The sequence below is a fragment of the Lynx rufus genome, unplaced genomic scaffold (genome assembly GCF_022079265.1).
Source record: "Lynx rufus isolate CCGP_SWC_20201006 ecotype Redwood Valley unplaced genomic scaffold, mLynRuf1.p SCAF_7, whole genome shotgun sequence".
NCBI classification, from domain to species: domain Eukaryota; kingdom Metazoa; phylum Chordata; class Mammalia; order Carnivora; family Felidae; genus Lynx; species Lynx rufus.
The window spans coordinates 44,615,303-44,687,391 of NW_025814889.1; the positions used below are offsets into that span (position 1 = coordinate 44,615,303).

At 38.2% G+C, this 72,089-nt stretch overlaps 3 protein-coding genes across 3 annotated transcripts in view; all 3 read right to left on the reverse strand.

The window, feature by feature from the left end:
• Positions 1-232: 232 nt before the first annotated feature.
• LOC124502210 (NKG2-A/NKG2-B type II integral membrane protein-like) lies at positions 233-17,832 on the reverse strand. The gene is made up of 6 exons (XM_047066756.1): positions 17,090-17,832; positions 16,692-16,769; positions 16,176-16,229; positions 15,497-15,648; positions 687-790; positions 233-452 (listed from the first exon to the last, which is right to left on the reverse strand). The coding sequence occupies exons 1-6, from the start codon at positions 17,274-17,276 to the stop codon at positions 332-334; spliced, it is 696 nt and encodes a 231-aa protein (XP_046922712.1). The 5' UTR covers positions 17,277-17,832; the 3' UTR covers positions 233-331.
• A 9,666-nt stretch (positions 17,833-27,498) lies between these two features.
• Positions 27,499-45,452, reverse strand: LOC124502553 (NKG2-A/NKG2-B type II integral membrane protein-like). The gene is made up of 6 exons (XM_047067242.1): positions 45,147-45,452; positions 44,741-44,818; positions 44,233-44,286; positions 43,606-43,757; positions 28,348-28,451; positions 27,499-28,091 (listed from the first exon to the last, which is right to left on the reverse strand). The coding sequence occupies exons 1-6, from the start codon at positions 45,331-45,333 to the stop codon at positions 27,971-27,973; spliced, it is 696 nt and encodes a 231-aa protein (XP_046923198.1). The 5' UTR covers positions 45,334-45,452; the 3' UTR covers positions 27,499-27,970.
• Positions 45,453-62,633: 17,181 nt separating this feature from the next.
• LOC124502522 (NKG2-A/NKG2-B type II integral membrane protein-like) overlaps positions 62,634-72,089 on the reverse strand; it is a 17,786-nt gene continuing 8,330 nt past the window's right edge. Inside the window, exons 5-6 of the mRNA XM_047067199.1 lie at positions 63,283-63,386; positions 62,634-63,048 (exon numbers count right to left, since the gene is read on the reverse strand). Of these exons, the coding sequence (XP_046923155.1) occupies positions 62,928-63,048; positions 63,283-63,386 (225 nt within the window). The 3' untranslated portion in view covers positions 62,634-62,927. The remainder of the gene's footprint in view (positions 63,049-63,282; positions 63,387-72,089) is intronic.

Sequence of the window (72,089 nt, forward strand, 5' to 3'; positions counted from 1 at the left end):
TAATGGGAGAGTCCATGGATATGTGCAGACAGGGACAATATAGGAAATCTCTGTACCTTCCTCTTAATCTTGTGAACCTAAAATTATACTAAAAACCATCTCTTAAAAATATGCAGAGAAAAGGATTGGATGGTTTTTGAACTAATGAGAGATGTATTCTTTATAAGAGGGAAAGAACATCCAATGGAAAAAAGACAGCCTCTTTAACAAATGGTGCTGGGAGAACTGGACAGCAACATGCAGAAGGTTGAAACTAGACCACTTTCTCACACCATTTACAAAAATAAATTCTTTATAAATGATGAAATAGCATTATGCCAAACTGAGGCAACTAACATGCCTGGTGCTTACAAACATACAGTCTTATTCCAAAGCAGGGTGCAAAACCAAATTTTTTAAAATAAAAATAGAAATATGGACAATTCTTGTCACTCTTTGAAGATACTGACAACCTGAAATAGAAAGAATTATACTTCATTAATCTTAACAATATATACCGGGGTATTTTGTTGAATAAACCATTAACTTGACTAATAGTTATATACCTCAATCCGAATATTTCCCATACTATTCTTCTATGGAAAAACATCAACAACTCTGTTTATCTGATTCTACACATATTGCTTTGTTTCTTTCAAAGATTAATCCTTGTAAGGCATAAAATACAAAGTTGTCAAGAAACTTACACTTTGGAAGAAAACGTTAAGGCTTTTGGTTGCACAGATGAACTATGATGGCTTTTCTGGGAGCCTCTAATCCATATAGTATAAGAGAGTAATTTCGACAAAAACTATGAGAAAATAAATTTCATTAGAAGTCAAATACAAGCTCTTATACTCAATTAATTCTGTAAAAGCAAATAAAAGTTCATCTTTTCTTCCTTTATAGAAGCTTTCAAATTATAATATAATGTTATGCACTGGACACTAAAGTATAAAATTATCTTAGTAGGACTAAGTGAAGAGGACAAACTGACCGTGAAAACAATTTCAGAGTTTAGAAAATGGATCACAGGTAATAACACTTATGAAATACGTACATTGGAAAAAATCCTGGAGATTCAAGTCAGAAGCACATTTGTCATCTTCTCGCCTAGGATGCTCCCGTGCCTCCCCACCTGCCCACCCCTGGCTCAGTGATAAGAAGACTGCAGCTGTTACAACTGGGAGAAGCTACAAAGAGCAATGGTGCTGGGAGACCTGATCAGCACTGGGGATGGGGACAGGTACCCATTGATGTTTGAGCTCCAAGTGCTGATTTTGCTCGGTAATGATGAAGAAAACCCATTCTTGTCCTGGTCAGAGCTTGCGGTGTTTGTGTCAAGCACTGTGAGCCCCATAAATACAATGCAAAGATACTGGATGTGAGAATATAATGGAAGAGTTGACATTGGCTCTCTAACACTCTTAGCTGATGGAGAAAATATGCACAGATGGAGAGGAGACTAAGAGGAACCCAGGAGAAAGTAAGAGCACAGGAGGTCAGAGAATTGGTAGTAAAGTTATGAACAGTCCCCTCCCACACTCAGGCACACGTGTGCAGACCTCACATTGTGGAAGGTGGAAGCCTACTGACCTGCAGTGTTTGAACACATCCATTCTAAAAAAAAAAAAAAACTAGTAATTAACATCAAAGCTACAAAGTCACATGGTCATAAAGTAAGCAATAAGAATTGGGAAAAATTGAACAAGACTATCAGCAGGGGGACTTTAGTGGAGAAGATTCTGCCATAAAGTTTTTGCACACAAAAAAATAGTAAATCTAGGGGTGTTGGGTGGCTTGTTTTTGAAGCGTCCAGCTTCGGCTCGGGTCATGATCTCCCAGTTGGTGAGTTTAAGCTCCGCGTGGGGCTCTGTGCTGACAGCTCAGAGCCTGGAGCCTGATTCAGATTCTGTGTCTCCCTCTCTCTCTGTCCTTCCCCTGCTCACACACACACACACACACACTCTCTCTCTCAAAAATAAATAAAACATAAGAAAAAAATTAAAAATAGTAAATCTAGGAAAAATTAAATAATGCGTGTTTCCTAAATGATATTTTAAAAGGTGTCCATCTAAAAGTTAAAAAATATGATGAGAAATTGGAAAATGTCTTCCAACAAAGGGAAAGCATAGGTCAATAGAAACTTCTACTGGGATAAGTTGTTGTACATATTACAAAAAAAAAGTATTTAAAAGTCATATTTATTGTACATACTACAAAAAAGTATTTACAAGTCATATTTATAAATATATGTAACTACACAGAAAACTGAGTTGAAATAATTACATGAACATGTGATGGCAGAAATATAGCAAGTAGGAAAGATCAACAGAGAAATAAAAGTATATGAAGAAACCACAGAGAATCTGAGTGAACAAATACATACCTGAAATGGAAAATTCACTGAATTTCCTCTACAGAAAATCTGGGATGCGATAGAAAAGAACTGATGAAATTGGAGGAGTAACAAAATTTATTTATATCTTTGGATGAGACAGAAAAAAGAGAAGAATTTACAGAATTCAGAGACTTTCAAAACAGTATCAGGAAAGCCAGCATAGGTCTAAGTAGTATACGAGAACAGCAGAGGCAGAAAAAAACAGGACAACGATCATAAAGTGCAATGAATGAACAACTTACTAATATCATTTAAAATATTTATAGACACCAGAAACTTAGCAAACTGCTACCAGAATGAACACGTACAAATCCACGTCTCATGACATCATAATGAAATGACCAAAGAACACTGGCAAATACAGACGAAGAAATACACTTGAGGGAAGAGAGTGGATTGTGAAGTCACTTAAGTCAGTGTGAAAATCAGGGATGGGTGACACATCTTCCACCTCCATCAGCCTTACGCCACATTATCTAGGACAGAATCCATACCCCTGCCCTGCACACTAGTTCCGACTAGAACGGGATACAAGCAGCAAGATGAAGGAACAGAAAGAGACAGACCCTAAACCCCCCATGGAAACAATCCCTTAAAAATATCCAGACACAGAAAATTAAAAATAGACCTACCCTATGACCCAGCAATAGCACTGCTAGGAATCTACCCAAGGGATACAGGAGTACTGATGCATAGGGGCACTTGTACCCCAATGTTTATAGCAGCACTCTCAACAATAGCCAAATTATGGAAAGAGCCTAAATGTCCATCAACTGATGAATGGATAAAGAAATTGTGGTTTATATACACAATGGAATACTACGTGGCAATGAGAAAAAATGAAATATGGCCTTTTGTAGCAACGTGGATGGAACTGGAGAGTGTGATGCTAAGTGAAATAAGCCATACAGAGAAAGACAGATACCATATGGTTTCACTCTTATGTGGATCCTGAGAAACTTAACAGGAACCCATGGGGGAGGGGAAGGAAAAAAAAAAAAGAGGTTAGAGTGGGAGAGAGCCAAAGCATAAGAGACTGTTAAAAACTGAGAACAAACTGAGGGTTGATGGGGGGTGGGAGGGAGGGGCGGGTGGGTGATGGGTATTGAGGAGGGCACCTTTTGGGATGAGCACTGGGCGTTGTATGGAAACCAATTTGTCAATAAACTTCATATAAAAAAAAAAATATCCAGACACAAACCATGTATAATCAGTCTAATCAGTTTTGATAAAGGTACCAGGACCATTCAGTAGGGAAAGACAGCATCATTCAAAAAGGGTGTTTGGAAACTGACTACCCACATGCAGAAGAATGAGGCTGGATGTTTACATTTACACCACACACTAAAATTAACTCAAAATGGACTAAAGACACAAATATAAGTTGTAAACCTATAAACTTCCTCAGAGAAAAAATGGGGGAATATAAACAACATTGTATTTGGCAACGATTTCTTGGCTATGCCACCAAAACCACAGAGCACAAAGGAAAAGTCCATAGTAGATAAATGGGCGATATCAACCTAAAACATTACTGTGCATTAAAGGGAATGATCAACAATGAAAAGACAGAGTGGAAAAAACACTTGCAAATCATATATCAAACAAGGGAATCATATCTAAAATATATACGGAATCTACAAGTCACTAACGACAACAACAAACACCGAAAACACAAAGAAAAAATGGGAAAAGAAATTAAATAGGCATATTTCCAAGGAAACATACAAATGGTGAAAAATCATATGCAAAGATGCTCAATATCGCTAATGATCAAAGAAATGCAAATCAAATCACCATGAGTTGTCTCCTCATACTCATTAGGATGGATGCTATAAAAAAAAATGTGTCGGGACGACTGGGTGGCTCAGCTGGTTACGATCTGACTCTTGGTTTTGGCTCACGTCATTGTCTCACAGTTTTTGGATTTGAGCCCCACATCGGGCTCTGTGTTGATGGCACAAAGCTGGCTTCAGTTGCTCTCTCCCTCCCTCCCTCTACACCTCCTGTGCTCGCTCTCCTCTCTCTCTCTCTCTCTCTCTCCCCCTCTCTCAAAAGAAATAAATACATATTTTTAAAAAATGTTTCAGGGGCGCCTGGGTGGCGCAGTCGGTTAAGCGTCCGACTTCAGCCGGGTCACGATCTCGCGGTTCGGGAGTTCGAGCCCCGCGTCGGGCTCTGGGCTGATGGCTCAGAGCCTGGAGCCTGTTTCCGATTCTGTGTCTCCCTCTCTCTCTGCCCCTCGCCCGTTCATGCTCTGTCTCTCTCTGTCCCAAAAATAAATAAACGTTGAAAAAAAAATTAAAAAAAAAAATGTTTCAGTGTGGAGGTTGAAAGCGAGGAGACTCACACACTGTTCTTGGGAATGTAAATCTGTCAACCGTTATGAAGAAGTGTATGGAGCTTCTTCAAGAAATTAAAAATGCAATTACCACATGGATCAGCAATCCCACATGGAGGAAACTAAAAGAATTGAAAGCAAGATCTCGATGATAGGTGCACACCCATGCTCAGTGCAGCGTTATTCATAACAGCCACGTGATAGAAGCAGCCCAAATGTCCACTGATGGATGAATGGAGAAAGAAAGCGTAGTATACACATAACACTGTAATATTATTCAGCCAGAAAAAGGAAGGAAATCCTACCACCTACTACAATATGGATGAAACTCCAGGACATTATGCTAAGTGGAATAAGCCAGTCATACATACGAAGTAAAAATAAAACTGTATGATTCCACTTATACGAAGTATCCAAAGTAGTAAAAGTGATATACAGAGCAAGTAGAATAGTGATTGCTCAGGGTTGAGGGGAAAGAGGAAAAGGGGAATTATTGTTCAGTGAGTTGAGTTCCAGTTTTACAAGCAGAAAGTTCTAGATACCTTTTGGGCAACAATGTGATAGCACTCCTAACCTGTGTGCTTAAATTGGTTAGGTGCATCATCTAGTTAAGGCAAGTGTAAGATGCGAGATAGTGTAAGATTCCCACTATATGACAATTTTGAAAAAGCAAAATTATACAGACAGTAAATACATCAGTGATTGACAGGGTTTAGGGGGAAGGAAGGATGGATAGGGGGAGCACAGAGGATTTTGAAGGAAGTGAAACTCTTCTGTATAACTCCATAATGGTTGATACATGTCATTCTATACTTCTCCAAACTCCTAAAATGCACAACATCAAGAGTAAACCTAGACCACCCCACTGAGGGCTTTTGCAAATGAGAGAGTCCATGAACTGCTTGTGCATTGACACATAGACAGTAGGGGAATACAGCATATATCGGTGCTATGTCTGAGTTTTGCTATGAACCTAAAACCGCTCTAAGAAAGTAGTCGATTTTTTGAACATGGGTAATGCGGTAGATTTTATGTTATGTGGGCTTTTATTTTGCAACAGCTGAAAAATAAAATGAAAGGCAAACAAACAGAAAGAAGTGATCTTGACAAAAAGCAAGGGAAAAACAACTCATTATATTTAGGAAAATAGGAATGTGACTAAAAGAGGAGTTTTCACCAGAAAAATACTGAAAAAAAAAAAAACAAAAAACGAAGCAAACCCACTCCCTGCACACACACAGAAAAAAAAAAAAAAACACCTGTCAAACAAGAATTATAAATTCAGCAAAACAGTCTTTCACAGAAGAAGAAACACAAAGACCCCACATCAAACACAAAACCAAACAGGGTTTCTACTTAGGACACCTGCTTTTCAACAATGTTCTTCAAGCTGCAAGTAAATGACGCTAGATGGTAATGCATATCCACAAGAAAGAATAGAGATCAGCAGGAATGATAAATATGTCGGTAAAATTTACAATCTCTGTGTGTATTTTCCTTTCCTTTACAATCTCTGTGTGTATAGCTTTAAAAGATAAGATATTTGAGGCCATAATTATAGCAGTCACTGTATGGTGGGATCTATAGCATAAACCTTATAGTTTTTAGCATTTGTTCCTTTTTGTGGTACAGTCTCCACAAATGCTTCATTTCAGGGACCCAATATGAAATCATGAAAGCAGAGAAGGTAAAGATGTGAACCATTTGTGTTCAGAAACCAGGGCTAGCTTTCCTCAGGACAGCACTGTTAGAAGTACATGTTTCTCGTTCTCTCTGAAAGTAGGTTGTTCCTTATGAAACCTTTCCTAAGCCGAGGTGGTATAAATTGAAAACGCAAGTATCATTAATTCACATGGGAAGATTGTTGAGCTTTCCCCGATGCAAAAAATAACCAGCGCCCAAAAACCCAAATCACAAAAGATACCCTCCCTTAGGCTTTTCTGACACCTCAAAACACACCTTGTGAGTGGATGCACAAAATAAATTGAGATGAAGCACAGACACTCAAAAATACAGTTCAAACTTCTGCTTGATACTGATATACAGAGTATATAGTTTCTGAGAAATGAACTTGACAGGACGAATCTTGCTGCTTGGGGTGTGAGCTGACACTAACAGTAAAACCAGTACTGGGCACAATTTCCACTTTTCGCCTTTTCTCCTAAAAACAAAAGTCCCCTTCAGATTTCTCCTCTTCAGCAAAAACTGGTACTGATGTAGTTCTTTCACAAAAGCAAAGTGAAGTCATGAAACTTTTTGGAAAGTTGAAGCATACCCATAACACATGGTGGGAACGGAGCTATGTTAGTGTTAATTTAATATATTTTGTTGGAAATTAGTCAGGATTAATGTGACGTAGATGACAATCAGTTAATGATACACGTATAAAGAGGGCCATCAGCAAGAAAGAGACCGAGGAGGCCACAATGCTCATCTGCCCACAAAATCAATCGGAACAATAAACCAACAACTTCAAGCTAAACACGGCTCAGGGAAAGCTCTAGACAACAAAGAAGTCGCAAAAATCAGGTGCTGATCAAAAATCCAGGATGGTCCCGTGGAAAGTAAAGGAAGCATTTTGCCTGCATCACCCAACCCTCCAGCTGAGAGCCACTTGGCTCCTGGAGGAATGCCCTCTGGGGAAGTCACCTCATGGAGAGAAGGGGAGCAGGAGAACCCAGCAAGCTTCAACTCTGTGCATGTGTTCAGCTTTTGCAACAGAGGTGCCTCACCAATGCTGATCCCACTTCATGCACCAGCCCAGAGTGCCCCCTCTACACCTATTCTCAGAGGCTGGAGCTGTTGCAACAGTGAGGGTTGCCTTGAGGGGCTCTTCTCTTAGGGATTGGTTGCCATAGCTCCTCGTCTGTAGGAGACTAGAGCTGCCTCTGATTTTTGCCCACTCCTGTCCTAGTTGGGGCTTTGTCTCACACTACTGGGGCTGTTTCCTGACCCCAACGTCTTAATATGTGCCTTAGCTGCAACTAGTGGTGCATACGTTGCTGCCCTGAGCCCCACTCACCATGTTCCATTTTATGACCCTGTGTCTTCATTGTAAAGGATGTTCCTGCTATTCGGAACCCCAAAACCTCCCAGGCCTTGACTCTGAACTGCCATAGCTAACACCCGAACACTTCTCTCCGCCTATGGTAGCTCAAGGCTCTGACCCGTCATTGGTAGGCCAAGTCACCACTGCCTTGAGCCCCATCTCTTCGGTCCCACTGTAGGACTCAGACGCTTCATTGCTGCTACTATACTGCTGCATCCCAAGACACTTTCAGTTTCCACGTGACCGCTTAAGCTGTCATTCGAGGCCATGTGGCTAGAGGTCTGTGTCCAGATCCCCGGGTCCTGGTACATGGCTTTAATAAATCACGAATGGATCATTCTGCTGCTCTCTAGTGACTGCCACTTGGGACAGACTTGAACCTTTGACTCACCCTCCCCACTATATGTTGCTACCACACACTGACCACTGGCTCCAAGCCACCACTGTACCTTGTCATCCAGGGCCTGTGTGACTGCTATATTCCTGTGCCAGTCACAGTTACAACAGTGAGCCCCTGAGACCCAGGTATAGTTGCCATGGAATATCTACACATGTCACCTCCCTAGTGCCACAGCCACAACAAGGGAACTTATGTACCGAGACCCAGTTGTTATGGTAGTTCCATGTGGTGCCTGGTCTTGGGCAACAGCTTCAAAAGTGCTTTGAGGGCTCTGAGGTCAGCATGCCATGCCAGACACCAAAAAGGAACATCTCACAAGATCTTCTTCCCATAGAATGACAGAAGAAAGCGTGATGACATTTTGAAAGTGGTCAAAGGGAAAGAAACAGTCAACCAAGAATACCTTACTCAGCAAATCTGTCATTTAGAAATGAAGAAAAGATAAAAACTTTCCCAGCATCCTGGAGGGTGGTGTGTCAACGTATCGACACTTGCCCCATATTGCAGTCAGGGGAAAGCAGCAGAATGAGGCCTGTGGTGGTTAAAGTCAGGTGTCAGAAGAAATTAGACCTGCCCTATGCAAATGTTAAAGGGCATTCATTAAGCTGAAACTTAGAGACAAAAATTGGTCACATAAAACACATAAAAAATATAAAATCACTGGGAGAGACAAAAGGGAAAAGATCCTTGACTTTGGTTAGGTAATGAACTCAGGGATAAGCCCTCAAAATCACAGGCAACAAAAACTAAAATAAAAAAAGCAGGACTGCTTTAAATGAAAGACCTTCTGCCCAGCAAAGGAAAGAATCAAATAATTGAGAGATCATGGACAGAAGAGAAAAAAATATCTGAAATCCAATATCAGATAAGGGACTAATATCACATGTATATAAAGAACACAAACAATGAAATAAAAGCAAAGAAAGAAATCTAAAATAAAAATGGGCCAAGGGCCTCAGTATACATTTTTCTGAAGACATGCAAATGGCCAATAGGTACATGAAAGGTGCTCAAAATCACTGATCAGGGTAATACAAATCGAAACCACAATGAGATATCACCTCACAGCTGTAAGAGGCTCTTTCCAAAAGATAAGAGAGAATTAATGTGGTGAGGATGTGAAGAAAATGAAATCCTTTGGGGGAAATGTAAACTGGTGCTGCCACAAAGGAAAATAGTATGGCAGTTTTTCAGTAATGTCACTTTTACATACGTATTTAAAGGAACTGATCAGTGGGCCACCTGGGCGGCTCCTAAGGTTGAGTGTTCGACTTTGGCTTTGGTCATAATCTTGTTTGTGGGTTCAAGTCCCCTATTGGGCTCTGTGCTGAAGCTCCAAGCCTGGAATGTGCTTTGGATTCTGTGTCTCCCTGTCTCTCTGACCCCCCCACTCCTCTCAAAAATAAATAAACATTAAACATTTTTCAAAATAAATAAAGGCACTGATCAGCTCCTCAAAGGTCTATCTGCACACCCATGCTCGTTGCAACATTATTCCCAATAGCCGAGAAATGAAAGGAACCTAAGTATCTGCCAACTGACATATAATTAAAGAAAGTGTGATATATATACACATACATACCCATACACACACACACACACACACACACACACACACTGAAATATTATTTAAGCAGGTAACAGAAGAAAATCTTGCCATTTGTGGGCAAATGGAAGGGCCTTGAAGGCATTATGTTGAGTGACAAAAATAAGACAGAGAGAGACAAATATTGTATTGCCTTACATAGGAAATCTAAAAAACTGAACTGGTAAAAACAAAGAGTAGAATGTGTTTATCAGGAGTTGTGGGTTGGGGGGTTTCGGAAGATATTTAAGAATACAAATTAACGGGGCTCCTGGGTGGCTTAGTCAATTAAGCACCCAACTTTGGCTCAGGTCATGATCTCACGGTTTCTGAGTTTGAGTCTCATGTCAGGTTCTGTGCTGACCGCTCAGAGCCTGGAGCTTTCTTCACATTCTGTGTGTGTGTCTCTCTCTCTCTCTGACCCTCACGCACTCATGTCTGTCTGTCTGTCTGTCCCTCTCAAAAAATAAACATTAAAAAAATTTCTTAAAGAATACAAAATTATAACTAGCAGATAACAATTGCTGGAGGTCTAATATACAATGTAGTGATTACAGACAACATTACTGTTTTATAAACTTTGAAGTTGCTGAGACTAATTCTTAGCTGTCCTCAACACACACAAAGAATGATAAACATGTGACATGACAAAGGTGTTACCTAACATGGCCACAGTAGTCATATGGCAATACATAGACTTATCAAAGGAACACATTGTAGACCTTAAATGTATACAAGGTTAGACGTCAATTTCATCTCCATAAAAACAAGCAAAAGATTTGTAATACCTACCACTCCTACTAAGGAAAAAGCTTAAGAATATAGCTAAGACATCAATAGAGGAATTAAAATGGAACTCTAATATATGTTTAATACAAACGATATCATGCAAAATGGAAAAAGAAAACAAGACATAAATATAGAGTAAATAGCGAATGGTATACTTAAATCCAACTATCCCAGTAATTGCATTCATGTGAATTAAATAAATATTCCAATTATACAATAGAAAGTGTCATCCTGAATAAAAGAGTAGCATCCATCTATATGCTCCCTGTAATGGACACATGGTAGATTCAAAGGCAAAATTGGAGAAAATAAAAGGATACCAAAAAAATAGACCCTACAAGGAATAATCAGAAATGGCCAATAACAAAGCCAATATTCTAATGACAAAGTAAGTGTTAAAACAAGAAATATTAGTAGAAATTAAAAAAAACATTTCAAAACGTTAAGGCTGTCAATATAAGAGGAAGATAAAACAATTATAAACATAACATTATTCACCTAACAACAGAATCCTTAAACACATGGAATAGACATGACAGTATTAGAAGGATAAATAGACAACTCAATGAGTTTAGTTGAAGACTGAAACCTTTTCCTTCAGTAAGACCAGCTACTCACAAAATCAGGAAGACTAAGGAAGACTGTCAAAATACTAGGAACTAGCTTGACGTAACTGACGTACATAGGAAGAGTTCCAGGGCATCGATAGGGATCAAAAATTTTGAGGATGGAAATATTCAAAGTATTTTCTCTGAAGACAAAGAAATCAATGAGAAGAAACAATGGAAAGAAATCCAGGAAATTTCCAACACGTGGACAGTGATAGACTTCTGAAAAATTTACCTTTCAAAGATGAAATCTTTGAAAATATCTTGTGCCGGATGACAGAAATTACCTTGTACTGGTTGATAATAAACTGAGACTACATCATAACTGTTAGGATGAAACTAAAGTCGGGTAGAGACAATTTTGACCTTCGTCAATTACGCCACAAAGGAAGAACATTATAAATGCATGGTCTAAGTTGCTTCCCTCTCAAGAAGCAAGAAGAGAAGGGCCACTTAAGGTTATAGAAGGAAGAAATGATACACATACGTTTAGCTAAAACCTGACTGTAAAAGATGTGTAGTAGAATAAATCAAAGAAGCCCCAAATGGATCAATACCCAAATATCCAAGAACGTCAGCAATAGAATCACTGAATACATTGTAGTAGAATCCGACAACAGAACAACAAAGAGATGTGGACAATTTACAACCGGTGCAGCTATAGGGATGAATCACACAAGTTTACCTTCACCTGAAAATGCCAAAAATACAATATGCATACCGTATGATTCCATGTATATAAACCGTTTTTAAAATGCAGAAAAGAACTTGTTAGTGGCATTTTGCAATGCTGGTAACATTCATTTTCTCATTCCATGCAATGGTCACACTGAAAACTCAGCCCGTCTATTGGCATGTATAGCTGTGATCCATCTGTATGTACATTACACCACAATAAAAACTATCAGAGGAGAATATTATGAAGAAACGCAAATATATTTAAATGTGATTCCTCTGATGAAGAAGGCACCTGAAAAAACTAATATTTATTCTCATTTTTAAAAAGCCTTTAGAAAGGGGCACCTGGGTGGTTCCATTGGTTGAGCATCCAACTCTTGATTTTGGCTCAGGTCATGATCTCAATTTGTGAGTTGCAGCCCTGCATTGGGCTCTGTGTTGACAGCGGGAACCTGCTTGGAATTTTCTCTCTCTTCCTTTCCCTCTCTCTGTCCCTCTCCTGTCCACTTCCCTCTCACACAAAATAAATAAATAAATGTAAACATTTTTAAAAAACTTTAGAAAGATACAAATGAATAGGAAACATCCAGGAAGATCCTGAATAGATAAAATAACTCTGAAAAGGAACTTGTATAAACTCACTGTTTACCAAAGGACAATTTAGGGGGCAACTGGGTAGATCAGTCAGTTGTGCTCCTGCCTAGGTCATGATCGGATTGTTCCTGAGATGGAGCCCCAAGGCAGGCTCTGTGCTGACCCCCTGCCCCTCCCACCATTTGCATTCTCACTGTCTCAAAATAAATACATAAACATTTAAAATAAAAAGGAAGGTCTTTTTTTTAAAAAAATTAAGCTTTATTTATTTGTGTGTGAGTGTGAGAGACAGAGAGAAAGAGAGAGAGAGAGAGATAGTGGAGGAGGAGCAGAGAGAGGGAGACACAGAATCCAATGCAACCTCCAGGCTCTAGCAGTCAGCACAGAGCCTGACGCAGGGCTCAAACCCATGAACCGCGAGATCATGACCTGAGCCAATGTTGGACGCCCAAATGACTGAGCCACCCAGTCACCCCCAAGAAAGTATTTAAATTATGAAACTAACATTAAAAAAAACATAAGGACACTAATTAAACACATGAGAAAGTGCAAAATTTGTACCCACACAATACGAAATTCAGATTTCCAAAAAATGCACATTCATTGGCAAACATTCAGTTGAAGCAAAATTATAAATTCCATGTGATTCTCAAAGTAAGTGGAGAAATAGAACACTTAGAGTATAACTGGGACATGGTAAGGGGTCCTAAAGGCAAGTAAATCTCTGCATTTTACTCAAACTGCTGTGGGTTGTGATGGACTGTATAGACTGTGATCTATGAATATATACTTCTCTATATAAAGATATATAATATCTATATTATTTATGTAAAGTAGAGAATATGTATACATATATAGCTTTATGTATATAAATTATTGATGAAGAAAAGACCTACTTTGCTATAAATGATGCTCCATCACAGAGGTAATGATGTAGAAAAATATAACCTTCACTTTTATCTCAGCATCAGAAATATAGCATCACAAAAAATAAATTCTATTTGGATAATAAACCATAATTAAAAGTTAAAACATAAGTAAATAAAGAAAAAGGTAAATGCAGGAATATAATGGAGGAAATTATATTCATGAACTTTCGCTAACTCCTCAAATAGGTCCGTAATAATCATTGTAACACACAAAATGCTAAGTAGGACCATGGTAACATTAAAATTCTATTCATTCCAAAAAGAGAGAAAGGAAAATGAAGAAGCAGGTGGGGAAAAAGAAAAGAAAAGAAAATTGACCAAAGAAACTATATGGCTTAAGGTACAATGCTGAGTGAAATAAGTCAGTCAGAGAAGGACAGATATCATGTTTTCACTCATATGTGGATGTTGAGAAACTTAAGAATAGACCGTGGTGTAAGGGAAGGGGAAAAAAATAGTTACAAACAGAGAGGGAAGGAGGCAACCCCCAAGACACTCTTAAATACAGAGAACAAACTAAGGGTGGATAGTGGGGTGGGGGATAGAGGAAAATGGGTGGTGGGCATTGAGGAGGGCACTTGCTGGGATGAGCATGGGGTGTTGGATGTAAGCCAATTTGGCAATAAATTATATTTAAAATAAATAAATAAATAAACAAACAAATAAATAAATAAATAAAAATTCTGATCATTAAAGACTCCAGTATGAGAGTGAAAATGCAGATGCAGGTATTTGCATCTTAAAAGCTCAAAAAAGAGGGGCGCCTGGGTGGCGCAGTCGGTTAAGCGTCCAACTTCAGCCAGGTCACGATCTCGCGGTCCGTGAGTTCGAGCCCCGCATCAGGCTCTGGGCTGATGGCTCAGAGCCTGGAGCCTGTTTCCGATTCTGTGTCTCCCTCTCTCTCTGCCCCTCGCCCGTTCATGCTCTGTCTCTCTCTGTCCCAAAAATAAATAAACGTTGAAAAAAAAAAAATTAAAAAAAAAAAAAAAAAAAAGCTCAAAAAAGAGATCATATCTGAAATATGACAAAGACTTCTAAGAAGTGAAAAGAAGACACCATCCTGGAGAAATGGGCAAGAGACACAACCCAACACTTCTCATTCTCACAAAAGAGAATAGCCTTGAGATTTACAACCCAGGAAAATGGTACTGTTTCTAACCATCAGAACTTTTAATTCATTTTTCTGAGACTGCTGAGCTTTGGATCAAAGGCCTATTTGGTACAACATATTTTACACCATAAAATAGAAAAATATAGGGATAATTTCGTATAGTGAAATATACACATATCTATGACTGTGCAATTTCCTACTAATGCTTACAGGGAAGTGTAGTATAATTATACATAAATACAATCATTTTACATTTATACATCATTATTTTATTATGAAAACCATATTTATATTACATAGTTATAATATGTATATTATATATATTATGTAGTTATATATGTTATGTAGTTATATATATATATGTAGGTATATATAATAAGTGATTATGATATGTTGAGGAAGACATAGAAAAGAATTTTCATAAAATTTTATTCATAATATCCACATATTAAAAAAAACTAAATTTCTGAGAATGGTTTTTAAAATGTCATATTCATATAAGACAGCAGTGAAATTTCACAAACTATAGACATATGTGTTTATATAGACACATTACAGATAGTATCTGGGAGAGAAGGGAGACACACAGAAAAATGCACATTGAATGATTCCACTGATATAAAGCTCCAAATAAACAGAGATATTTCATAAAATGAAAATGGGCAGGCCTGATAAAGGCTCTAAACTTCTGTCTCATGATGTAATTTGTAACTGTGTGATTCTATTTTGTAATCAATTTGCACAATCATATGCCTAGTTTCCTTGATGTGTTGTAAAATTAAATGTAAAGTCTATTTCAGGAAAAAGAGCATTTCTAGAAACACAGGTTTCTATGAAAAGTAAGACCTAGAAATGATCAAATATACATTAAAAGTATAAAAATGTAAATAATGTGTCATAGAGTCAAACCATGGAATATTAGACTTTAAAATATGTAAACTATAAATACATATGTAACTATGGATGAACTCTACAAGCATAATATTAACTCACAAGCTTTTAACAGAATCTGGAAACATCTTGAAAACTTACCTCATCCTCTTCATCATCATAGTAGAGCAGGGTAGAATTCTTAGAAGCACAAGACGTCAAACTCTCGTTCCATGATTTTTCCTCAGTGCTAATGTAATAGCAGTTGTTGGAATACGTAACCCACTCTTTCAGACAATGACAACAGAGACACGCTGGAGAGAGATTATGAGATATTATCCAAAAAGCTTTGACTATTACAAAATGAAAATTTACATACTGTATATGGATACACATACGTGTACATAACATATTCGTAGACCCTCACAAGCTGGTAAAAGTAAAGCAAAACACACACACACACACACACTCAGAGAAGAGTCAGGCTTTCATCCCCTAATTTATTGTGCCCATATAAAGCAAACACAAAAATGTCCATCTCTACATGTCCTGAGAGTCAGTGAACAAAACTACCTTTATGGAATGATTTATCTTTTATCATGTTATAGGAGGAGGGAACGTGAGGCAATTGTTAACAACGGGTACAGTAATTTTAAATGAGTATTTCTTAGTGTTGTTGCCTGAGAAGTAATACTCTCCTATAATCATTATTTCTGAAAGTTCATTAGGGGATTTCCTAATTCACTTTTCCCAAAAGAATCTATTATCCTCTTTGCCTAGTTGAAGATAGAGCTAAAATAGACACGAAACTAATATCAGAACTTTGCAAGGGATGTTGTACCTTTGTGGATCCTTGTTTCCAGGGATGTTTTGTTCTGTTCTGGTCCTTCAGTAGCTAGAACATTAAAGCAATTCTCAAAAAACATAATATTCAATGAAATAAATCATAATAATTTGAGTTTCCTACTTTAAAATTGGGTGTGCTATTTTACCAGACAAATTTAATGAAGTAATGAACATGAGGGAGGAAATACTTCAAAAGATTAAAGAACCAAACCTCACCATCTCTTGCAATATTTGGTTTAAGCAATCTCAAGAATTAATGAGTATTTCACCATAAAGTCTCTTCTATGACTTGCCTTAGAGTTATTAAATCCAAATATATGTTTAATTCTCCCTAAATGTATTCTGTTATTTCTACTTTAGATAACCTCTAAATAATCATTCCACACTTAGAGCATGCATTAAAAATGCGTTAAAATGAGATAATAAATTCAAAGTATTTACACACTATGTCGAGGAACTACTGATCAGAAAGGTGAAATATTCCCTTTTAGTCATTCAAACACGTACTTACAGGGGATAACAGCTATTTTTACCACAGTGGACATCAAGACGAGGCAGAGGATTCCTAAGATACCAGCAATGAGCTTCTCTGGACATGATGGTGAGTAGTAGGAAGAGAAAGGCAAACACTGAGAAAGGATGCCTGGAAACAATCATTTACGAGATATACAAGCAAGAGAACCAATAATGCACAGGGAATCACATACAATAACCTGCACCTCAAACCCATCACTATCATTGGAATCTTCTCTCAGAATATACCAATGCTTTCAATTCAATACCATATTCCAACCTCCAGCTCTGGTCCTCACAAATGAAAACTATGTGAAATCCTATTCTTTCCCCACACACTTGCACCCTACCTTCACATCCTAAAACAGATATACCTGCTTGTATTAAATGTTTTACCTTTGCAGGGAGAGTTCTTGCCATTCCCTTGAAGGTCCCGAGAAGCATTTTGAAGATTCAATTCTGCATAGGTTATCTCCTCCTCAGTTACTGAAATGGAACTTTCCGTGCCCTTAGGTTGCACTTGCTGTCTTTTTGAGCCCTTAGCATGATGGAGTTCCGCATAAGTCACGCCTTGGTTGTTCATGTCTGCAGCTGAGTAGTGTCAGCTACAATGTGGATGAAACTGCCCTGAAGGTCTTGATCAAGAGTGTGTGTCATGTGCTGACGACATTGCTAGTCCAGTGACACCGTGTGGGGTGCAGGGTGAGGGAGACTCCTCATTTGCAGTTGAATAATGTAAAATCTGGTACTAACTTCCATAGAGCTTGAAATAAGTGTTTCATGATAGAATAAATGTTTTTTATTTACAATAATAGCACAATAATACTGATTGGAAAACATGTAAGGCACTAAATTAGTGAAAAAGAAAGGAATTCATGAATAATAATGTCCTCATGAATGTAAGGACAGTTTCCACAGACATATTTCAACACTATGAGAATAACCAGGTTAAAATTAAAACGCTGTATTAGAAACAAAAGTGTTGCACCATTTTTTGACAATGTTAAAGCCATTATTGGTTAAAAATTAAGTGCTCTAAGATGGGAGAATATTATTTTTAGCACATGTAGGAATTTCCTGTTGCAAATGACTTTTATTTGTGGTTTTAAGTTGTTTCCAAAAGTAATGCAGTACTATCAAAATGATATTTTATTTTGAACATCTGGTTAGTTCTGAGAATTGTTAAATTTTAGAAGAAATATTTCATATGTTGCAAAATGTTACATGGCACAATAAGTTATCCAAAGCAGGAACAACAGTGGAAACAGAAAACAAAAAACAAAAAACAAAAAACCATTTTTAAAAGAAGACTTAATGAACATCAAACAGTGACAACTGATTTAATGTCAAAGATATGAAACCTTTATGATAAATAAAAGGGTAGATCATTTTTGGAGGAACGCAATTGTTACAAACTTCTAGAAATATCTTATTTCAAAGGCAGTGAGGGTAGACTCTAGTTGTACAGTTATACTAATAAATCACGTAAATGTAATTTCACACTTCAGTCAATGAGCTCTGCAGTCAGTGAACTCTGGAATTACTCCTGGCTCTCAAAGTGCAAAGTATCACCTTTAAAAATTCTTTCATGATGAGGCGCCTGGGTGGCTTGGTCGGTTAAGCGTCCAACTTCGGCTGAGGTCATGAACTAATGGTTCATGGGTTGGAGCCGTGCACTGGGCTCTGTGCTGACAGCTCAGAGCCTGGAGCCTGCTTTGGATTCTGTGTCTCCCCGTCTCTCTGCTCTTCCCCCACTCGCGCTCTCTCTTTGTCTTTCAAATATAAAAAATTGTTAAAAAAAATTTTAATTATTTCGTGTCTAGCTATCTAATTTACTAATCTAAAATAGGAATTAAAATATGTAGAATGTGATGCATATAAGGCACTTAAACTCAATCTGACTGTTCTAAGATCTCAATAACATATTAGTTATATTAATTATTTTTAACCCAATAATTGTTTATCATTAGTGATTCATATCATTTAGACCATGTAACATAATTCATTAGACAGGAGTGTCTTTCAGTATTGAATATCTTTCTTGGCCAAGTTTTGTTCAATTTTATAAAAAGTCTTTGGATTGTTTATAGTTAAGTTTAAGTTAGCATTTTTATAGAAGGTACCTCATTTTGCATTTTATAAAAAATCAAACTGCTTTCATTTATTGAAGTAAATGTATGAAGAATTACATTTGACCTATATGATATAATGGATTCATTTGAAGAATCTATTTTTAAAGGCTGGGTAAATATCAAATAATATGTAATATATCATTGATGACAATTGATGACAAATCCAAATTAAGTGTCCTTCGTCATGATGCTTATTTGATCTCACCCGAAATTATATTGATTTACAAACCCAATTATGCATATGAATATGCTCTTAATGACTTCTCCACGGGCAAGAATTTGAACATTGTAAGATCTCCAACATATTTCATGCTCATTCTTGTTTGTTACCCTGACTTGTTGGAATGCAGATACCAATGTTCTCTGTGATTTCATTGTATATTAGCTGTGTCTCAGATGCATCCCACCAGCATTTATAATCTCCCACTCACTGAGGTGACTACTAGAAAGGCAGGACCGTGGTGACACATACCTTCTGTTGGCCAGATAGTCATGCATCGTCCAGAGGGAACCAGGTTCCTCTTGTAAACAGAAAATATCTGTGGTCTTCACAGCCTGCCAGCCCTGTGAGAGCTCAGAGTGAGGCAATAATGGAAAAAGTAGATTTCTTATCAATGAGTCACTTCAAATTTGAACAGGAAATTCTTACTCTTGGGCTATTTTGAAGACACTTTATCTCCTCACACACCTCCAGAATGTAGACGCTTTGAGCTGGCAGTGTGTCATTTAGTTTGTCCCTCAGCAAATGCCTCTGACAAATTTTATGTTCCATGAGCTACTGGGGTCAGAGACTTAACCACCCAGGCTGTTCACTTGCTTCCCTCTGAATGACAAACACTGAGGATTTAGGCCTTGTGTAAAATATCTTAGATGTTTAAGTTTTACTTTTAGACAATTTTGCTACATCTTGATATTATGTCCTTTTTCTTCTGTCCTTATTGTGTCATTTCCACTATACCAAAAATATTCTAAAATCATCATCCTATCGACAGATATTTAATTATATTTGACACTAATAGAGAAGATTGACTACATTTTCCATTTTATTGTAACCGTCATAAAGACATCAATTTCTGAATTTATCTCATCAATTTTCTACCTTAGTTTTTAATATAGCTACATTCTATTTTTATTATTTGTAAACAAGTTTAAGTTACTGCTAAAAAAAAAAAACAAATCCTGTGGGAAAGATAAAATATTAGACAATATTGAACAATAGCACTGTATGAGATATTTGAATATTAAATAATTATTCATTTTATTTATTTATTCCTCTTCCAATGATAACTAGGTGCCTGTATTTTAATGGGAATATTTGTCGGAAATGAAAAAAAGCCTAAGTCTAACTATGTAGAGGATAATTAACAAATGTTTAAAAATTTCACTTAACTCAAAATATTGGAGTAGGACAGAGAAAGTACTTTTTTATTTTTTTAATGTTTATTTTTGAGAAGGCAGGGGTAGGGGTGGAGAGAGAGGGAGACACAGAATCCGAAGCAGGCTCCAGGCTCTGAGCTGTCAGCACAGAGCCCAACGCAGGGCTTGAACCCACCAACCAGGAGACCATGACCTGAAGTTGGATGCACAACCAACTGAATCACCGAGGCGCACCTCTCATTGTGGTTTTGATTTGCATTTTCTAGATCATTAGTAATGTTAAGCATCTTTTTATGTGTCTATTGCCTATCTGTTTGTCTTCTTTCAAAGAATATCTATTCAGGTCCTCAGTCCATTTTTAATCACTTGTATAGGTTCCTTTGGTGTTGAGCTGTAGAAATTCTTCATATATTTTAGACTTTAACCTCTTGTCAGATATATCATCTGCAAATATCATCTCCCATTCAGTAGGCTGCCTTTTTGTTTTGTAGGTAGTTTCCTTGGCTGGGCAAAATCTTTGTAGTTTGCTGTATTATTTTTCATTTTGTCGCCATTTCTATGAAGACAGACCCAAAGAATAAAGATGACACCTCTCTCCTACAGTTTATTACCTACACTTTCTTTAGGAGTTTTATGGTTTCAGGTCTTACATCTATGTCTTTAATTCATCTTACATTTATTTTTGTGTATGTTGTAAAGAAACAGTCCAGTTTTGTTCTTTAACACATAGTTTTCCAGGTTTTTTTAATTACCATTTACTGAAGACTCTCTTTGCCCCTTTGTCTCTTCTTGCCTTCTTTGTCATATATTAATTGACCATATGGACAAAGGCTTATTTCTGGGCTTTCTGTTCCATTCCTTTGTTCTATGTGTCCATTGTTGTGCCATACTGATTTGATTGCTAGAGCTTTGTAGTATAGTTTGAAATGTAAGGCCATGTTTCTTCCAGTTTTGTTCGTCTTTCTAATGATTGTTTTGAATATTCACAGTTTCTTGTAGTTCTATACAAACTTTTAGATAATTTATTCTAGTTCTGTGAAAATGTTATTGGTGTTTTCTGTGGGGGGCCGGGCCCCAGTGCCAGGCTGAGACCGGGTCGAGCAACGTTCCCTGTTGACTTAGCCAACCCGGTGGTTCCCCCTCCCATTCCCCCACTTTCAAGGGCATACGAAAGCCTTGTCAAGGCTGAGAAAGTTAATTCCTGAAGCCTGTGGTCCGCAGGTGTTGGCAGTAATGCTACCTCCCTTTTTCTACCCCGAGTCAGATAGACACAAACATGGGAACTGTGTTTTGCTAGCAATCTATCAACAAGGTCTTGTGACCCGTTCAGAAAGTTCACAAGGTACACAGAACTAAATGTTTTGGCTGGCAGTGATCATGTGAAACCTGTTTATTCTTCGAATGACCTGATCCATAAAAGTCTTATATTATAAAAGATTGTGTACAGCAACAATAAAGCCGTCACTTGGGCCATCAGCCCAGGGGACCCTCCTGTTCCCAAACTTTCTCTTCTCTCTTTTTTTCTTGCATTCCCCTACCCTCAGGACCCTGACCTCGGTGTTTGTCACGCCGGTCGCGACAGTTTTCATAAAGGATTACATTGAATCTATAGGTCATTTTGCATAATATGGACATTTTCACAATATTAAATCTTCCACTCCATAAGCATAGTATATATTTTCCCATTTATTTATTTGTATCAATTCAAATTTCTTCTATCTATGGCCTATGGGTTTGGAGTATAGGAATTTTACCTCCTTGGTTAAATTTATTCTTAAATAATGTATTCTTATAAATGCAATTATAAATGCAATTGTTTTCTTAATTTCTCTTTCTCACAGTTTTTTTACTAGTGCATAGAAATCTAATGATTTCTGTATATTAATTTTGTACCCTACAACTGATCTGATTTAATTCATTAGTTCTAACAGGTTTTTTTTGGTGGAGTCTCTCAGTTTTTTATCTAGAGAATCATGTCATTTGCAAATAGTGGCTATTTTGCATTTTCCTTATCAATTTGAGTGTCTTTTATTTCTTTTTCTTTTCAGATTTCTGTGCCTAGGACCTCCAGTACTATGTTGAATAAAAGGGATATGAGTGGACTTCCTTGTCTTGATCCTGATCTGACAGGAAAAGCTTTTGGCTTTCCATTATTGAAAATGTTGTTAGCTGTGGGCTTGTAATATATGGCCTTTATTCTGTGGAGGTGTAGTCCCTCTCTACACTCTTTGTTGGGGTTTTTACCATAAATCAATGCTGAATTTAGTTGAATGCTTTCTCTGCATCTGTTGAGATTACCACATGATTTTGATCTTTCAGTCAGTTAATATGGTGTGTCAAGTTGTTTGATTTGCAGATACTGAACCATTCTTGCATATATGGAATAAACCCCATATGCCGTATGATGTATGGTGGAATTCTGTTTGCTAATATTTTGGTGAGAATTTTTGAATGCGCATCAGCAATATGGGCCTAAAATATTCTTTGTGTGTGTGTGTGTGTTGTGTCCTTGCTTTGTTTAGATATCAAGGTAATGTTGTCCATGCAGAGGTAATTTGGAATTTTTCATTTGTCTTAAATTTTGGGACTAATTTGACAAGTGGTTTAAGTCTTGTTTAAAAATTTGGTAGAAAAGGCCATATTTCATTCTTTCTCATTGCCAAGTACTATTCATAATCAAAATTATTCAAGTTTGTTTTGAATTCTGGCAATAACTAAACGTTTGACCCACACTAATTTCTGTAGATTTTAATATTTTGTTTTCTCTATTATTAACATTTCATTTTTTTTGCCTCAAAGTATTTTTTAGCACGGTTGTAAAGACTGACAGAGGAGTAAACACAAAGATGCATGAAAACCTTAAAAATATAAATCTTTTCCAAAATATCTGAATTCATGCAAGGAAAAAACAAATATGACACCGGTTATTATCCAACTACAAACCAATGTCTACCTCGAAATGAGTGTAACCTTTGGTAGTGTGGCACCAAGACAGATTTGGAGAGTGCACTTTGGTTCCATTCTTGGGGGAAGTGGGCCAATCTGAATGGCTCTTATACAGCAACCCTGTAGTTGTTCTATGATAACCTCAAGGGGCCGTTCATTTAGTACTCTCAGCTCCAAATCCACCCTCAGTGCCCTGTCCTCAGATAACAGTGGAAGATCCTATCCATTTTCTCTCTGGTCATCTCACATGAAGTTGACTTTTGTCAGTAAAAGACAATGGAGAGCCAGTGGAGCAGAAAGGGCTCTTCTTCCTGGCTTCATGGTGTTTTCTCTCCTTTGGCTGCCATGGCTTGGTTGCCAGTTGCAGTCTTGCAGGAAGTCACATGTATTCGTCCTCCAGCAAGTTCTTGTAGGTAATCTGTCAGTTTCCATCTTCTGGTCTTTCCTCCTGACGCTGTGACAGGGAGCTCTTCCTGTGTGCCAGTCACAGCCTGAGATCCTTCCTCAAGGTCAGCCCGTGGAGTGTGGAGCTGATCTGTCCCAGGCCAGTCCGGTGAGCCTGTCAGCCGTGAAGCTGTGTGTAGCCACATCGTCTTCAATGACATCTGAATCCCATCTTCAGAGAGTAGATCTGGCTTCAGTATCTATCCTTTAATTCTAGGATATTCTTTGTAATTTTCTTTAGCTACTATCCTTTCCTCTTAGTAAGCTTTCTCTTATAAGTAGATAATTGTTTACTTCAAGTGTCCCCTTGTTTCTGTCTCCTGACTCATTTCTGACTGATAACCTCGTCACCCTGGGTGATTCAATCCTCATTTGAGGTCCTTTAAGGGTTAGGACAAATTAATTAACTTGGAAATACAAATGGAATTATTCGCTTTGTTGAGAATTTTTACGATAATATTATGATTTGTAATATATATATACATACATATATATATATACAGACATATACATATAATTAATGTTACTAAATAGCAAAAGCGTAAGAAACAAATAATATATACCTCAGTATATATTTTTTTACATTAATATAATTAAATTTGAGAACAGTTCTATACCACAAAGAATGAAGCCTCAGGTACACGTTGGACTTTGGGTGATATATATGCATTGATGCGGATTCTTCCTTGATAACAAATGAAACATTCTAGTAATGTTTCAGTCAGTTAATGTGGTGTGACAGGTTGATGGATTTGCAGGTCTTGAAGCATCCTTGCATAAGTGGAATAAACCCATGCAATCATGGTGTTTGAACCTTTTCTTGTATTGTGGAATTCAGTTTGCTAATATTTGAGTGAGGATTGTTGCATGTTGGTCAGGGATATTGGCGTCTATTGTGGGGTGTATGTGTGTGTGTGTGTGTGTGTGTGTGTTTGGTTTCCTTGTTTGGTTTTGGTTTCGGGGTAACGCTGTCCATATGGAATGAATTTGGAAACTTTCCATTGTCTTCAGTTTTGAGACTAATTTTAGATGCAGAGGTGTCAACTCCCGTTAAAAGTTTTGGAGAATTGGGACGCCTGGGTAACTCAGGCAGTTGAGACTCTAAATCATGATTTCAGCTCAGGTCATGATGCCAGTGTCAAGGGTAGGAGCCCCACGTCCGGTCTGTACTGAGTGTGGAACCTGCTTGAGATCCTCTTTCTCTCTCTCTCTCCTGGCCCTCTCCCTTTTCAAATGCTCTTTCTCTCTCCCCAAGATAAAAATAAATAAAAATTAAATAATATAAAACTAATGTTTTCTTGCTGTTGTTCTGCTTGCATGATTTCTACTACCTTGTTTTCCAGCTAGTTGACCCTTCTGCATCACCTAATCTGTTATTGATACATTCTAATGTCGTTTTAAATTCCCATCGTTCTCTCTCCATCGTACTCTTCAGGTCTGATTTTTTTTTTAATTTTCCATTTCTTTGTTGAGGTTTCACTGTGTTCATCTACCTTTCTTTTGGGTTTGGTGAGCATGTTGATGACCATTATTTTCAACTGGTTATCAGGTAGATGGCTTATCTCCGTGTTATGTCCATCTTTTTCTGAGATTTTGTCTTTTCTATCATTTGGAACATATTTCTCTATCTCCTCGTTTTGTTTGACTGCTTCTTTCTATATATAGGTAGGATTCATACAAAGCATTAATCCATGATGCCAAATAATGTAAAATTCACTAATGTCTTCTAAAGTTGGAGGTACTTATATCTATTATTCCTGCATTTATTCACATTTATGTTTAAATTAAATAATTTATATTATCCTTTGTTACACATAGAAACATGGGTTCCCATTTTTGGCGTTTAACTTGAATGAAATCTATGCTTAGCAGGGTAAAAAACACCACACTCAAAAGGACTCAAAATAATATGGGTACTTAGAATGTATTTTTTATGATATCAAGTATCTGACTATTTCTAATAATGGCAAACCAATTGACGTAGGAACGACAGATGAATTAGAAATGAACAAAAAGTGAAAATATCTTTGGAATATGATGGCAAGGTGTAGTAGTTTTCAAGGACTCTTTTTAAAAAAACTTCATTTATTTTGAGGGTGAGAGAAGGAGACAGAGAAAAGAGGGAGAGGCAGAGAGAGGGAGAGACAGAATCCCAAGCAGGCTACATGCTGTCAGTGCAAAGCCTGATGTGAGGCTCAGTGTCATGAACCAGGAGATAATGAAATGAATGTGATAGCTCATGACTTCAGAGACCAGGCACTAAGAAACACATTTCTGCTAGCTGTTATCTCTGCTATAAAATCATAGACCAGGCAGCCCGGAGTTCTCATAATGAAATCTATACAGGGATCTGAGCTGAACGTGTATGCAGTCCGGAGTAAGGTCCAGCCTTGATCAGCTATAACATGTAGTCTGGAGTCAAGTCCAGCCTTGATCAGTTAGAACGTAGCCAAACCACAAACAGGTAAATGAAAAATTAATGTGTAATTTTCAATGTCATTGCAAACTTGGGTACTATGAAACACAACTTTAGTAATTAGTTACAGTTCCCATTAACAACTATATTCAATTCATTTTGAATATTCATATAATTTTTCTAGAAGACTATGAGGATTATGTACAGAGAATATAAAGAATATGTCTATCATCACAGATATAAATGTATGTGATATATGAATTTGGTTTGCATGTAATAATAGAGTTTAATCTCTTTCCCTCTTATAATTGAATTAGGGTAGAAATATCTCTGAATCATCGTCAAATTACTCAAGTTTGTCTTGAATTCTGGCAACAACTAAACATTTGACCAACACCGATTTCTGTACATTTTAATTTTTTGTTTTCTCTATTATTGAACATTTTAGTTTTTTGCCTCAAAGTATTTCTTAGCATGGTTGTAAAGACTGACAAAGGTGTGTGCATGAAAACATTAAAAAAAAATAAATCTTTTCCAAAATATTTGAACCCATGTAAGGAAAACAACAAATAAGACACCGGTTATTATCCAACTAGAAAGCAATCGCTACCTCAAAACGAGTTTAACCCTTGATAGTGTGGTACCAAGAGAGATTTGGAGAGTACACTTTGGTGCCATCATCGGAGGAAGTGGGCCGATCTGAATGGCTCTTATACAGCAACCCTGTGGTTGTTCTATGATAACCTCAAGGGGCCGTTCATTTAGTACTCTCAGCTCCAAATCCACCCTCAGTGCCCTGTCCTCAGATAACAGTGGAAGATCCTATCCATTTTCTCTCTGGTCATCTCACATGAAGTTGACTTTTGTCAGTAAAAGACAATGGAGAGCCAGTGGAGCAGAAAGGGCTCTTCTTCCTGGCTTCATGGTGTTTTCTCTCCTTTGGCCGCCATGGCTTGGTTGCCAGTTGCAGTCTTGCAGGAAGTCATGTGTTTTTGTCTCCAGCAAGTTCTTGTAGGCAATCTGTCAGTTTCTTGTCTTCTGGTCTTTCCTCCTGATGCTGTGACAGGGAGCTCTTCCTGTGTGCCAGTCACAGCCTGAGATCCTTCCTCACCAAGTTCAGCCCGTGGAGTGTGGAGCTGATCTGTCCCAGGCCAATCCAGTGAGCCTGTCAGCCGTGAAGCTGTGTGTAGCCACATCGTCTTCAATGACATCTGAATCCCATCTTCAGAGAGTAGATCTGGCTTCAGTGATCTGTCCTTTAATTCTAGGATATTCTTTGTAATTTTCTTTAGCTACTATCTTTTCCTCTTAGTAAGCTTTCTCTTATAAGTAGATAAATGTTTTCTTCAAGTGTCCCCTTGTTTCTGTCTCCTGACTCATTTCTGACTGATAACCTCGTCACCCTGGGTGGTTCAATCCTCATTTGAGGTCCTTTAAGGGTTAGGACAAATTAATTAATTTGGAAATACAAATGGAATTATTCACTTTGTTGAGAATTTTCACAATCATATCATGATATGTAATATATATATATATACAGACATATACATATAATTAATGTTACTAAATAGCAAAAGCGTAAGAAACAAATAATATATACCTCAGTATATATTTTTTACGTTAATATAATTAAATTTGAGAAACAGTTCTATACCACAAAGAATGAAGCCTCAGGTACACGTTGGACTTTGGGTGATATATATCCATTGATACGGATTCATCGTTGATAAAAAATGAAACGTTCTAGTGAATGATGATGATAATGGAAGACCCCATGCACGTGTGCAGACAGGGGCAATAGAGGGTTCTCTGCAACTTCCTCTTAGTTTTGTTGTGAATCGAAAATTACACTAAAAAACATTATCTTCAAAAAATGCAACGAAAACAATTGTATGGCTGTTGAAGTAATGAGTGATGGATTCCTTATCAATGGTGAAACAGCATTCTACCAAAATGAGGTAACTAAAATGCCTGGTGCTTACAAACATATCGTCTTCTTACTGAGCATGGTTCAAAAGAAAATTTGTTTGTACCAAAATCGATATATTGACAATTCTTGTCAATCTCTGAAGATACTGACAACCTGAAATACAGAGAATTAAATCTCATTAATCTTACCATAAGATTACTTATATCTCTTACTATGTACCACAGTATTTTGAGGAATAAACCATCCATTTTGACTCATACTTATATATCTCCATCTCAAGATTTCCCATACCATTTTTCTCTGGAAACACTTCAACTACTGTGTTTATCCGATTGTTCACACATTGCTGTTTTTGTTTCTAAGAACAATTCTTGTGAGGCATAAAATAAAAAGTTGTCATGGCACTTACACTTCGGAAGAAAATGTTAAGGCTTTTGGCTGCACAGATGAACTATGATGGCTTCTCTGGGAGCCTCTAATCCAAGGTGTAATAGAGAGTAAATTCAACAAAAACTATGAGAAAATAAAATTTATTAGGAGTCAAATACAAGCTCTTATACTCATTTGAATTCTGTAATAACACAAAAAGTTCATCCTTGCTTTCTTTGTAGACACTTTCAAATTATAATATAATGTTACACCGTGGACACGAAAGTATAAAATTATCTTAGTCGGACTAAGTGAAGAGGACAAACTGACTGTGAAAACAATTTCAGAGTTTAGAAAATGGATCAAAGGTTAGTAACTTATGAAATATGGACAGTGGAGATTCAAGTCAGATGCACATTTGTCATCTTCTCGCCTAGGATGCTTCCGTGTCTCCCCACCTGCCCACCCCTGGCTCGGTGATAAGAAGACTGAAGCTGTTACACCTGGGAGAAACTGCAAAGAGCAAGGGTGCTGGTGCCACAGGGGGACACCTGATCAGCACTGGGGATGGGGACGGGTACCCATTGAATTTCAGCTCCATGTGCTGATTTCGCTCGGGAATGATGAAGAAAACCCATACTTGTCCTGGTCGGAGGTTGCAATGATTGTGTCAAGCACTGTGACCCCCATAAATATAATGGAAAGATACTGGATATGAGAATATAATGGAAGAGTTGACATTGGCTCTCTCTACACTCTTAGTTTATGGAAAAAAATAGATACACATGGAGAGGAGACCGAGAGGAACCCAGGAGAAAGTAAGAGCACAAGGAGACTTGGGAACTGAGAGTAAAGGTCTGAACAGTCCCCTCCCGCATTCACACACAGGCACTGATGTCACACTGCAGAACGTGGAAGCTGTACTGACCTGCAGTGTTTGAACACATCCTTTCTTAAACAAACAAACAAACAAACAAGAAACTAGTAATTAACATCAAGGCTTCAAAGTCACAAGGTCATAAAGGTAAGCAATAAGAACACCGAAAAATTGAAGAAAACTATCAGCAAACAGACTTCAGTGGAGAAGATGCTGCCATAAAATTTTTACAACAAAAAAACATAGTAAATCTAGGAGAAATGAAACAGAACGCATATATACTAAGCTGTATTTTAAAAAGTGTCTACATAAAAAGTTAAAAAATGTGAAGAGAAATTGGAAAATATCTTCCAAAAGGGAAAGCATATGTCAAAGAAACTTCTAATGGGGTAATTGTTGCACATATTAGAAAAAAGCATTGAAAAGTCCTACTTATAAAGATATGTAAACTATACAGAAAACTTAGTTGAAATAATTACAGGAGCATGTGATGGCAGTAATTTAGCAAGTAGGAAATATCTATAGACAAATAAAAGTATATGAAGAAACCACAGAGAATCTGAGTGAACAAATACATACCTGAAATGGAAAATTCACTAAATTTTCTCTACAGAAAATCTGGGATGCGATAGAAAATAACTGATGAAATTGGAGGGGTAACAAAATTTATTTATATCTTGGGTTGAGACAGAAAAAAGAGAAGAATTTACAGAATTCAGGGACTTTCAAAACAGTGTCAGGAAAGCCACTTTCAGGCGAAGTAGAACGTGAGAAGAAAAGAGGCAGAAAAAAAAAACCAGGACAACAATCGTAAGGTACGATGAATGAACAGCTTACTAATATCATTTAAAATATTTATAGACACCAGAGACGTAGCAACTGCTAACAGAATAAGCACGTACAAATCCACGTCTCATGACATCATAACGAAATGACCAAAGACCACTGGCAAATACAGACAAAGAAATAGTCTTGAGGGAACAGAGTGGATTGTGAAGTGACTTAAGTCAGTGTGAAAATCAGGGATGAGGACACGTCTTCCACCTCAATCAGCCTTACGCCACATTATCTACCACAGAATCCATACCCTTGCCCTGCACAATAGTTCCGACTGGAACAGGATACAAGCAGCAAGATGAAGGAAAAGAAAGACACAGATCTTAAATCCCCCATGGAAACAATCCCTTAAAAATACCAGATACAGGGGCGCCTGGGTGGCGCAGTCGGTTGAGCGTCCGACTTCGGCCAGGTCACGATCTCGCGGTCCGTGAGTTCGAGCCCCGCGTCAGGCTCTGGGCTGATGGCTCGGAGCCTGGAGCCTGTTTCCGATTCTGTGTTTCCTTCTCTCTCTGCCCCTCCCCCGTTCATGCTCTGTCTCTCTCTGTCCCAAAAATAAATAAACGTTGAAAAAAAAAATTAAAAAAAAAAAAATACCAGATACAAACCCACGTATAATCGGTCTAATCAGGTTTGATAAGGATGCCAGAACGATTCAATAGGGAAACAATAGACCTTTTCAAAGGGTGTTTGGAAACTGACTACCCACATGCAGAAGAATGAAGTTGGATGTTTACATTTACACTGTATACTAAAATTAACTCCAAATGAACTAAAGACATAAATTTAGATGTAAAACTATAAAGTTCCTCAAAGAAAGAAGGGGGGATATTAAACAGCATTGTATTTGGCAATGATTTCTTGACTATGCCACCAAAACCACAGAGCCAAGAGGAAAAGTCCATTGTAGATAAGTGGGCAATATCAACCTGAAACATTTCTGTGCATTAAATGGCATGATCAGCAATGAAAATACAGAGTGGAAAAAAAACACTTGCAAATCATATATCAAACAAGGGAATCATATCTAAAATACATAAGGAATCTACAAGTCAGAAATGACTACAGCAAACACCAGAAACACAATTAAAAAATGGGTAAAGAAATGAAATACACAAAGTTCCAAAGAATATCTACAAATGGTGAAAATCATATGAAAAGATGCTCAATATAGCTAATGAGTAGAGAAATGCAAATCAAATGCACGATGAGTTATCACCTTACACTCATTGTGATGGATGCAACATGCACACACACACACACACACACACACACACATAAATGTGTCGGGGCACCTGGGTGGCTCAGTTGGTGAAGTCTGAATCTTGGTTTTCGTTGAGGTCATGATCTCACAGTTTGTGGGTTTAGCCCTGCATCGGGCTTTTGTTGATGGCGTGGATCTGGTTTCAGATGCTCTCTCTCTCCCTCCTTCGGCACCTCCCTTGCTTGCTCTCTCTCTCTCTCAAAATAAATAAATAAACATTTCTTAAAAATGTGTCAGTGAGGAGTTCGAAAAGGAGGAGACTCACACACGGTTGTTGGGAATGTAAATTGGTCAGCCGTTATGAAGACGCGTATGGAGCTTCTTCAAGAAATTAAAAATACAATTACCACATGAATCAGCAATCCCAAATGTAGGAAACTATCTAAAAGAATTGAAAGCAAGATCTCAAAGATATACATACACCCATGTTCACTGCAGCATTATTCCTTAGAGCCACGGGGTAGAAGCCACCCAAATGTTCACTAAGGGATGAATGGAGAAAGAAAGCGTGGTATACACATAACACTGTAATATTATTCAGCTGTAAAAAGGAAGGAAATCCTATCACCTACTACAGTATGGATGAAACTCCAGGACATTATGCCAAGTGAAATAAGCCAGTCATACATACGAAGTAAAAAATAAAACTGTACGATTCCACTTATATGAAGTATCCAAAGTAGTAAAAGTGATAGAGCAAGTAGAAGAGTGATTGCTCAGGGTTGAGGGGAAAGAGGAGAAGGGGAATTATTGTTCAGTAAGTTGAGTTTCTGTTTTACAAGGTGAAATTTCTAGGTATCTTTTGGGCAACTATGTGATAGTTAACACTCCTAACATGTGTGCTTACGTTGGTTAAGATGCATGATCTAGCGAAATGCAATGTAAGATGTGAGACTGTATGATTCCCACTATATGACCATCTGGAAAAAACAAAATTATGGAGACAATAAATAGATCAGTGGTTGACAGGGTTTAGGGGGAAGGGAGAATGGATAAGTGGAGCACAGAGCATTTTGAAGGACAGGAAACTATTCTGTATAACTCCATATGTGTCCTTAGATATTTTTGCAAACTTTTAAAATGCACATCAAGAGTACCTGAAAGTAAACTATGGACTTTGGGTGATAAAGAGGTGTCAGTACAGGTTTATCAGTTGTAGCAAGTGAACCGCCCACGGAGGGATTTTGAAAATGAGAGAGTCTACGAACTGCTTGTGCCTTGACACCCAGACAGTAGGGGAATGCAGAAAACCTCTGTGCTATGTCTGAGTTTTGCTATGAAACTAAAACTTCTCTAACAAAGTAGTCTATATTTTCAACATGGGTAATCTGGTAAATGTCGTTTTGTTGTGTTTTGTTTTTTTTTTGCAACAGCTTAAGAATAACATGAAAGGCAAACCAACATAAATAGGTGTCATAGCAAGAGAAAGAGAAAAACAACTCAGTATATTTAGGAAAATAACAACATGATTAATAGATAAGTTTCACCAGGAAAATACTTAAAAAAAAACAAAACAACAACAACAAAAAACCAACTCCCCGCACACACACATAAAAACCCAAAACAAAAGAAAACAAAGGAAAAAGACCTGTCAAACAAGAATTATAATTCAGCAAAGCTGTCTTTCAGAAAGAAAAGATGCATAAAGACCCCACATCAAACACAAAACTTAACAATTTTTCTTAGTGCACCTGCCTTTCAGAAATGTTCTTCAAGATAAAAGTAACTGATATAGATGGTAATGCATACCCACAAGGAGGAATAGAGATCAGCAGAAATGATGGATGTGTCAGTAAATTTCAAAACCTGTGTATTTTTCTCTCTGAATTATGTTGAAAAGAAGATTATCAAGGCCATTATTGTAACACTGTATGGTCGGATGTATACCATATACCTTATATTTTTTAGCAGTTACAAATATTTGTGTTGCAAAGTCACCACGAATGCTTCATTTCAGGTCTCTAATGTGAAATCATGAAAGCAGAGAAGGTACGTTGACGAGTAACTGGTGTTCAGTAACCAGTGCTAGCTGGCCTCATTACAACGTGGGTAGAAGGTTGGATTTCCCGTTCTCTCTGAAAGCAGATTGTTTCTATGAAAGCTTTCCGAAGCTGAAATGGTGTAAAGTGAAAAAGCAAATAACATTGATTTACATGGAAAAATGATTGAGCATTTCCTGATATAAAAAACAACCACCCCCAAAAAACTTATAACACAAATAACCTCCTTAGGCTCTTGACACCTCAAGACATGCCTTGTGAGTGGATACAGAAAATAAATTGAGATGAAGCACAGACACTCAAAAATACAGTTCAAACCTATGCTTGATAGTGATATACAGAGTATATAGTTTCTGAGAAATGAACTTGACAGGACGAATCTTGCTGCTTGGGGTGTGAGCTGACACTAAACAGTAAAACTAGCCCTGAACACAATTTTCACTTTTCGCCTTTTGTCCTAAACACAAAAATCCCCTTCAGATTTCTGTTGTTCAGCAAAAACTGGTATTCAGAGTGCTTTCAGAGAAGAAAAGTGAGGTAATCCAAATTTTTGGAAAGTTGAGGCATACCTATAATAGGTGGTGGAAAGGAGCTTGTTAGTGCTAATTTAATATATTTTATCGGAAATTAGTCAGGATTCATGGGGCGTAGATGACAATCAGTTAATTGTATATGTGTAAAGAGTGCCATGAGCAAGGTGGAGATCTAGCAGGTCACAGTGTTCATCTGCCCACAAAATCAGTCAGAACAGTAACTAAACAACTTCAAACTAAAAACGGCTCAGGGAAAGCTCTAGACAACAAAGAAATACCAAAAATCTGGTGCGGATCAAAAACCAGGATGGTCCCATGGAAAGAAAAGGAAGCATTTGGCCTGCATCTCCCAACCCTGCAGCTGAGAGCCACTTGGCACCTGGAGGAATCCCCTCATGGAGAGTCACCTCATGGAAAGAAGGGGAGCAGGAGAACCCACTAAGCTTCAACTATGGGGATGTCTGCAGCTTTTGCAACAGAAGGGGCTCATCCATTCTAATCCCAGTTGTTGGAGCAGCGCAGAGAGTGCCCTCTACACCTCCTCCCAGAGGCTGGAGGCGTTGCTATGATGAGACTTGCCTTCAAGGCCTCCAATCCTGCTCTTTAGGGATTGGTGGCCATAGCACGTCGTGTATACAAGACTAGAACTGCGTCTGATTTTTGCCCACTCTTGGTCCCAGGTTAGGGCATTGTGTCACATTACTGGGGCTGTTCCTGAGACCTGACCCCAGATCCTAAGGTGTGCCTTAACTGCCACTATGGGTGCAGATATTTGCTGCCTTAAGCCCCACTCACCATGTTTCATTTAATGACCCTGTCTCTTCATTGCAAAGGATGCTCTTGCTCTTTGGAACCCCAAAACTTCCCAGACCTAGACTCTGAACTGCCATGGCTAACACCTGAAGACTTTTCTCCACCTATGGTAGCTCAAGGCTCTGACCCTTCATTGGTAGGCCAAGTCACCACTGCCTTGAGTCTCTTCTCTCCGGTCCAACTGTAGGGCTCTGAATCCTCATTGTTGTTGCTATACCGCTACATACCCAGACACACTTTCAGCTTCCACACTAAAGCCTTAGCTGTCATTGGAGACCAAGAATCTAGAGGTGTGTGTCCAGATCCCTGGGTCCTGACACATGGCTTTCACAAGCCACCACTAGATCATGCTACTGCCACTTGGGAAAGAGTAGAAACTTGGACTCCCCTTCCCCAGCATATGCTACTACCACACACTGCCCATGGCCCCAGTCACCAATGAACCTTGTCATCCAGGGCCTCTGTACTTGCTACAATCCGCTGCTAGCCAGAATCTCAATGGTGAGCCCCTGAGACACAGGTACAGTTTGCGTGGAATATCTACACATGTCTCCAACCGAGACCCCAGCGCCACAGCTACAACAAATGAACCTATGCACCAAAAGCCAGTTGCTTTGGTAGTTCCATCTGTGCCTGATCTTGGGCAACAGATCCAATACTGCTATGAACGGTCTGCGGTCAGCTTGCCATACCAGACCCCAAAAAGGATCATCTCACAAGATCTTCTTCCTGTAGAAAGCAGGAGACAATGGGATGACATTCTGAAAGTGGTCAAAGGGGAAAAAAAAAAAAATATCAACCAAGAATGCCTTACTCAGCAAATTTTCATTCAGAAATGAAGAAGAGATAAAGACTTTCCTGGCATCCTAGAAGATGGTGTATCAAAGTTTCAACTCTTGCCACAGATGGCAGTCAGGGGAAAGCAGCAGCATGACTCCAGTGGTGTTTTTTAAAGCCATGTGGCAGAAGAAATTAGACGTGCCCTACAGAAGTGCTAAAAGGAATTCATTCAATTGAAACAAAAAGACAAAAATTGGTAACATTAAAATATATAACAAATAGAAAATCATTGGTATAGGCAAAAGGAAAAAGACCCTTGATTTTGGTGTAGGTAATGATTTCAGGGATAAGTCAGAAAAATCACAGCAAATCTAAAAGAGAAAAGAGGGACTGCATTAAACTAGAGACCTTCTGCCCAGCAAAAGAAAGAATCAAATAGTTGAGAGATCATGGAGAGAAGAGAAGAAAATATCTGTAAACCAATATCAGATAAAGGACTAATATCCAATATATATAAAGAACTCATACAACAGAATAAAAACAAAGAGAGAAATCCAATGTAAAAAATGGGGTAAGTGCCTCAGTACACACGTTTTTGAAGACATACAAATGGCCAATAAGTACATGAAAGTTGTTCAATATCAAGAATCATGGAAATGCAATCCTTTGGGATTGCAAGTCCTCCAGTCCTTTGGAGGAAATGTAAATTGGCTCTGCCCCAATGGAAAATAGTACGTCATTCTTACATATGTGTTTACAGGAAGTGATCAATGGGGCACCAGGGTGGCTCACTCGGGAGAATGTTCAACTTCAGCTCAGGTCATGATCTCCTTGTTCATATGGATGAGCCCCACATCGGGCTCTGTGCTGAAAGCTCAGACCTATAGCTTCCTTTAGATTCTGTGTCTCCCTCTCTCTCTGCCCCTCCAGACCTCAAAAATAGTAAACATTAAAATTTTTTTCAAAATAAACAAAGTAAGTGATCAGCTTCTCAAATGTATAGCTGTACACCCATGCTCATTGCAACATTATTTGCAATAGCCAAGAAATGGAAGGAGCCTGAGTATCTGGCAACTGGCATAAAGTTAAAGAGTGTGATATACATACACGTACAAACACACAGACACACACATACACTCACAGTGAAATATTATCTAACCAGGTGAAAGAAGGAAATCTTGCCATTTGTAACAAATGGATGGACCTTGAAGGCATTATGGTAAGGGACGAAAATCACACAGAAATAGACAAATATTGTATTGTCTTTCGCATGAAATCTGATAGACTGAACTGGTAAAAACAAAGATTAGAATGCGTTTATCAGGGACTGTGGGTTGGGGGTTTTTGAAGATGTTTAAGAATACAAATACATGGGACTCCTGGGTGGTTTAGTCGGTTAAGCATCCGACTTCGGTTCAGGTCACGATCTCATGGTTTCTGAGTTTGAGCCCCACGTCGGGTTCTGTGCTGACAGCTTAGAGCCTAGAGCCTGCTTCAGATTCTGTGTCTCCCTCTCTCTCTGACCTTCCACCGCTCATGTCTGTCTCTCTCCCTCTTTCTCAAAAAATAAACATTGAATTTTTTTTAAAAAAAGGAATACAAATTTATAGCTAATAGATAATTTTTGGAGGTGTAATGTACAACATATGATTACAGACAACATTGCTGTATTATAAACTTCAAAGTTGCTAAGACTAATTCTCAGCTTCTCTCAACACATACAAAAAATGATAAATATGTGACATGACAAAGGTGTTATCTATCATAGCCATAGTAATCATATGGCAATACATAACTTTATCAAATGAACAGATTGTCAGCATTAAATGTATGCAATGTGAGATGCCAACATCATCTCCACAAAAACAAACAAAAGATAGGTTTGTAATACCTACAACTATTGCTAAGGAAATAACTTAAGAATATACTAAAGACAACAGTAGAGGAAGTAAAATGGAACACTAATGTAGCATATGTTCAATACAAAAGATGTGAGGTAAAGTGCAAGAGGAAAACAAGACATAAGTATAGAATAAATAGCAAATGGGATACCTAAATCCAAATTTCCCAGTAATTATACTCATGTGAATTAAATAAATATTCCAATTATAAGATAGAAAGTGTCATCCTGAATAAGAGAGTAATATCTGTCTATATACTGTCTGTAACAGACACACTGTAGATTCAGACACAAAGAGGTGAAAATAAAGGGATAACAAAAAGTAGACCCTACTACCAGTAAGCGAAGATGTGAGCAGAAATGGCTGTTCGAATATCAAAGCAGCTGTTAAAACAAGAAATAATAATAGAAAGTAAAAGAAACATTTCCAAATGTTAAGCCTGTCAATATAAGAGGAAGTTCAAACAATTAAAAACATACATTATTTACCTAAGAACAGAACCCTTAAACACAGGAAATAGAAACTGACAGAATTAGAAGGGTAAGTAAACAATGCAATGAGTATAGCTGAAGACTGAAATCTCTTCCTTCAGTAAGTAAGACCAGCTTGTCACAAAAGCAGGAGGACTATGGAAGATTGTCAAAATAGTGGAACCAGCTTGACTTAACTGACATATATAGAAAGTGTTCTAGGTCATCCATAGGGATCAAAAAGTTTAAGGATGGAAGCATGGAAATATTCAAAGTATTTCCTCTGAAGACAAGGAAACAAATGAGAAGAAACAATGGAAAGAAATCTGGGAAATTTCCTAACATGTGGAAAGTGAGAGACTTCTGAAACTTGTACAGTTCAAAGATGAAATCTTGGAAAGTATCTTGTACTGGATGAGAGAAATCCCCTTGTACTGGATGATAATAAACAGAGAATACATCAAAGCTTTTAGGATGAAGCTAAAGTAGTGTTTACAGACAATGGGTACCTTTGTCAGTCACGCACAAAGGAAGAAAGTTATCAATGCACGATCTCAATTGCTTCCCTCTCAAGCAGCATTAAGAGATCAGCCAGGTAAGGTTATAGAAGGAAGAAATGACACACACACATTTAGCTAAAAGCTGATCGTGAAGAATGTATAGTAGAATAACTCAAAGCAGCCCCAAATGGCCAACACCCAAATATCCAAGAGCATCCGCAATAGAATGGGCGAATGCAACGTAGGACAATCCGACAACAGAACAGCAAAGAGATGTGGACCATTGACAACTCATGCGGCTACATAAGGATGAACCACACAAGTTTGGCTTCGCCTGAAAATGCTAAAAACAAAATATGCATACTCTATGATTGTATTTCTATAAAGTGTTTTTAAAAGGCAGACAAGAAATTGATAGGGGCATTTCACAGTGTTGGTAATATTCATTTTCTCATTCAATGCAGTGGTGACACTGAAAACTCGGCCATCTGTTGGCACGTGTACCATGTGACCGATCTGTATGTGCCTTGTACCACAGTAAAAGTAACAGAGGAGGATATTATGAAGAAATGCAAATATATTTAAAACTAGACAGAACATTGGAAAAAATCCTACCAAATACAACGTGTGAACCAAAAGAACTAGAAAAAAAAATATCAGAAGTGTCTTAAAATTTCTAATACAGGGGGCGCCTGGGTGGCTCAGGCTGTTAAGCATCCGACTTCGGCTGAGGTCGCGATCTCGCGCGTGCGTGAGTTTGAGCCCTGCGTCGGGCTCTGTGCTGACAGCTCAGAGCCTGGAGACTGTTTAGGATTCTGTGTCTCCCTCTCTCTCTCTGCCCCTCCCCCGTTCATGCTCTGTCTCTCTCTGTCTCAAAAATAAATAAACGTTAAAATATTTTAAAAAATATAAAATTTCTAACAATTTTTTCTGTAATTCAGAAAAATTTTCACACTCAGAAAGTATTTAGATGTTTATGAATAAAGAAAAATGTAATGCCAGTTTAAAAAGCAAAAAGAAATCATTGTAGGGTCAGAAAAGGAGGCTAATGAAATATGTGTCATATACATTTTGATGGGAATACTCAAAAAAGAAGGAAATAACATATCAGGACAATCATAAGTAGATTTATTGAAGTAGTGCCCTGTTGTATTTACATTTGAAATGCCATAAATAATCTGAATTTATCACATTAGCATGAAGATCAATTCATGTGATTTCCGTGATACAGAAGGTAAATGATAAAACTAATATTTATTTTTATGTTTACAAAACCTTTCTAAAGGGGTGCCTGGGGGGTTCATTGGTTGAGTGTCCGACTCTTGATTTGGGCTCAGGTCATGATATCAGGGTTTGTGAGTTTGAGCTCCGCATTGGGTTCTGCACTGACAGAGCAGAACCTGCTGGCAAGTTATTCTGTCTCCATCTCTCTCTCTCTCTCTCTCTGTCTCTGTCTCTGTCTCTGTCTCTCTCTCTCTGTCCCTCTCTCATGCACGTTCTCTGTCACACAAAATAAATAAATAAAAAATAAACATTAAATAAAACCTTTAGAAAGATAGAAATGAATAGGAAACATCCATGCAACGATCCTGAATAGGTAGCATAACTCTGAAAATGAACTTGAATAAATTCACAGTTTAAAAAAGGACAGTTTTGTGGGCACCAGGGTAGATCAGTCATTTGTGCCTCTGAGTCTTGATTACTGCTCATGGTTCCTGAGATGGGGCCCTAAGTCAGGCTCTGTGCTGACACCATGGTCCTTGCTTGGGATTCTCTGCCTCTCCCTCTCTTCCTGCCGCTCCCTCTGCTGGCATTCTCACTCTCTCAGAATAAATTAAGAAACATTTAAAATAAAAAGGACGATTTTAAAATACAAAACAGACATAAAAATACATAAGAACATTAATTAAACAGATGAGAAAGGGCAACATTTGTACCCACACAATACGAAATGCACAACTGCACAAAAATGCAAAGTCATTCAGTGGAGAAAGTAGAGTCTTTTCAACAAGTGTTCTGGAAACAATGGAATATCAAATATGATTAGTGATTATATACTTTATACTACACTAAAGTGCTCAAAATTCATCACACATAAAAAAGTTCAAATGTTTTATTAAAAACGCATGACCTACAGTTGGCCAGAGATTTGATAGAGCACCAAAAACACGATCCATAGAAGAAGATATTGATGAAGTGTAGTTCGTCAAGATAATATCTGGTCTTGGAAGAGAAAAGACAGTCATAAACTTGTGAAGAAACATTTAGAAACCATACATCTAATAAAAGACTTGCCTCCAGGGTACATGAAGAATTCTCAAAATACAATGAAAAAAAAAGTAAAACTATTAGCAAAATATTTCAATAGATACGTCACAAAACACCTTGTATAGATGGCAAGTGAGTACAGGAAAATAGGTCCAACACTATTCATCTTAGGAGCATTCAAATGAAAGCCACCGCAGACCAGACTTTCTGTTCTGGAAAGATGGAATGGATAGACTTTTCCCTACTCCTGCCACCAATACAGCTACAATCCCTGAGCGTTACACATAAGATGACTTAAGATTCAGAAAGCTAATGAGAAAGCTGACAGATCCCAGCCCTGGAGACCCGAGGCATGACGTGGTGGTGAGCTCCCCGGAATTTCCCTCTCTACCTCACATAGACTGGTGTCAGAGAGCCTAGCAAACCACAGACATCAACAGGTACACACCGAAGTCTCCAAAATATTTTTTCTCTCTGGTCAAAATAACAGAAAAAAAGGTGTGCTAGGAAGACAGAAAATTTCAGACACGAACTGCGTGATTCTAATAAAAAAGAAAAAAACACTTTTTTTATTAAAAAATAAAAGGCATTGACTATCCACCAAAAAAATCAACAGGCATGCAGGGGGAAATCAAGACATTCTCTGATAAAGGAAAACTGAGAAAATGTATCACCACCAGACCTGCTCTGACAGAACTCCTAAAGAGAAAAATTGGTAAAAGAAGGCCTCTTGAATCATCAGGAAGAAAATGAGAACAAAAGAAAGAATAAAACTCTCATTAGGTCTAATGGACTTTCCTTCACTGGGTTTTCTAAATTGTTTGATATTTGAAGCAAAATTATCAGTGAAGCAAAATTGTAACATCCATGTGATTCTCAATGTAAGTAGAGAAATACTTAGGGCACTTATAGTATAAATAGGACACGGTAAGGGTCCATAGAGGCAAATAAGTCTCTGTGTTTTACTCAAACTGCCGTGAGTTGTGATGGGCTGTATAGACTGTGATCTATGAATATACAATTATCTGTATAAAGATATATAATATCTATATTCTTTATATAAAGGAGATTAGATCATATGTGTACTATATACAACTTTAGGTATATGAAGTTGTTTATGAAGAAAAGACCTACTTTGCTATATGATGCTCTGTCAATAAGATCATGATTTAGAAAAATATAAGCTTCACTTTTATCTCACAGCATCAGAAATATAGCATCACTAAAAATAATTTCTAATTGGATCATAAACCATAATTAAAACCATAAAGCATCCTTAAAACCATAAAGAAATACAGAAAAAGGTCAATCAAGGAAAGTAATATAGGAAATCATACTCAAGAACTTTGGCTAACTTCTGAAATAGATCCCTAATAATCATTGTAAGACACAAAACGCTAGGTAGGACCATGGGAACATTAAAATTCTGATCATTAAAAGCCTCCAATATGAGAGCAAAAATGCATGTCACAAGTATTTGCATCTTAAAATCTCAAAAAAGAGCTCGTATCTAAAATATGACAGCGACTTCTAAGAAGAGAAAAGAAGACACTGCCCTGGAGAAATGGGCAAGAGACACAACCCAGCATTTCTTATCCCACAAAACAGAATCGCCTTAAGCTTTACAACCCAGGTAAATGGTATTGTTTATAACCATCAGAACTTACTAATTAATTTTATGGAGTTTGGGATCAAAGGATGATTTGCTATAATGTATATTTACACAATAAAATAGAAAAATGTAGAGATAATTCAATATATTGAAATATACACATATCCATCACTGTACAAGTTCATACTAATGGTTACAGGGTAGTGTAGTATGAACATATGTAAATACAATTATGGTATATTTATACACTTTTATTTTATTATGAAACCCATAACATTTATATAACATGAATATACTATGTAATATGTCGCTATGTGTAATGAATGATTTTTTTTCAACGTTTATTTATTTTGGGGACAGAGAGAGACAGAGCATGAACGGGGGAGGGGCAGAGAGAGAGGGAGACACAGAATCGGAAGCAGGCTCCAGGCTCCGAGCCATCAGCCCAGAGCCTGACGCGGGGCTCGAACTCACGGACCGCGAGATCGTGACCTGGCTGAAGTCGGACGCTTAACCGACTGCGCCACCCAGGCGCCCCAGTAATGAATGATTTTAAATATGATAGGTGGAGGAAGACAAAGCAAAGAGTTTTCCTAACATAATTATTCATAATACCCACATGCGAAAAAGGAACTAAATTTCTGAGAATGGTTTTTAAAATCTCATATTCATAGGAGAGCAGTGAAAATTCTCAAACTATAGACAAATGTGTTAATATAGATGGATTACAAGTAGCACCTGGGAGAGAAGGGAGACACATAAAAATGCACCCTGAATGATTCCATTGATATACAGCCCCAAAAGAAGCAGAGATATTTCATAAAATGAAAAGGGCAGGCCTCATAAAGGCTCTAAACTTCAGTCTCATGATGTAATTTAGAATTGTGTGATTCTAAGTCTATTGTAATCAATGTGCACAATCGTATGTCTAGTTTCCTTGATGTGTTGTAAAATGAAATAGTAAAGTTAATTTCAGACAAAAGAGCATTTCCAGAAGAACAGGTTTCTATGAAAAGCAAGAACTGGAAATTATCAAATGTACATTCAAGGTATAAAAGTATAAATAATGTGTCAGAAAGTCAAACCATGGGATATTAAAGACTTTAAAAGAAAGAAACTACAAATACATATAAAACTATTGATGAATTCTGGAAGCATAATACTAACTGACAAGCTTTTAAAATTTTTTTTAATGTTTATTTATTTCTGAGAGACAAAGAGAGAGCATGAGCAGGGGAGAAGCAGAGAGAACAGGGAACTCAGAATCTGAAACAGGCTTCAGGCTCTGAGCTGTCAGCCTGACAGAGCTTGATCTGGGACTTGAACTCACCAACCTTGAGATCATGACCGGAGGAGAAGTCAGATGTTTAATAGACTGAGCCACCCAGGCGCCCCATTAACTGACAAGCTTTTAATAGAATCTGGAAACATTTGAAAACTTACCTTGTCCTCTTCATCATCATAGTAGAGCAGGTTAGAGTTCTTAGAAGCACAGGTCGTCAAACTCTCATTCCACGATTTTCCCTCAGTGCTAATGTAATAGCAATTGTTGGAATACGTAAACCACTCTTTCGGACAATGACAACAGAGACACGCTGGAGAGAGATTGTGAGATATTATCCAAAAAGCTTTGAATAGTACAAAATGAAACTTTACATAGTGTATATGGATACACATATGTGTACATAACATTCGTAGACCCTCACAAGCTGGTAAAATTAAAACAAAACACACACACACACACACACACACACACACACACTCAGAGAAGAGTCAGGCTTTCATCCCCTAATTTATGTGCCCATATAAAGCAACCAGAAAAATGTCCATCAATACATGTCCTGAGAGTCACTGAACAAAATCAGCTTTATGGAATGATTTATCTTTTATCATGTTATAGGAGGAGGAAATGTGAAGCAATTGGTAACAATGGCTATGGTGATTTTAAATGAGTATTTCTTCATATTGTTGTCTAAGAAGTAATACTCTCCTATAATCATTATTACCTACCTTAAGACAGAGATAGAAAGACACTAACCTAATAGTAGAAATTTGCAAGGGATATTGTACCTTTCTGGATCATTGTTTCCAGGGATGTTTTGTTCTGCTCTGGTCCTTCAGTAGCTAGAACATTAAAGCAATTCTCAAAAAACATAATATTAAATAAAATAAATCATAATAAGTTGAGTTTCTTAGTTTAAAATTGGGTGTGCTATTTTACCAGACAAATTTAATAAAGTAATGAACATGGGGGGGAAACAATTCAAAAGCTTAAAGAACGAAACCTCGCCATCTCTTACAATATTTGGTTTAAGCGATCTCAAGAATTAATGCATATTTCACCATATTTCACTCTTGTATGAGTTGCCTTTGAGTTATTAAATACAAATATATGCTTAATTCTCCCTGTATTTATTCTCTTATTTCTACTTTAGATAACCTCTAAATGATCATTCCACACTTAGAGCACACATGCACTAAAATGAGATAATAAATTCAAAGTGCTATACAATATGTCGAGAAACTAATAATCAGTAAAGTGAAATATTCCCTTTTAGTCATTCAAACACGTACTTACAGGGAATAACAGCTATTGTTACCACAGTGGACATCAAGACGAGGCAGAGGATTCCCAAGATACCGGCAATGAGCTTCTCTGGACATAATGGTGAGTAGTAGGAAGAGAAATGCAAACACTGAGAAAGGATGCCCGCAAACAATCATTTAGGAGATTTACAAACAAGAGAACCCACGATGCACAGGGAATCACATACAATAACCTGCACCTCAAACCCATCACTATCATTGGAATCTTCTCTCAGAATATACCAATGCTTTCAATTACAATACCATATTCCAACCTCCAGCTCTGGTGCTCACAAATGAAAACTATGTGAGATCACTTCCTACTCTTTCCCTACACCCCTACACCCCAACTTCAAATCCTAAAACAGACATACTTGTCTGCATTAAATGTTTTTTACCTTTGCAGGGAGAGTTCTTGCCATTCCCTTGAAGGTCCCGAGAAGCATTTTGAAGATTCAATTCTGCATAGGTTATCTCCTCCTCAGTTACTGAAATGCAACTTTTCGTGCCCTTAGGTTGCACTTGCTGTCTTTTTGAGCCCTTAGCATGATGGAGTTCCGCATAAGTCACGCCTTGGTTGTTCATGTCTGCAGCTGAGTAGTGTCAGCTACAATGTGGATGAAACTGCCCTGAAGGTCTTGATCAAGAGTGTGTGTCATGTGCTGACGACATTGCTAGTACAGTGACACCGTGTGGGGTGCAGGGTGAGGGATACTCCTCATTTGCAGTTGAATAATGTAAAATCTGGTACTAACTTCCACAGAGCTTGAAATAAGTGTTTCATGATAGCATAAATGTTTTTTATTTACAATAATAGCACAATAATACTGATTGGAAAACATGTAAGGCACTAAATTAGTGAAGAAAGGAATTCATGAATAATACTGTCCTCGTGAATGTAAGGAGTTTCCACAGACATATTTCAACAGTATTAGAATATTCAGGTTAAAATTAAAATGTTGTATGAGAAACAAAAGTGTTGCACCAATATTTTGACAATGTTAAAGCCATTATTGGTTAAAAATTAAATGCTCTAGACGGGAGAATATTATTTTTAGCATATATTGGAATTTCCTGTTGCAAATGCCTTTGATTTAGATATCTCTACTAAAATATTGCTATTAAAGCAATATTTTATTTTGAACGTCTATGGAGTCGTGAGAATCGTTAAATTTTAGAAGAAATATTTTATATGTTGCAAAATGTTACATGACCCACTAAAATTACCCAAAGCAGGAACAATGGTGAAAACAGAAAGAAACAAAGCACTTTTTAAAAGCGGACTTAACATCAGAAAGTGACAACTGATTTAGTGGCAAAGATATGAAATCATAAAATGATAAATAAAAGGGTAGATCATTTATGAAAGCACACATTTGTCACAAGCTTCTAGAAAGTTCTATGTTTTCAAAGGCAGTGATGGCAGCTCTAGGTGTATAGTTATGCTAATAAATCACAGAAATGTGTTTTCAGACTTCAGTCAAGGAGCTGTGCAGTCAGTGAACTCTGGAATTACTCCTGTCTCTCCAAGTACAAAGTACCACCTTTAAAAATTATTTCCTGTCTAGCTATCTGGTTTACTAATCTAAAATAGGAAATAAAATATGTAAAATATAATGCATATAAAGCAGTTAAACTCAATCTCTCTGTTGTAGGGTCTCAATAATATATTAGTTAGTTTATTTTTTTTAACACCATAACCATTCATCATTACTGATTCACATCGTTAGACCATGGAAGATAATTCATCACACAGGAGTGTCTTTCAGTATTGAGTAACTTTCTTGGCCAAGTTTTGTTCAATTTTATAAAAATTCTTTGGATTCTTTACAGTTAAGTTTAAATTAACATTTTACAGAGAGTACCTCACTTGTATTTTATGAAAAATCAAACTGCTTTCTTTTATCGAAGTGAATGTGTGAGGCATTACATTTGACCATAAAGGTCATAAAGATATACCATAAAGATATAACGGATTCATTTTAAGAATCTATTTTTGAAGGCTGGGTAAACATTGAATAATGTGTAACACATCCTTGATGACAATTGATGACAAATCCAAATTAAGTGTCCTTTGTCATGATGCTTATGTGACCGCACCCGAAATTCTCTTGACATGCAAACCCAATTTTGCATATGCATATGCTCTTCACGACTTCTCTACAGGAAAGAATTTGAATATTTTCAGATCTCTGATATATTTCATGCTCATTCTTGTTTGTTACCCTGACTTGTTGGAATACAGATACCGATGTTCTCTGTGATTTCATTGTATATTAGCTGTGCCTCAGGTGCATCCCACCAGCATTTATAATCTCCCACTCACTGGGGTGACTACTAGAAAGGCAGGACCGTGGTGACACATACCTTCTGTTGGCCAGTCACGCATCGTCCAGAGGGAACCAGGTTCCTCTTGTAAACAGAAAATATCTGGGGCCTTCACAGACTGCTGGCCCTGTGGGACCTCCGAGTGAGGCAACAGTGGAAATAGTAGATTTCACATCAATGTGTCACTTCAAATTTGAACAGGAAATTCTTACCCTTGGGCTATTTTGAAGAGACGTTATCTCCTCACACACCTCCAGAAGCTTTGAGCTTGCAGTGTGTCATTTAGTTTGTGCCTCAGCAAAGGCCTCTGACAAATTTTATGTTCCACAAGACATTGGGGTCAGAGACTTGACCCCCAGGTTGTTCCCTTGTTTCCACCTGCATGACAAACACTGCGCATTTAGGTAGGCCTTGTGTAAAATATCTTTGATGTTTAAGTTTTATTTTTAGGCAAGGTTGCTACATCTATATATTATGTGCTTCTTTTTCTTATGCCCTTGATGTGTCATTTCTATTATACTGAAAATATTCTAAAATCATCAACCTGTCCACAGGTATTTAATTATATTGGACACTAATAGTGAAGAATGACTACATTTTCAATTTTTTTTAACTGCCATAAAGACATCAATTTCTGGATTTATCTGCTCAATTTTTCTACCTTTGTTTTTACTATATCTACATTCTATTTATATTATATGTAAATAAGATATTGAAGCTTCTGCTGGAAAAATAAATGCCTGTGGGAAGGATAAAACATAAAATAATATTGAGCAGCAGCACCATGCCAGAGATTTGAATATTAAATAATTATTCATGCTATTTACTTATTCATTCTCCAATGGTAACTAGGTGTCTGTATTTAAATAGGAATATTTGAGGATTCTGGGAAGATGGCGGCGTAGGAGGACGCTGGGCTCACCGCGCGTCCTGCTGATCACTTAGATTCCACCTACACCTGCCTAAATAACCCAGAAAACCGCCAGAGGATTAGCAGAACAGAGTCACCGGACCCAAGTGCAGACGAGAGGCCCACGGAAGACGGTAGGAAGGGCGGCGAGGCGGTGCGCGCTCCACGGACTGCCGGGAGGGAGCCGGGGCGGAGGGGCGGCTCGCCAGCCAAGCAGAGCCCCTGAGTCCGGCTTGCAAAAGCGGAGGGGCCTGACGGACTGTGTTCCGACAGCAAGCGCGACTTAGCGTCTGGGAGGTCAGAAGTTAACAGCTCTGCTCGGAAAGCGGGAAGGCTGGAGGACAAAGGGAGGGTGAGCTGCGGAGCCCCCGGACGACAGAGCTCAGTTTGGCGGGGAACAAAGGCGCTCGCCAGCGCCATCTCCCCCGCCCATCCCCCAGCCAAAATCCCAAAGGGAACCGGTTCCTGCCAGGGAAATTGCTCGCTCCACGCGAACACCCAACTCTGTGCTTCTGCGGAGCCAAACCTCCGGCAGCGATCTGACTCCCTCCGGCTGCCACAGGGCCCCTCCTGAAGTGGATCACCTAAGGAGAAGCGAGCTAAGCCTGCCCCCCCTGCCGCCGTGCACCTTGCCTTCCCACCCCAGCTAATACGCCAGATCCCCAGCATCACAAGCCTGGCAGTGTGCAAGTAGCCCAGACGGGCCACGCCACCCCACAGTGAATCCCGCCCCTAGGAGAGGGGAAGAGAAGGCACACACCAGTCTGACTGTGGCCCCAGCGGTGGGCTGGGGGCAGACATCAGGTCGGACTGCGGCCCCGCCCACCAACTCCAGTTATACACCACAGCACAGGGGAAGTGCCCTGCAGGCCCTCACCACACCAGGGACTATCCAAAATGACCAAGCGGAAGAATTCCCCTCAGAAGAATCTCCAGGAAATAACAACAGCTAATGAGCTGATCAAAAAGGATTTAAATAATATAACAGAAAGTGAATTTAGAATAATAGTCATAAAATTAATCGCTGGGCTGGAAAACAGCATACAGGAGAGCAGAGAATCTCTTGCTACAGAGGTCAAGGGACTAAGGAACAGTCACGAGGAGCTGAAAAACGCTTTAAAGGAAATGGAAAACAAAATGCAAACCACCACGGCTCGGATGGAAGAGGCAGAGGAGAGAATAGGTGAACTAGAAGATAAAGTTATGGAAAAAGAGGAAGCTGAGAAAAAGAGAGATAAAAAAATCCAGGAGTATGAGGGGAAAATTAGAGAACTAAGTGATACACTAAAAAGAAATAATATACGCATAATTGGTATCCCAGAGGAGGAAGAGAGAGGGAAAGGTGCTGAAGGGGTACTTGAAGAAATAATAGCTGAGAACTTCCCTGAACTGGGGAAGGAAAAAGGCATTGAAATCCAAGAGGCACAGAGAACTCCCTTCAGACGTAACTTGAATCGATCTTCTGCACGACATATCATAGTGAAACTGGCAAAATACAAGGATAAAGAGAAAATTCTGAAAGCAGCAAGGGGTAAACGTGCCCTCACATATAAAGGGAGACCTATAAGACTCGTGACTGATCTCTCTTTTGAAACTTGGCAGGCCAGAAAGAATTGGCACGAGATTTTCAGTGTGCTAGACAGAAAAAATATGCAGCCGAGAATCCTTTATCCAGCAAGTCTGTCATTTAGAATAGAAGGAGAGATAAAGGTCTTCCCAAACAAACAAAAACTGAAGGAATTTGTCACCACTAAACCAGCCCTACAAGAGATCCTAAGGGGGACCCTGTGAGACAAAGTACCAGAGACATCACTACAAGCATAAAACATACAGACATCACAATGACTCTAAACCCGTATCTTTCTATAATAACACTGAATGTAAATGGATTAAATGCGCCAACCAAAAGACATAGGGTATCAGAATGGATAAAAAAACAAGACCCATCTATTTGCTGTCTACAAGAGACTCATTTTAGACCTGAGGACACCTTTAGATTCAGAGTGAGGGGATGGAGAACTATTTATCATGCTACTGGAAGCCAGAAGAAAGCTGGAGTAGCCATACTTATATCAGACAAACTAGACTTTAAATTAAAGGCTGTAACAAGAGATGAAGAAGGACATTATATAATAGTTACAGGGTCTATCCATCAGGAAGAGCTAACAATTATAAATGTCTATGCGCCGAATACCGGAGCCCCCAAATATATAAAACAATTACTCATAAACAGAAGCAACCTTATTGATAAGAATGTGGTAATTGCTGGGGACTTTAACACCCCACTTACAGAAATGGATAGATCATCTAGACACACGGTCAATAAAGAAACAAGGGTCCTGAATGAGACATTGGATCAGATGGACTTGACAGATATATTTAGAACTCTGCATCCCAAAGCAACAGAATATACTTTCTTCTCGAGTGCACATGGAACATTCTCCAAGATAGATCATATACTGGGTCACAAAACAGCCCTTCATAAGTTTACAAGAATTGAAATTATACCATGCATACTTTCAGACCACAATGCTATGAAGCTTGAAGTCAACCACAGGAAAAAGTCTGGAAAACCTCCAAAAGCATGGAGGTTAAAGAACACCCTACTAACGAATGAGTGGGTCAACCAGGCAATTAGAGAAGAAATCAAAAAATATATGGAAACAAACGCAAATGAAAATACAACAATCCAAACGCTTTGGGACGCAGCGAAGGCAGTCCTGAGAGGAAAATACATTGCAATCCAGGCCTATCTCAAGAAACAAGAAAAATCCCAAATACAAAATCTAACAGCACACCTAAAGGAAATAGAAGCAGAACAGCAAAGGCAGCCTAAACCCAGCAGAAGAAGAGAAATAATAAAGATCAGAGCAGAAATAAACAATATAGAATCTAAAAAAACTGTAGAGCAGATCAACGAAACCAAGAGTTGGTTTTTTGAAAAAATAAACAAAACTGACAAACCTCTAGCCAGGCTTCTCAAAAAGAAAAGGGAGATGACCCAAATAGATAAAATCATGAATGAAAATGGAATGATTACAACCAATCCCTCAGAGATACAAACAATTATCAGGGAATACTATGAAAAATTATATGCCAACAAATTGGACAACCTGGAAGAAATGGACAAATTCCTGAACACCCACACTCTTCCAAAACTCAATCAGGAGGAAATAGAAAGCTTGAACAGACCCATAACCAGCGAAGAAATTGAATCGGTTATCAAAAATCTCCCAACAAATAAGAGTCCAGGACCAGATGGCTTCCCAGGGGAGTTCTACCAGACGTTTAAAGCAGAGATAATACCTATCCTTCTCAAGCTATTCCAAGAAATAGAAAGGGAAGGAAAACTTCCAGACTCATTCTATGAAGCCAGTATTACTTTGATTCCTAAACCAGACAGAGACCCAGTAAAAAAAGAGAACTACAGGCCAATATCCCTGATGAATATGGATGCCAAAATTCTCAATAAGATACTAGCAAATCGAATTCAACAGCATATAAAAAGAATTATTCACCATGATCAAGTGGGATTCATTCCTGGGATGCAGGGCTGGATCAACATTCGCAAATCAATCAACGTGATACATCACATTAACAAAAAAAAAGAGAAGAACCATATGATCCTGTCAATCGATGCAGAAAAGGCCTTTGACAAAATCCAGCACCCTTTCTTAATAAAAACCCTTGAGAAAGTCGGGATAGAAGGAACATACTTAAAGATCATAAAAGCCATTTATGAAAAGCCCACAGCTAACATCATCCTCAACGGGGAAAAACTGAGAGCTTTTTCCCTGAGATCAGGAACACGACAGGGATGCCCACTCTCACCGTTGTTGTTTAACATAGCGCTGGAAGTTCTAGCATCAGCAATCAGACAACAAAAGGAAATCAAAGGCATCAAAATTGGCAAAGATGAAGTCAAGCTTTCGCTTTTTGCAGATGACATGATATTATACATGGAAAATCCGATAGACTCCACCAAAAGTCTGCTAGAACTGATACATGAATTCAGCAAAGTTGCAGGATACAAAATCAATGTACAGAAATCAGTTGCATTCTTATACACTAACAATGAAGCAACAGAAAGACAAATAAAGAAACTGATCCCATTCACAATTGCACCAAGAAGCATAAAATACCTAGGAATAAATCTAACCAAAGATGTAAAGGATCTGTATGCTGAAAACTATAGAAAGCTTATGAAGGTAATTGAAGAAGATTTAAAGAAATGGAAAGACATCCCCTGCTCATGGATTGGAAAAATAAATATTGTCAAAATGTCAATACTACCCAAAGCTATCTACACATTCAATGCAATCCCAATCAAAATTGCACCAGCATTCTTCACGAAACTAGAACAAACAATCCTAAAATTCATATGGAACCACAAAAGGCCCCGAATAGCCAAAGGAATTTTGAAGAAGAAGACCAAAGCAGGAGGCATCACAATCCCAGACTTCAGCCTCTACTACAAAGCTGTCATCATCAAGACAGCATGGTATTGGCACAAAAACAGACACACAGACCAATGGAATAGCATAGAAACCCCAGAACTAGACCCACAAACATATGGACAACTCATCTTTGACAAAGCAGGAAAGAACATCCAATGGAAAAAAGACAGCCTCTTTAACAAATGGTGCTGGGAGAACTGGACAGCAACATGCAGAAGGTTGAAACTAGACCACTTTCTCACACCATTTACAAAAATAAACTCAAAATGGATAAAGGACCTAAATGTGAGACAGGAAACCATCAGAACCTTAGAGGAGAAAGCAGGAAAAGACCTCTCTGACCTCAGCCGTAGCAATCTCTTACTCGACACATCCCCAAAGGCAAGGGAATTAAAAGCAAAAGTGAATTACTGGGACCTTATGAAGATAAAAAGCTTCTGCACAGCAAAGGAAACAACCAACAAAACTAAAAGGCAACCAACGGAATGGGAAAAGATATTTGCAAATGACATATCGGACAAAGGGCTAGTATCTAAAATCTATAAAGAGCTCACCAAACTCCACACCCGAAAAACAAATAACCCAGTGAAGAAATGGGCAGAAAACATGAATAGACACTTCTCTAAAGAAGACATCCAGATGGCCAACAGGCACATGAAAAGATGTTCAGCGTCGCTCCTTACCAGGGAAATACAAATCAAAACCACACTCGGGTATCACCTCACGCCAGTCAGAGTGGCCAAAATGAACAAATCAGGAGACTATAGATGCTGTAGAGGATGTGGAGAAACGGGAACCCTCTTGCACTGTTGGTGGGAATGCAAATTGGTGCAGCCGCTCTGGAAAGCAGTGTGGAGGTTCCTCAGAAAATTAAAAATAGACCTACCCTATGACCCAGCAATAGCACTGCTAGGAATCTACCCAAGGGATACAGGAGTACTGATGCATAGGGGCACTTGTACCCCAATGTTTATAGCAGCACTCTCAACAATAGCCAAATTATGGAAAGAGCCTAAATGTCCATCAACTGATGAATGGATAAAGAAATTGGGGTTTATATACACAATGGAATACTACGTGGCAATGAGAAAAAATGAAATATGGCCTTTTGTAGCAACGTGGATGGAACTGGAGAGTGTGATGCTAAGTGAAATAAGCCATACAGAGAAAGACAGATACCATATGGTTTCACTCTTATGTGGACCCTGAGAAACTTAACAGGAACCCATGGGGGAGGGGAAGGTAAAAAAAAAAAAAAAAAAAAAGGACGTTAGAGTGGGAGAGAGCCAAAGCATAAGAGACTGTTAAAAACTGAGAACAAACTGAGGGTTGATGGGGGGTGGGAGGGAGGGGCGGGTGGGTGATGGGTATTGAGGAGGGCACCTTTTGAGATGAGCACTGGGTGTTGTATGGAAACCAATTTGTCAATAAACTTCATATAAAAAAAAAAAAGAAAAGAGAAATAAAAGAAAAAAGAAAAGAAAAAAGAAAAAAAAATAGGAATATTTGTTATAAATAAAAAAAGCCTAAGTCTTACTTACTACATAGGGGAAAAATTAGTGAATGTTTAACAATTTTGCTTAACTCAAAATACTGGGGCAGGGCAGAGAAAATACTTTTAAAAGACATTTAAATAACATGAACATCCAAGCAAAAAACTATATATTTAAATTACCTACTTTGCATCAACGGAATTCTTTTGCTTTTTGCCATTGTTGGATTTGATATGCTAATAATTTGGGGCATATTTACCTGTATGTTTCTTTTGGTCTGTAGTTCTGTTTTGTTTTGTTCTTTGTAAAAGGGGTTGACAATACTATTTTCATTTTCATGTATTCATTTTTCATGCTGTATAGTTAACATGTGATATTACATTAAGTTCAGGTGTAGACATAATCATTCATCATTTATACACATTATGCTATCATCATCGTGATAAATCAGCATGATCACCCATCACCATACAAAATTAATATAAGAGTATTGACTATATTCTCTATGTTGTAATTTACTGTGGGAAATAAGCTTAGGAATCCCCTGGGCTTACACCAATGGGTTAAGAAGGCATAAAGAAATACAAAGCCAAAGGACGCTCACACGTGAGTTTGGGTAAACAAGACAAGGCAACCATGAATAGGGAGGTGCAAAGGCAACCCAGAATAGAGAGGGGGTGCAGAGCCCCCGGAATAGAGAGGGAGGGGCAAAGGCACCAATATAGAACGTAGGTATATGAAATAAACAAGATTACATATTCAGGGTGGAAACACCCCCTATTTAGTACTAGAGCAGGAAGATGCTTTCACAAGAAGAAAGGGCCAAGTTAGGTAAACAGGTAAGTTGGGCTATAGATCGCAGTGCTCCAGGTGAAGCAGCCCAGAGCAGAGATGATTAACAAAAAAAAAAGGTGCCTTGTTAACTCTGAGGGTATTTCCCCTCCTGCCTCATCCCCTAGACTAGCTAAGATATACAGAGGTGATGCCTCATGTCCGCTGTAAACAACCTTCCTCCTGACTGCCAGGCGCCCAGATTTTGTTTTGTTTTAACCCAAACCCCTAACCCCAAATATCTTCAAGAACCCCTTTCCCTCACGTCAAGTTAATGTTCCCAGATTCATTGTCTCTTTGTGCACATCCGTCACCATGTTTGTAAGCCTTCTGATTGTAATAAAAATGGGGCAAGGACCCTTATTCGGAGTTCTTGTGTTTTCCTGGACATTAGCCATCTCTCATTTTCCATCCTGTGTCCCCCTCTCTTGCTTGACAAGAGAGAACTTTAGACCCAGAGTCTACAACCATTTACATCCCTGTGAATTATTTATGTTACAGCTGAAAGTTTGTGCCACTTACTTTCTTTCAACCATCCCTTGTCCCCACTACCTACGGAAATCAACAGCTTTGGTCTCTCTGTATATGAGTGTATTTATTTTGTCTGTTTATTTGTCTGTTTCTTTGTTTTTGATTAGACATCATTAGGTAAATCATATGGTATTTGCTTTTCTCTGTCTGCTTCATTTCATTTAGCAGAAAACCCTCTTGGTCCATCAATGGTGTCAAAAAATGAGAAAAGTTTTTGAGGAACCTCCATATTGTTACCCGTTGTGACTATATCAATTTAAAATCCCACCAACAGTCCGTACGATTCCCTTTCTCCACATTCACACCAATATTTGTTATTTCATGTGTTTTTGATTCAGACATGTGTGAGGTGCTATCTCGTTATGGTTTTGATTTCATTTTCCTGATGATAAGTGATACTGAGCATCTTTTCACATGTCTGTTGGTGATCTGGAATGTCTTCTTTTAGGAAATATCTATTCAGGTCCTCGGTCCATTTTTAAACCACGTGTTTGTATCCCTTTTGTGTTAAGATGTAGGAATTCTTCATATATTTTGGATATTAACCCCTTGTCCAATATATCATTTGCAAATATCATCTCCCATTCAGTAGGTTGCCTTTTTGTTTTGTTGACAGTTTCCTTGACTGGGCAAATGCCTTGTGGTTTGTCATATTGTTTATTTTTCATTTTGCTGCCATTCTCTATGAAAACAGAACCAAAAGAATAATGATGAGAACTATCTCCATGAGTTTATTGCCTATGCTTTCTTTAGGAGTTATTGTTTCTGGTCTTACCCCTACATCTTTAATTCATTTTAGGTTTCTTTTGCGTTTGGTATAAGCAAGTAGTCAAGTTTGATTCTTTAACACGTATTTTTCCAGTTTTATAAACACTATTTACTGAAGACTCTCTTTTCCCTTGTGTCCCTTCTTGCCTTCTTGTCACATTTAATTGATCACATAGACACAGATTTATTTCTGGGCTTTTTACTCCATTCCTTTGATCTATGTGTCTATTGTTGTCCCATACTGCTTGGATTGCTAGAGCTTTGTAGTAGACTTTGAAATCTGTTTCTTCCAGTTTTGTTCCTCTTTCTGATGATTGCTTTGGGTATTCAGAGTTTCTTGTAGTTCCATAAACTTTGAGGTATTTAATCTAGTTCTATGAAAATGCTATTAGTATTTTCATAATGATTACAATGAATCTATACATCATTTTGCATAATATGGCTATTTTCACAATATCATATCTTCCATTCCATAAGCACAGTATATATCATCTTATTTATTTCTTTGTGGCATCCTCAAATTTCTTCTAACAATAGCTTAAACTTTCAGCGTGTAAGAATTTCACCTCCTTGGTTAAAATATTCTTTGGTAATTGATTCTTATAAATGCAATTATAAATGTGATTGTTTTAATTTCACTTTCTCATAGTTTATTACTACTGTATAGAAGGGCAACAGATTTCTCTTTATTTTGTATCCTGCAATTTAACTGATTTCATTTATTAGTTCTAATATGTTTCTTCGGCGTAGTCTCTCAGTATATTTTTTTTTTCTAGAGAATTATGTCATCTGCAAATAATGACTTCTTAGTACTTTCCATATCAGCATGGGTGTCTTTTATTTATTCTTCTCAGATTTCTGTGTCTGGGACCTCCAGTGTCAAATAAAAGTTGAATAAATGCTGTAAGAGTGGACTTTCTCATCTTGATCCTGATGTGAAAGGAAAAGCTTTTAGCTTTTCACTGTTGCAAATGATGTTAGTTGTAGGCTTGTAAAATATGAACTTTATTATATGGTGGGACATTCCTTCTCCACACACATTCTGGGAAGTATTTATTATAAATGAATGTTGAATTTTGTCATGTGCTTTCTCTCCATCTATTGAGATTAGCATATGAGTTTGATTTTCAGTCAGTTAATGTGGTGTGTCAAGTTGATGGGTTTGCAGGTCTTGAACCATCCTTGCATAAGTGGAATAAACCCATGTAATCATGGTGTAAGATCCTTTTCTTGTATTGTGGAATTCAGTTTGCTAATATTTGAGTGAGGATTGTTGCATGTTGATCAGGGATATTGGCGTACAATGTGGTGTGTGTGTGTGTGTGTGTGTGTGTGTGTGTGTGTGTTGTGTCCTTGTTTGGTTTTGATTTCAGGGTAATGCTGTCCATATGGAATGGATTTGGAAACTTTCCACTGTCATCAGTTTTGACTAATTTAAGATGAAGATGTATTAACTCACTTTAAAAGTTTTGTAGAATTGAGGCACTGGGGTAGCTCAGTCAGTTGAGACTCTAACTTGTGATTTGAGCTCAGGTCATGATCCCAGTGTCAAGGGATCAAGCCCCACATCTGGTTCTGCACTGAGCATGGAACCTGCTTCAGATTCTCTTCCTCTTTCTCTCTCTCTCTCTCTCTCTCTGACCTGTCCCTCTGCCTATTCATGCATTCTTTTTCTCTCTAAACAATAAAAGTAAATAAAAATAAAATAAAATATAATTAATTCTTTGTGATTGTTCTGTTTGCATGATTTCTACTACCTTGTCTTCCAGGTAGATGATCCTTTCTGCATCACCTAATCTGTTATAGATTCATTCTAGTGTATTTTTAAACTTCCATCATTGTACTCTTCAAGTCTGATTGGTTCTTTTTTTCTATTTTCCATTTCTTTGTTGAAGTTCTCACTGTGTTCATCTACCCTTTTCTTGGGTTTGGGGAACATGTTTATGATCCTTCCTTTGAACTGGTTATCAGGTACGTTGCTTGTCTCCATGTTATTTCAATCTTTTTCTGAGATTTTATCTTATTCTGGCATTTGGAACATAGTCTTCTATCTCCTCATTTTGCTTCACTGTTTCTTTCTATGTATAGGTAGGATTCGAAACAAAACATTCATTAATGATGCCAACGAATGTAAAATTCACTAATGTCTTCTGAGGTTGAATGTCTTATATCTATTATTCCTGTATTTGTACACACTTATGCTTTTCATTACATAATTGATAATGTTCTTTGTTACATGTAGCAATGTGGGTACCCATTTTTGGCATTTATCACTAATGAAGGTCTATGCCTAGCAGTATAAAAGCCAACACACTCAAAATTACTCAAAATAATATGGGTAGTTAGAATTTACTTTTTATGATATAAAGGTATATGTTTAACTATTTCTAATAATGGCAAACAAGTGACCTAAGAGAGATGGATGAATTGGAAGTCAAAAAAAGTGAAAATATGTTTGAAATATGATGGCAAAGTGAATTTGTTTTCAAGGATTATTTTTGAAAATGAATATATTTATGCTGGAGGGGGGAGAGGCAGAGGGAGAGGGAGAGAGAAAAAGGAAGAGAGAGAGAATCCCAAGCAGGCCCTGTGCTGTCAGCGCAGAGCCTGACGAGCCACTCGATATCATGATCCATGAGATAGTGAACTGAGCCAAAATCAATTGTCAGACACTAAACCGACTGAGCCACCCAGGTGCCCCTCTAGTTTTCTCTCCAACTACATGCATTAATTACCAGAAAACAGAATTTTCAGATTGATACCTTTGGTGCAAGAGATTAGGGATACACAGCTCAGTCCTTCCTGCATTCTCCTTGGCAATGGCTGCCTGTAAAGAATACAGTTTCTGCTCTGTTCCAACAAAAGTCGCTTTTAAAAGGGCACCATCTTCCTCTGAATTTATTACTAAATGGGTAATTTAATTCTGGCATCCAAAATAACAAGTCCATTATGTTCGATACCTATGGATATTCTCCCAAAGGTAGACACAGAGAAAATCACCAATTTGATCTTTATATCCCTGACTTCTCTGTGACTCTTTCTATTCTCAATCTATTCTTGATTAGCAGCTCCTTAATAATGTTCCATATTTATATATCGCCAGTGGTTTTTGTGGATCCCCTAACCCAAGCTCAAGAATAATTCCCATGGTTTCTTATGGGTACAGGTAATAATTTAGGCACTGTTTTATGTATGTATTTAGACATGTAAAACATGCTTTGGAAGAAAATGGGAGGTGTTCTACATTAGAATGTATTTAGCAGCATCTCTTAAATTTCTCCATTCTTAGTGGTAATAGATGCATATGTGTGGATGGGAGACTCCAACATTGGAAGGGAAAGGACATTTCGGTCCTTTCTTCTGCTTGGACCCTGAAGGATCCCCGAATCTAGGAATCAAACAGGTTATCATGTCACACTTTAACAATCCCTTTCAAATTCTTCAATTCCAAAAGAGACAATCTTTGCATATGCCCAGATAACACACTTTGTGAGGAGACTGGGGTTCTTGACCAATAAGGGAAACAACAGTAATTCCAACTTGATTTCAGAACAGGAAACACACATACAGAAAAAATTGCTCTAGTGCACATACATGATGTGTATTGAATTTCTCACCTTTTTTAAGTGCAAATTTCTTTAATGTATATGATCAAAATCGTTGTCAAATTACATTTCTGATGCCTGGCTCTTTCACTGGCTGGAAAGAAGAAGACAATTATAAAGCTTTGGTTTTATTGGAAAATGCTCTTTATTGAACATTGGGAAAAGCAAAATATGAAGAGATCACAGACAGCACGACCTTCATGTGCTTGGGCTTTATTTTAAGGATCTGTAGGCATTATGTTATTTATTATTATCTGTTCCTCAGAACAGCCTATGAAAGTGTTATAATTCAGATTATCACAACACAGGTGATGGCACAAAAGCTTCAAGATCTTAAGCCGAAATACCTGAGAGAGAGTGAATACTTATGGGCCAAGAAGTACTGTTCAAATAATCTTCAAGTAACTATGAACAAGATCCTCTTTTTATCATATTTTCCTTCAGAGGAACCTGAGCCAGAGCAGTTCTGTAACTGAGCCCCAGGGCTAAGAGTGTGCACTTAGAAATTACATGAAGTGACCAGTTTCACTGCCAATGTCCTTAGACTGTATTTCATTCTGCTTATACCTTATTTGATCAAGGACCATGGTGAAAGCATCTAAACCCCCATGTTTGGCACTGTACAAAACTGCTTTACAAGGATTTTGGGCACAGAAGCAAAAATTCCAGATGGGAAGGGAAGAGAGTACTAAATTTTAAATCTATTTCCCGGTAATTTTCTTTTACAAGCTTATCTATCTCATGAAATGTAATAAAAAAAAATCCCTATGGCTACAATGTTAGATTAGGTTATTTTCAATGAATCTACATTTTTTCCCTCTGACCACTTTGAAAAGAGTATACTCTACAGACAACCATGAGAAGTTGGCCCATGTGATTTGTTTTCACAATATAATGTAAGGATGTGATCACTTGTTTTCACAATATAATGTGAGTGGGAATGTGATATCTTATGAATTCAGAGACCGGGCAATAAGAAACCCATTTCTGCTAGCTGTTACCTCTGGTATAAAAGATCATATGCCATGTAGCCTGGTCCTCTAAGAATGAAATCTATAAAGAGATCTGAGCTGAATCTGTATGTAGTCTGCAGTCAAGTGCATGCACGCCCAGCCTCAATCAACCCTATCATAGCCCAACCACAAACAGGTGAAAGAAAAATAAATGCTTAATTTTCAATGTCATTGTAATCTTGGGTTGTATGAAACACGACTTTAGTAGTTAGTTACAGCTACCATTAACAATTATTCATATTGAATGTTCATATAATTTTTCTAGAAGAGCATAAGGATTATGTACAGAGAAAATAAAGAATATGTCCATCTCCACAAACAAAAGTATATATGAAATATGAATTTCTTTTGCAAGTAATTATCAAGTTTAAACTCTCTCCTTCTTGTAATTGATTTGGGCTGGAAATATCTCTGAGTCATTATCAACTTACTCAAGTTTATCTTGAATTCTGGCAATAACTAGCTGTTGGACCCATGCAAATATCTGTCGATTTTAATTTTTTGTTTTCTCCATTATTTAGCATTTTATTTTTTTTGCATTGTTGTAAAGACTGTGAGAAGTGTGTGCATAAAAACATTAAAAAAAACTAAATCTCTTCCAAAGTATCTGAACCCAGGTGAAGAAAACAACATATAAGACACTGGTTATTATCCAATTAGAAACCAATTTCTACCTTGAAATGAGTGTAACCTTTGATCGTGTGACACCAAGACAGATTGGGAGAGTACACTTTGGTTCCATTCTCGGAGGAAGTGGGCCAATCTGAATGGCTCTTATACACCCACTCTGTGGTTGTTCTATGATAATCCCTAGGGGCAGTTCATTTAGTACTCTCAGCTCCAAATCCACCCTCAGTGCCCTTTTCTCAGATAACGGTGGAAGATCCTATCCATTTTCTCTCTGGTCATCTCACATGAAATTGACTTTTGTCAGTAAGAGACAATGGAGAGACAGTGCAGCAGAAAGGGCTCTTCTTCCTGGTTTCATGATATTTTCTCTCCTTTGGCCACTATGGCTTTGTTGCGAGGTGCATGCTTGCAAGAAGTCCTGTGTATTCATCCTCCAGCAAGTTCTTATACCAATCTGTCAGTTTCCTGCCTTCTGGCCTTTTCTCCTGATGCTCTAATAGGGAGTTGTTCCTGTTTGCCAGTCACAGCCTGAGATCCTTCCTCACCAGGTTCAGCCCGTGGAGTGTGGAGCTGCTCTGTCCCAGGCCATTTCAGTGAGCGTGTCAGCCGTGAAGCTGTGTGTAGCCACATCGTCTTCAATGGCATCTGAATCCCATCTTCAGAGAGTAGACCTGGCTTCAGTGATCCGTCCTTTAATTCTATGATAGTCTTTGTAATTTTCTTTATTTTAGTAGGCTTTCCTCTTCGTAAACTTTCCCTTCCAAGCAGATAGTAACTGTTTACCTCAACTTCCCCTTGTTTCTGTCTCCTGCGTTAATTCTGACTCATACCTTTGTCACCCTGGGTTGCTCAATTCTCATTTGAGGCCTTTTAAGGGCTAGGAGAAATCAATTAAGTTGGAAATGTAAGTGGAATTACTCACTTCATTCAGAATTTTACAATAATATTATGATTTGTAACTTATATATAATTTGTTTTACTAAATAGCAAAAGCTTAAGAAATGAGTAATATATACCTGAGTATATTTTTTTACATTAATATAATTAAATAGGAGAAACAGTTCTGTGACATCAATGGTGAAGTCTCAGGTACACTTTGGACTTTGGGTGATATACATGCATTGATGTGGATTCATCCTTTAAAAATTTTTTATGTTTATTTATTTTGGAGAGAGACAGAGACAGAGACAGAGCCTGATTGGGGGAGGGGGCAGAGAGAGAGGGAGACACGGAATCCGCAGCAGGCTCCAGGTTCTGAGCTGTCAGCACAGAACCTAACATGGGGCTCAAACCACAAACCGTGAGATCATGACCTGAGACGAAGTTGGACACTTAACCGACTGTGCCATCAGGCGCCCCAATGCAGACTCATCCTTGGTAAGAAATGAAACCTTCTAGTGAGTGATGGTGATAATGGGAGAGTCCATGGATGTGTGCACACAGGGACAATATAGGAAATCTCTGTACCTTCCTCTTAATCTTGTTGTGAACCTAAAATTACACTAAAAACCATCTCTTAAAAATATGTAGAGAAAACGATTGTATGGCTTTTGAAGTAATGAGAGATGTATTCTTTATAAATGATGAAATAGCATTATGCCAAAATGAAGCAACTAACATGCCTGGTGCTTACAAACATACAGTCTTATTCCAAAGCAGGGTGCAAAACCAGATTTTTTTAAATAAAAATAGAAATATGGACAATTCTTGTCACTCTTTGAAGATACTGACAACCTGAAATAGAAAGAATTATACCTCATTAATCTTAACAATATATACCGGGGTATTTTGTTGAATAAACCATTAACTTGACTAATAGTTATATACCTCAATCTGAATATTTCCCATACTATTCTTCTATGGAAAAACATCAACAACTCTGTTTATCTGATTCTACACATATTGCTCTGTTTCTTTCAAAGATTAATCCTTGTAAGGCATAAAATACAAAGTTGTCAAGAAACTTACACTTTGGAAGAAAACGTTAAGGCTTTTGGCTGCACAGATGAACTATGTTGGCTTTTCTGGGAGCCTCTAATCCATACAGTATAAGAGAGTAATTTCGACAAAAACTATGAGAAAATAAATTTCATTAGAAGTCAAATACAAGCTCTTATACTCAATTAATTCTGTAAAAGCAAATAAAAGTTCATCTTTTCTTCCTTTATAGAAGCTTTCAAATTATAATATAATGTTATGCACTGGACACTAAAGTATAAAATTATCTTAGTAAGACTAAGTGAAGAGGACAAACTGACCGTGAAAACAATTTCAGAGTTTAGAAAATGGATCACAGGTAATAACACTTATGAAATACGTACATTGGAAAAAATCCTGGAGATTCAAGTCAGAAGCACATTTGTCATCTTCTCGCCTAGGATGCTCCCGTGCCTCCCCACCTGCCCACCCCTGGCTCAGTGATAAGAAGACTGCAGCTGTTACAACTGGGAGAAGCTGCAAAGAGCAAGGGTGCTGGGAGACCTGATCAGCACTGGGGATGGGGACAGGTACCCATTGATGTTTGAGCTCCAAGTGCTGATTTTGCTCGGTAATGATGAAGAAAACCCATTCTTGTCCTGGTCAGAGCTTGCGGTGTTTGTGTCAAGCACTGTGAGCCCCATAAATACAATGCAAAGATACTGGATGTGAGAATATAACGGAAGAGTTGACATTGGCTCTCTAACACTCTTAGCTGATGGAGAAAATATGCACAGATGGAGAGGAGACTAAGAGGAACCCAGGAGAATGTAAGAGCACAGGAGGTCAGAGAATTGGTAGTAAAGTTATGAACAGTCCCCTCCCACACTCAGGCACACGTGTGCAGACCTCACATTGTGGAAGGTGGAAGCCTACTGACCTGCAGTGTTTGAACACATCCTTTCTAAAAAAAAAAAAACTAGTAATTAACATCAAAGCTACAAAGTCACATGGTCATAAAGTAAGCAATAAGAATTGGGAAAAATTGAACAAGACTATCAGCAGGGGGACTTTAGTGGAGAAGATTCTGCCATAAAGTTTTTGCACACAAAAAAATAGTAAATCTAGGGGTGTAGGGTGGCTTGTTGGTGAAGCGTCCAGCTTCGGCTCGGGTCATGATCTCCCAGTTGGTGAGTTTAAGCTCCGCGTGGGGCTCTGTGCTGACAGCTCAGAGCCTGGAGCCTGATTCAGATTCTGTGTCTCCCTCTCTCTCTGTCCTTCCCCTGCTCACACACACACACACACACACACTCTCTCTGTCTCAAAAATAAATAAAACATAAGAAAAAAATTAAAAATAGTAAATCTAGGAAAAATTAAATAATGCGTGTTTCCTAAATGATATTTTAAAAAGTGTCTATCTAAAAGTTAAAAAATATGATGAGAAATTGGAAAATGTCTTCCAACAAAGGGAAAGCATAGGTCAATAGAAACTTCTACTGGGATAAGTTGTTGTACATATTACAAAAAAAAGTATTTAAAAGTCATATTTATTGTACATACTACAAAAAAGTATTTACAAGTCATATTTATAAATATATGTAACTACACAGAAAACTGAGTTGAAATAATTACATGAACATGTGATGGCAGAAATATAGCAAGTAGGAAAGATCAACAGAGAAATAAAAGTATATGAAGAAACCACAGAGAATCTGAGTGAACAAATACATACCTGAAATGGAAAATTCACTGAATTTCCTCTACAGAAAATCTGGGATGCGATAGAAAAGAACTGATGAAATTGGAGGAGTAACAAAATTTATTTATATCTTTGGATGAGACAGAAAAAAGAGAAGAATTTACAGAATTCAGAGACTTTCAAAACAGTATCAGGAAAGCCAGCATAGGTCTAAGTAGTATACGAGAACAGCAGAGGCAGAAAAAAACAGGACAACGATCATAAAGTGCAATGAATGAACAACTTACTAATATCATTTAAAATATTTATAGACACCAGAAACTTAGCAAACTGCTACCAGAATGAACACGTACAAATCCATGTCTCATGACATCATAATGAAATGACCAAAGAACACTGGCAAATACAGACGAAGAAATACACTTGAGGGAAGAGAGTGGATTGTGAAGTCACTTAAGTCAGTGTGAAAATCAGGGATGGGTGACACATCTTCCACCTCCATCAGCCTTACGCCACATTCTAGGACAGAATCCATACCCCTGCTCTGCACACTAGTTCCGACTAGAACGGGATAGAAGCAGCAAGATGAAGGAACAGAAAGAGACAGACCCTAAACCCCCCATGGAAACAATCCCTTAAAAATATCCAGACACAAACCATGTATAATCAGTCTAATCAGTTTTGATAAAGGTACCAGGACCATTCAGTAGGGAAAGACAGCATCATTCAAAAAGGGTGTTTGGAAACTGACTACCCACATGCAGAAGAATGAGGCTGGATGTTTACATTTACACCACACACTAAAATTAACTCAAAATGGACTAAAGACACAAATATAAGTTGTAAACCTATAAAGTTCCTCAGAGAAAAAATGGGGGAATATAAACAACATTGTATTTGGCAACGATTTCTTGGCTATGCCACCAAAACCACAGAGCAGAAAGGAAAAGTCCATTGTAGACAAATGGGCGATATCAACCTAAAACATTACTGTGCATTAAAGGGAATGATCAACAATGAAAAGACAGAGTGGAAAAAACACTTGCAAATCATATATCAAACAAGGGAATCATATCTAAAATATATACGGAATCTACAAGTCACTAACGACAAAAACAAACACCGAAAACACAAAGAAAAAATGGGAAAAGAAATTAAATAGGCATATTTCCAAGGAAACATACAAATGGTGAAAAATCATATGCAAAGATGCTCAATATCGCTAATGATCAAAGAAATGCAAATCAAATCACCATGAGTTGTCTCCTCATACTCATTAGGATGGATGCTATAAAAAAAAATGTGTCGGGACGACTGGGTGGCTCAGCTGGTTACGATCTGACTCTTGGTTTTGGCTCACGTCATTGTCTCACAGTTTTTGGATTTGAGCCCCACATCGGGCTCTGTGTTGATGGCGCAAAGCTGGCTTCAGTTGCTCTCTCCCTCCCTCCCTCTACACCTCCTGTGCTCGCTCTCCTCTCTCTCTCTCTCTCTCCCTCTCTCAAAATAAATAAATACATATTTTTTAAAAATGTTTCAGTGTGGAGGTTGAAAGCGAGGAGACTCACACACTGTTCTTGGGAATGTAAATCTGTCAACCGTTATGAAGAAGTGTATGGAGCTTCTTCAAGAAATTAAAAATGCAATTACCACATGGATCAGCAATCCCACATGGAGGAAACTAAAAGAATTGAAAGCAAGATCTCGATGATAGGTGCACACCCATGCTCAGTGCAGCGTTATTCATAACAGCCACGTGATAGAAGCAGCCCAAATGTCCACTGATGGATGAATGGAGAAAGAAAGCGTAGTATACACATAACACTGTAATATTATTCAGCCAGAAAAAGGAAGGAAATCCTACCACCTACTACAATATGGATGAAACTCCAGGACATTATGCTAAGTGGAATAAGCCAGTCATACATACGAAGTAAAAATAAAACTGTATGATTCCACTTATACGAAGTATCCAAAGTAGTAAAAGTGATAGACAGAGCAAGTAGAATAGTGATTGCTCAGGGTTGAGGGGAAAGAGGAAAAGGGGAATTATTGTTCAGTGAGTTGAGTTCCAGTTTTATAAGCAGAAAGTTCTAGATACCTTTTGGGCAACAATGTGATAGCACTCCTAACCTGTGTGCATAAATTGGTAAGGTGCATCATCTAGTTAAGGCAAGTGTAAGATGCGAGATAGTGTAAGATTCCCACTATATGACAATTTTGAAAAAGCAAAATTATACAGACAGTAAATACATCAGTGATTGACAGGGTTTAGGGGGAAGGAAGGATGGATAGGGGGAGCACAGAGGATTTTGAAGGAAGTGAAACTCTTCTGTATAACTCCATAATGGTTGATACATGTCATTCTATACTTCTCCAAACTCCTAAAACGCACAACATCAAGAGTAAACCTAGACCACCCCACTGAGGGCTTTTGCAAATGAGAGAGTCCATGAACTGCTTGTGCATTGACACATAGTAGGGGAATACAGCATATATCGGTGCTATGTCTGAGTTTTGCTATGAACCTAAAGCCGCTCTAAGAAAGTAGTCGATTTTTTGAACATGGGTAATGCGGTAGATTTTACGTTATGTGGGCTTTTATTTTGCAACAGCTGAAAAATAAAATGAAAGGCAAACAAACAGAAAGAAGTGATCTTGACAAAAAGCAAGGGAAAAACAACTCATTATATTTAGGAAAATAGGAATGTGATTAAAAGAGGAGTTTTCACCAGAAAAATACTGAAAAAAAAAAAAAACGAAGCAAACCAACTCCCTGCACACACGCAGAAAAAAAAAAAAAAAAACACCTGTCAAACAAGAATTATAAATTCAGCAAAACAGTCTTTCACAGAAGAAGATACACAAAGACCCCACATCAAACACAAAACCAAACAGGGTTTCTACTTAGGACACCTGCTTTTCAACAATGTTCTTCAAGCTGCAAGTAAATGACGCTAGATGGTAATGCATATCCACAAGAAAGAATAGAGATCAGCAGGAATGATAAATATGTCGGTAAAATTTACAATCTCTGTGTGTATTTTCCTTTCCTTTACAATCTCTGTGTGTATAGCTTTAAAAGATAAGATATTTGAGGCCATAATTATAGCAGTCACTGTATGGTGGGATCTATAGCATAAACCTTATAGTTTTTAGCATTTGTTCCTTTTTGTGGTACAGTCTCCACAAATGCTTCATTTCAGGGACCCAATATGAAATCATGAAAGCAGAGAAGGTAAAGATGTGAACCATTTGTGTTCAGAAACCAGGGCTAGCTTTCCTCAGGACAGCACTGTTAGAAGTACATGTTTCTCGTTCTCTCTGAAAGTAGGTTGTTCCTTATGAAACCTTCCCTAAGCCGAGGTGGTATAAATTGAAAACGCAAGTATCATTAATTCACATGGGAAGATTGTTGAGCTTTCCCCGATGCAAAAAATAACCAGCGCCCAAAAACCCAAATCACAAAAGATACCCTCCCTTAGGCTTTTCTGACACCTCAAAACACACCTTGTGAGTGGATGCACAAAATAAATTGAGATGAAGCACAGACACTCAAAAATACAGTTCAAACTTCTGCTTGATACTGATATACAGAGTATATAGTTTCTGAGAAATGAACTTGACAGGACGAATCTTGCTGCTTGGGGTGTGAGCTGACACTAACAGTAAAACCAGTACTGAGCACAATTTCCACTTTTCGCCTTTTCTCCTAAAAACAAAAGTCCCCTTCAGATTTCTCCTCTTCAGCAAAAACTGGTACTGATGTAGTTCTTTCACAAAAGCAAAGTGATGTCATGAAACTTTTTGGAAAGTTGAAGCATACCCATAACACATGGTGGGAACGGAGCTATGTTAGTGTTAATTTAATATATTTTGTTGGAAATTAGTCAGGATTAATGTGACGTAGATGACAATCAGTTAATGATACACGTATAAAGAGGGCCATCAGCAAGAAGGAGACCGAGGAGGCCATAATGCTCATCTGCCCACAAAATCAATCGGAACAATAAACCAACAACTTCAAGCTAAACATGGCTCAGGGAAAGCTCTAGACAACAAAGAAGTCGCAAAAATCAGGTGCTGATCAAAAATCCAGGATGGTCCCGTGGAAAGTAAAGGAAGCATTTTGCCTGCATCACCCAACCCTCCAGCTGAGAGCCACTTGGCTCCTGGAGGAATGCCCTCTGGGGAAGTCACCTCATGGAGAGAAGGGGAGCAGGAGAACCCAGCAAGCTTCAACTCTGTGCATGTGTTCAGCTTTTGCAGCAGAGGTGCCTCACCAATGCTGATCCCACTTCATGCACCAGCCCAGAGTGCCCCCTCTACACCTATTCTCAGAGGCTGGAGCTGTTGCAACAGTGAGGGTTGCCTTGAGGGGCTCTTCTCTTAGGGATTGGTTGCCATAGCTCCTCGTCTGTAGGAGACTAGAGCTGCCTCTGATTTTTGCCCACTCCTGTCCTAGTTGGGGCTTTGTCTCACACTACTGGGGCTGTTTCCTGACCCCAACGTCTTAATATGTGCCTTAGCTGCAACTAGTGGTGCATATGTTGCTGCCCTGAGCCCCACTCACCATGTTCCATTTTATGACCCTGTGTCTTCATTGTAAAGGATGCTCCTGCTATTCGGAACCCCAAAACCTCCCAGGCCTTGACTCTGAACTGCCATAGCTAACACCCGAAGACTTTTCTCCGCCTATGGTAGCTCAAGGCTCTGACCCGTCATTGGTAGGCCAAGTCACCACTGCCTTGAGCCCCATCTCTTCGGTCCCACTGTAGGACTCAGACGCTTCATTGCTGCTACTATACTGCTGCATCCCAAGACACTTTCAGTTTCCACGTGACCGCTTAAGCTGTCATTCGAGGCCATGTGACTAGAGGTCTGTGTCCAGATCCCTGGGTCCTGGTACATGGCTTTAACAAACCACGAATGGATCATTCTGCTGCTCTCTAGTGACTGCCACTTGGGACAGACTTGAACCTTTGACTCACCCTCCCCACTATATGTTGCTACCACACGCTGACCACTGGCTCCAAGCCACCACTGTACCTTGTCATCCAGGGCCTGTGTGACTGCTATATTCCTGTGCCAGTCACAGTTACAACAGTGAGCCCCTGAGACCCAGGTATAGTTGCCATGGAATATCTACACATGTCACCTCCCTAGTGCCACAGCCACAACAAGGGAACTTATGTACCGAGACCCAGTTGTTATGGTAGTTCCATGTGGTGCCTGGTCTTGGGCAACAGCTTCAAAAGTGCTTTGAGGGCTCTGAGGTCAGCATGCCATGCCAGACACCAAAAAGGAACATCTCACAAGATCTTCTTCCCATAGAATGACAGAAGAAAGCGTGATGACATTTTGAAAGTGGTCAAAGGGAAAGAAACAGTCAACCAAGATTACCTTACTCAGCAAATCTGTCATTTAGAAATGAAGAAAAGATAAAAACTTTCCCAGCATCCTGGAGGGTGGTGTGTCAACGTATCGACACTTGCCCCATATTGCAGTCAGGGGAAAGCAGCAGAATGAGGCCTGTGGTGGTTAAAGTCAGGTGTCAGAAGAAATTAGACCTGCCCTATGCAAATGTTAAAGGGCATTCATTAAGCTGAAACTAAGAGACAAAAATTGGTCACATAAAACATATAAAAAATATAAAATCACTGGGAGAGACAAAAGGGAAAAGATCCTTGACTTTGGTTAGGTAATGAACTCAGGGATAAGCCCTCAAAATCACAGGCAACAAAAACTAAAATAAAAAAAGCAGGACTGCTTTAAATGAAAGACCTTCTGCCCAGCAAAGGAAAGAATCAAATAATTGAGAGATCATGGACAGAAGAGAAAAAAATATCTGAAATCCAATATCAGATAAGGGACTAATATCACATGTATATAAAGAACACAAACAATGAAATAAAAGCAAAGAAAGAAATCTAAAATAAAAATGGGCCAAGGGCCTCAGTATACATTTTTCTGAAGACATGCAAATGGCCAATAGGTACATGAAAGGTGCTCAAAATCACTGATCAGGGTAATACAAATCGAAACCACAATGAGATATCACCTCACAGCTGTAAGAGGCTCTTTCCAAAAGATAAGAGAGAATTAATGTGGTGAGGATGTGAAGAAAATGAAATCCTTTGGGGGAAATGTAAACTGGTGCTGCCACAAAGGAAAATAGTATGGCAGTTTTTCAGTAATGTCACTTTTACATACGTATTTAAAGGAACTGATCAGTGGGCCACCTGGGCGGCTCCTAAGGTTGAGTGTTCGACTTTGGCTTTGGTCATAATCTTGTTTGTGGGTTCAAGTCCCCTATTGGGCTCTGTGCTGAAGCTCCAAGCCTGGAATGTGCTTTGGATTCTGTGTCTCCCTGTCTCTCTGACCCCCCCACTCCTCTCAAAAATAAATAAACATTAAACATTTTTCAAAATAAATAAAGGCACTGATCAGCTCCTCAAAGGTCTATCTGCACACCCATGCTCGTTGCAACATTATTCCCAATAGCCGAGAAATGAAAGGAACCTAAGTATCTGCCAACTGACATATAATTAAAGAAAGTGTGATATATATACACATACATACCCATACACACACACACACACACACACACAAACACTGAAATATTATTTAAGCAGGTAACAGAAGAAAATCTTGCCATTTGTGGGCAAATGGAAGGGCCTTGAAGGCATTATGTTGAGTGACAAAAATAAGACAGAGAGAGACAAATATTGTATTGCCTTACATAGGAAATCTAAAAAACTGAACTGGTAAAAACAAAGAGTAGAATGTGTTTATCAGGAGTTGTGGGTTGGGGGGTTTCGGAAGATATTTAAGAATACAAATTAACGGGGCTCCTGGGTGGCTTAGTCAATTAAGCACCCAACTTTGGCTCAGGTCATGATCTCACGGTTTCTGAGTTTGAGTCTCATGTCAGGTTCTGTGCTGACCGCTCAGAGCCTGGAGCTTTCTTCACATTCTGTGTGTGTGTCTCTCTCTCTCTCTGACCCTCACGCACTCATGTCTGTCTGTCTGTCTGTCCCTCTCAAAAAATAAACATTAAAAAAATTTCTTAAAGAATACAAAATTATAACTAGCAGATAACAATTGCTGGAGGTCTAATATACAATGTAGTGATTACAGACAACATTACTGTTTTA

Excerpts from the sequence above, each read along its gene's own strand:
- LOC124502210 (XM_047066756.1), bottom strand. The coding sequence starts at position 17,276 with ATGAACAACCAAGGCGTGACTTATGCGGAACTCCATCATGCTAAGGGC. Across the intron at positions 16,230-16,691 it reads AAAAATAGCTGTTATCCCCT|CTACTGAAGGACCAGAACAG; the intron begins GTAAGTACGTGT and ends TTAATGTTCTAG. Across the intron at positions 791-15,496 it reads ATGATGATGAAGAGGATGAG|TTTTTGTCGAAATTACTCTC; the intron begins GTAAGTTTTCAA and ends ATTTTCTCATAG.
- LOC124502553 (XM_047067242.1), bottom strand. The coding sequence starts at position 45,333 with ATGAACAACCAAGGCGTGACTTATGCGGAACTCCATCATGCTAAGGGC. Across the intron at positions 44,819-45,146 it reads CAAGAACTCTCCCTGCAAAG|AGAAGCTCATTGCCGGTATC; the intron begins GTAAAAAACATT and ends CATTATGTCCAG. Across the intron at positions 43,758-44,232 it reads GGAAACAATGATCCAGAAAG|CGTGTCTCTGTTGTCATTGT; the intron begins GTACAATATCCC and ends ATCTCTCTCCAG.